At 33.7% G+C, this 71,736-nt stretch overlaps 5 protein-coding genes across 8 annotated transcripts in view; 3 read left to right on the top strand and 2 right to left on the bottom strand.

Moving 5' to 3' along the window:
* Positions 1-1,474, top strand: part of LOC133200134 (intraflagellar transport protein 140 homolog) — a 14,542-nt gene extending 13,068 nt beyond the window's left edge. Inside the window, exon 30 of the mRNA XM_061335886.1 lies at positions 1-1,474. This exon is cut by the window's left edge and continues 564 nt beyond it. The gene's annotated coding sequence lies outside the window, so the exon portion shown is untranslated.
* An 11,247-nt stretch (positions 1,475-12,721) lies between these two features.
* LOC133200133 (bifunctional arginine demethylase and lysyl-hydroxylase JMJD6-like) lies at positions 12,722-22,930 on the top strand. Its single transcript, XM_061335885.1, has 4 exons — positions 12,722-13,598; positions 17,311-17,446; positions 21,154-21,283; positions 22,824-22,930. Exons 1-4 carry the CDS (start codon positions 12,892-12,894, stop codon positions 22,907-22,909), a joined length of 1,059 nt encoding a protein of 352 aa, XP_061191869.1. The 5' UTR covers positions 12,722-12,891; the 3' UTR covers positions 22,910-22,930.
* Positions 22,931-23,482: 552 nt separating this feature from the next.
* LOC133200132 (growth factor receptor-bound protein 2-like) lies at positions 23,483-36,931 on the bottom strand. Of its 3 annotated transcripts, XM_061335883.1 has the most exons (6): positions 36,775-36,931; positions 33,058-33,155; positions 32,654-32,779; positions 32,492-32,509; positions 26,652-26,817; positions 23,483-25,058 (listed from the first exon to the last, which is right to left on the bottom strand). In XM_061335883.1, the coding sequence occupies exons 1-6, from the start codon at positions 36,850-36,852 to the stop codon at positions 24,882-24,884; spliced, it is 663 nt and encodes a 220-aa protein (XP_061191867.1). In that variant the 5' UTR covers positions 36,853-36,931; the 3' UTR covers positions 23,483-24,881. The 3 variants fall into 3 exon arrangements, with proteins under 3 accessions (XP_061191867.1, XP_061191868.1, XP_061191865.1); XM_061335884.1 differs by lacking the exons at positions 26,652-26,817; positions 32,492-32,509 and adding an exon at positions 26,886-27,045 and having other exon boundaries at positions 32,636-32,779; XM_061335881.1 differs by lacking the exon at positions 32,492-32,509 and having other exon boundaries at positions 32,636-32,779.
* Positions 36,932-44,847: 7,916 nt separating this feature from the next.
* Positions 44,848-66,784, top strand: LOC133200148 (mitochondrial uncoupling protein 4-like). The gene is made up of 10 exons (XM_061335902.1): positions 44,848-45,100; positions 47,199-47,309; positions 49,642-49,704; positions 54,540-54,624; positions 57,180-57,302; positions 58,100-58,212; positions 58,491-58,575; positions 63,120-63,209; positions 64,097-64,199; positions 64,805-66,784. Exons 1-10 carry the CDS (start codon positions 45,004-45,006, stop codon positions 64,874-64,876), a joined length of 942 nt encoding a protein of 313 aa, XP_061191886.1. The 5' UTR covers positions 44,848-45,003; the 3' UTR covers positions 64,877-66,784.
* A 1,653-nt stretch (positions 66,785-68,437) lies between these two features.
* LOC133200145 (polymerase delta-interacting protein 3-like) overlaps positions 68,438-71,736 on the bottom strand; it is a 9,541-nt gene continuing 6,242 nt past the window's right edge. For both annotated transcript variants that reach the window (XM_061335897.1, XM_061335898.1), the window contains exons 7-8: positions 70,537-70,636; positions 68,438-69,065 (exon numbers count right to left, since the gene is read on the bottom strand). In XM_061335897.1, the coding sequence (XP_061191881.1) occupies positions 68,948-69,065; positions 70,537-70,636 (218 nt within the window). In that variant the 3' untranslated portion in view covers positions 68,438-68,947. The remainder of the gene's footprint in view (positions 69,066-70,536; positions 70,637-71,736) is intronic.

The following is a 71,736-nucleotide window of genomic DNA, read 5'->3' as shown; positions in this document are numbered from 1 at the left end:
GACATTGTCTTCGTGCAGTGTACCATATTTAGTCAAAAACAGTGGCACTGATTTCCTATTTGTAGAATTAGCATTCTGTAAGGTGAGGAATCCTACAAAATATGTTAATCCTGATGTACATTTATGTCAGTAATCTTATTTTGATCTATCACACTGCCAAGTGAAATCTAAACCCTTCTGTTTAAATATTTGGGGGGAAAAAAAGATTTTTTGAGGATTTCTGAATGCTGTGATGATTTGAAAAATCAGGAAATTAAATTGCATATGAGGCATTTTTTAAATATTTACTGGGTTGATCTGTAAAGAATTACTTGTTCTTGGTTTTTTTTTTTCCAAACTTTTACTGTCATTTCAGAAGCATACACCGTCATATAATCATGTCACTAAAGGAGGTGATGTATGCCAGTTTTTCTTTTGTTTTCCTGTTTGGGATTAGCATTCTTTATCAATTCGCATTCCTGGTTGTGTATTCATAATTTGGGTGGTTTTATCTCTTTAATAGTTATGTCAAACAGGGACTTCCCCTCAGCCTATTAAGTTTTATAGCTCATTTGAGCTTATTAGCACATAAAGCCATTTTTTCCTGCTTTTTATTTCAGCTGATTAGAGTTTTGATACCAGACATGCCCTACAACATTTGAGGTGTTAAGAAAGGCTGCTTTTGTTTTTAGTGACAAGTCAGGGCTTAATATCCATTGCATCCATGTCCAGTAAAAGGACCCAGTCCCAGTTGAAAATTCATTCTTTTCTCCCCTCAAAATTCAGGTAAAAATTCCCAAATGATAAGCAAGTTGAAATTTTCAGTGCTTTTATATTTAAAAAAAAAGCCAAAACTTGAATTTTGTGATTTTAATGATTCATAATGATGTAAATAGGGAGTAAGCCTACAATCTAACTCCTGAATCTACAGTAAAACGTAAGTTGTAAAAACTTCCAGATTTTGCCTCTTGTTCGATTTAAAATTCCAAATGAAATGGTACAGCAACCTGTACCAAAAAGGGTCAGTTAAGCCTTGTGAGTAACTCATTTGCATGATTTAAAGATTTCCATTCATATTTTTGGAAGTGTTCACCGTTTTATGTTGTACAGATGAGTATTTTTTATGATTTTTTTTTTTTTGTTGGTAGTAGCTAGGTTGTTAATTGTCTATTTATTGACCTTGTCAGCATCTTTGTTAGTGTTGTGATAATTTATATATGAATCAATGTCTGACAGTCTCTATAAATGGTGTGTTAGTGGGAGTGCAAGTCTCCAATGTGGATCTAGTGCTGATCACGTGACCTATGACATCAGGTCACGTGGTCAAGTGTAAGACTGTATTATGTCCTGTGACAGTCATGTAAGACTGTACGTTGTAATTGAGTAATATTTTAATAGTTCTTGTATCAATCTGGTGCCGTCCATTTTTCTTACTGATTTATTTTGGGAAAAGTATCATTTAAACATGCAGTAATAAATACTGGGAATGAAACCATATCTCTCTTTACTGTTTTATTATTGGTGCATTATGTATTTGAAGTCTTCCTCGAGTATCAAACTCAGTGTATCTTTAAGCAAAAGAACTTGAGCTTAATTTAGCAAAACGAATCAGTGGAATGAAGGACCACGGCCCTCTTCATAGGAGTTTTGTTTCCATTTCATCATAAAAGTTTTATGAATCAATGCATAGAATTTATGAAGATTGAGTATTCCATATCCATTTTTTAGTTCTTAATGTTATTTAGAATATGATAAAATTAAGATTTTTTTTTTAAATCAAGTACCTCGGGCCCTAAAGATGAATCGTATGAAAAAAAAATAATTCCTCACATAAGGTATATTTAATATCTTACAAATCTTGACCGGGAGGGTAGGGTGGGACCAAAATATGGGATGAAAGGATTACAAGAAATTTTCATTAATTTCTTGGAACTCTACGTCTCATCGCCCCCAGAGGAGCATAGACCATCGACGACACTCCTGAACGCGACTGTCTTTCTTGCCTCTGTTCAGGTGGTCCTTGTGTAATGGTGCCATTGATCACCCATGGAAGTCCTGCCAGGGGATGCGCTGCTACGGGCCTAGGTGTTTCTGGTCTTATTCCACTGCAGACACAAAATCTGCTTAACTATAGGTTAAGTATAGGACCGCTCTTCACTTCTGATCTTTCCTTCTAGCTGTTATTAACTGCTATGTCACTTTCGTCATCCTCCGTGTCTGAGAACTGTAGAGCAAGACAAATTTGACACTGGAATATTGAAGACACGCAATTTTGTTGCAACGCTAATTTCTCTCGAGGCCCAGTTGAAATGATCCTATTGCTTTGCAAATCCTGGCTGTGATGTTCCCCTCCCATCAAAGACACTTCCTAGGTAAACAAAGGATTCCACCTCTTATATTGGCACTCCACCTTGATATTACGATCGACCGACTTGACGGAAACCTAAAGTAATTCGAAGAGGATATATATGAGAAACCTTCCAATTTTGAATTTACAGCCATGCTCTATACCATTTCTACAGATATTAGTTATGATGTTATAAAACTTAGTGCCTACATTTGTGTCAAGTTATTTGGGCGCTTATCCTGTGTGGATAACAGTCAAAGGCTTTATGAAAGTCAAAATTGCATTATAAAACAATTATTAAAGAGATTATGTATACAAGGAATACTGGGTGTATTTTGGAATTTTTTTCGTTTAAGTTTTCTTAATTTATTGTACTCTCTAGGAAGGCTATGGTAACGATTGTTAATATTTGGATCCTTGGGAATTAAAATTACTATAAATATTGTCTTGTGTAATTAATCTTTGACACATTGTTTACCCTCTAGAAATAATTCTTTCCACCCCATCCCCATCCGAAACCTGGTATGAACCTATATAGTAGCCAAATTCACCAAAATTAATAAACATATAGTTGAACCAGTTTCCCAAGTAGAGTGCGGGGAGGGTGAAAACAGAACTGTTCGATATTTTACAACTTGTTAACAGTTGATACGATTGTGAATGATAATTTATGAACAGTAAACTATAATCAACGATTCATTAACTAGAGTTTTCACCCTAAAACTATATTTAAAGGTTGTAAACTGTAGTTTACGAATGTTAATCTCAGTTTATCTGTAAATAAACGTCAACTATATATATTTAACGGTTGTAAACTGTAGTTTTGAGAGATAAACTATTGCCCTGTTCACAGGTACAGAGGCTATTAAATGTGGAGTATTTTATTTTTCAATTGAGAAACTATTTTGAAAGTATATAAACGTTAATTCAAGGATTTCTTAGAAAGTACATGGTTTAGCTAAAGAAAAAAAAAAGAGAAAAAAATCTTTTCAAATTCAATCGAGAAGTCTGCTAAATAAATATATATGCACATATATTAGCTTTTTTTTTTTTTTTTTTTTTTTTTTTAACGTGAGTTTCAAGATTTCCACATCTAAAGTCAATGCATCCTTTTTGTAAGATAATGAATCACCTATTAGGTTCAAGCTAATGCTAAATCATTGGTCTTGTCGGGATTTTGGATTTTTGGATTTAGAACAAAAAAATCATGCTCGACGCAATTTCATCATTTTGATTCCGGATTGAATCCTTTTTTCATGATCACTTCACCGCAGTTATGTAAATTAATAGACGAAAAAGATATACTGAAAACAGTGATTGATTATAATTCTATTTAAAAAAAATTGTGTTACTGAATATTTTTGCCAATGAAAATACGTATGTTAATTATTCTACGAATTCAACATTAAAAAAACAACAACACATTTCTAGGAATGAAATTTCAAGCTTTTCTATTTACCATAACGTTCTTGTCGATTTTCTTACATGTCTAACTTGGGAACAATATTTCTATATATTTGAAATTTTTGTCAGACAACTGTAATGGTATTAGTAGTAATGCCCTGTAAACGCATCATATTTAATAAACGGTTTTTCGACTTTCAATCTTTTAGCCCCCCCCCCCAACACACACACTTTGGGGACTAAAACTAGACGTAAGATTTATAAATCATTTTTTATTGTTGGATAACTCATTTATTATACTTAATGTGAGGTTAAATTACATGCGCGGATCTAGAGGGGGTCAAGAAATTGTAGGGTTGGAAATTTTATTTGAACTGGGGTGGACCCCCCTGGAAAAAATTCCTGGATCCGCGCCTGAATTAAGTAACAAAACAGTTTCATAAAATCACTATAACTTCGAACTTTTAGAGTCTTCGCCACGAGGCCCCCACCCCAAACTCCCAACCGGTTTCCCCCCTCCTTCCCCTTTTTTAAGAATCATGGGTCCGCCACTGTCATGTAGTGCTATTAAATAAAACGAAAAGCAATTTGAAACTGGTAAACTTTAATGTCCTTGAACTCCCTCTTTTAATGTCCATAGACCAAAGACCGTTGACAAGCAGAGTATGTCATTCTTATCGATTTCCCCTCATAAGAAACTCTGACTAGTTTAAGTTTGACCTACTTCTTACACATAATGTTCGAAAGGCATACAAAAGCTTATTTTAACGTAATGAAGTACACATTTCTTTTAGCAGAATTTCAATTTGTTACAACAGAAATACCAGGAAAATATTGTTCCGCTTTTACTGAAGTGGGAATATTAATTTGGGTCTATCGGATCTGTCCGTCCGTTCTTCTGTTTTTTAGTCTGTCTGTCTGTAACACTTTTGTTTCCGTACGATATCTCAAAAAAAACCTTTGAGACTTTGCAATGAAAATAACATAATTCCCTTTATGCTAAAAAACACAGACCCTATTGATTTTTAGATAAAAGGTCAAAGGCATCTTCGTTAGCCAAGGGTTTTTGATCCGCTACTCTCCTCACAAACCCTGTCAAAAGTTGGGATTGTTTACGACACGTGATCTCGAATCTTCCAACATGCGCACAAATTGCGTCATCGACAAAAATTAAAGGCGTATTTGAAAATTAAAAGTTTTTAAAGAATAATTAACAAGAAGATATCGAGCAATGTTTATTTGTTATTTATCGTGCAAATCTACATCTATAATAAGATTCCTGTTCACAATATTTGTACATCAGCTTACGAATCGTTGTTTACTTGTGTTTATCATTCCCGAGACTAAAGAATCAAGATATATCCCAAAGGCAAACTATCATCATTTACAAAAGCAATTTCTGATTGGTCGAAAGATGTCGATCAACTCCAATCACAACTGGAGGAAAAAAACCAGCTTTTAATACCACCGTATGCCAAGGGTTTGTGAGGAGAGTAGCGGATCAGAAACTTTTGGCTAGCGAAGATGGGTCAAAGGTCGAGGTCAAAAAATTCATACAATCTGTCTGTTTGTTACATTTTCGTATCCGGATGAAATCTTAAAAAGCCTTTGAGATTTTGCAGTAAAATTTTATATTACAATTCCCTATGACCTAAAGAAGACCCATATTGATTTTGAGATTAAAATGTCAAGGTCAGAAATTCATATAATGCAAAAATATAGTTTCAAGGTGGTAACTTTTTAAAATTCTCTTTGTTTTTTTTTTCAGTGAAGTTACATACTCATTATAACTCATTGTGCCGTTAAGAAGTCCCCTTTTGATTTCTAGGTCAAAATATCAAGGTCAAGGTAAAAAAAATCATACAATCCCCCCTCCCCAAAAGAAAAAAAGATTTCCAGATAATAACTTAGTTTCCCTGAGCTTTTTCTTTGACATTTTATATCATAACTTCCAGAAACTTAAAGAAAACTCCTTTGATTTTAAAGTCAAAAGGTCAAGATCCAAAATTCTGATCTTATTCTTATCCATAAACACCAAAAACCATTATGCAAATCACATCTTAAAACCAAAACGCTTGACAATTATTCTTTAGATAACAACCATGCAGAAAGATTATCAAGGAGATCAGGAGAAGATAAAAATTTTCGTCGAAATGGAAGGGGGTGGGTAAATCTTCATTTTATTCATATTTAATATATCTTGGACCGCCTTTGGGCTCATAGTGTCCAGCCCTTAACACCCCCACCTCGAGGTCAATTCATTCTTTAAAAAGTATTTTAATTGCAGAATTTAGCATACAGTGCCGAATCTAGAAATTTCAGAATTCCGTAGTTATGAGATAACAAATACAAAATAATAAATTAATAACAAATACCTCGATGGTTACTATCTTTAGAACTAGCATTGAAGCTTGGCTTTCGTACTCTCAAGAAAGGACGCGAAAGCCAGTTCTTTTGATTTTATTAGTAACCATCGACATGATCGAGGTATTTGTTTTACGTCCTTTCGAGAATATTTCACGCCACCAATAACCGGTGGGAGACTGCAAATTTAGTGCAACCTATGGCCTTGGAGGAGTGAAGAATTTTTTTCATGCCACCATCTAATGCGACACGGGACCTCAGTTTATGTGCAGTGCCATTCGAAGAACCGGTCTCCATGTCCCACAGTGGGATTCGAATCCGCAACTTAAGGATCATCTCCATCCTCCTGCAAATCTAGAACGTTACTGACGTATCCTACTATTAATTTACAATGTGCACGGAATTTTATGCATGTCATTTGTCGTGGGAATTCCATGTGTTTATGTGTGTGCTTCTTAAAAGGTTCAGTCCTCTTTTTTTTAAGGTGGGTGTGGATGGTATAGTTTTTAAGCATTTTAATATTACAACGTACCAAATAATGATGGTGCATTTAGTTCGCAGTTTTCACCTTCTATATGAATATTTGCTAGACTAAGCAGTATCGCTTAATGTAACACTGTCTTATATTTCTATATATACATCGTACTCTGGACAATGCTTTGAAGAAATTCTATAACCGCCCGGCTAAACTGCTATCATGTGATAGTTCAATGCTTTGCTGAAGTTCAGTGCTAAGAAGCCATTTCTGCCTTTAATGATCAATAGTATAAAAGGATTCTGTTGCTTGATGCGATTCATTCACACGAACTTCAAAATCAATCGTGCGGTTTTGAATACGGTATTCGTTACTTAGCGAAAAGCATGTCTTTGGGCGACAGGAGGGAGACTAAGGCAGAAAAAATAGCGAGATTTTAAGATATACGATATCAGCGTCTGGGAGCAAATAATGAAAAGCCAGATTCATGACACAAAGTCATCAGTGACTGTGATAAAGTGCTCAGAAATGCATTAACCTTTGGTAAATATTTTTTTTCTAGAAGATAATCAATGGGTGGGTAAAAATGGACCTGGAATCAAAGCTCAATGAATCCCTTTTGAAATTTACGGCTTTGAAATGAAGATAAAAATTAGGAAAGGCACATTTATTCCAATTATGTAAACTAATTGCCAAACATATTATTTATTGCGCCCATCAGAGAATGTTGGTCTTAATTTGCATTCACTGCAAAACAAGCTCGCTGGATTAAAGCGCGCGCTATAAAACTCTCCTTTGTGTCATTACACCACAAATGATAACATAATGTTTGACATCAAATCCTGGTCATAATTAATGCTCCCATATTGTTGTATTTTTCGCACCTTTTCCCGGATACTTCAGACCAGATGACGCATGGTTTGGTATAAAAATTCATCACCCGGATATTGTTTCTGTCGCTGTCATCACGACAACCATGCACGTGCATTTACCTGCGTTGATACCTGTAGTGTTGAAAGCTAATGGGGTTCTTTGCTATCTGCTGCCGGTAATGAAATTTCAAGTTCTACGCCTCCAGGCCATAAATGTGCCAAGGGTTTTTATATTTTATTGTCAGTGCATTTTGAATGTAGACAATATATTTTACAATTGATGATGAGTTGTCAATTAAAATTTTCTTTTTGTAGTGTAGGGTGTCTTTTGAACGAAAGCCCATTGAGCTCATTTTCGTAGGTTAAAAAAAAATTTCGTGTTATACCGCGTAGCTTTCGCGAATTAACGCGTAAGTTTCGCTTTATAACGCGAAACTTTCGCAAATAAACGTGAAAGTTACGCGTTATAACGCGAAACCTTCTCGAATAAATGCAAAGCTTTTGCTTTAAAACCTAGACATTTGCATAAGTCCCCATTTTATCTTGATTAAATGATCCAGATCATGATAACCATGAAAAACGAAAGACTAGGCTGTTCAAATATTTTCAGTCTTTGCCAAATTTTCCAAAGTGAAACTATATTTATGAATTTCGGGGAAAAGATCCCCCTTTCCGGCGTCATTTTTTAACACTCTTTATAGAATATAAATTAAGATCCCAGAAAATTGACAAAAATGAGGTAAATTTGTATCTTTTAGAGAACAATTGTGTCACATCACATGAGTAATGTAATATGAAATTTGGATGACAAAGTTTGCGTATCAAAAGATTTGTCTCCGATAGACTCACTGTAGAAATACATCGTATTTTGAGGATGCTCCACGTGGTCATACCATCGCTTACGAAGACATTGATAATTTCTTCAAAGAGATATATATACTGGTATATAAAAAGCACATTTTACAACGACTCTGAAAGTAACATAACTGCCCTAAGTGAAGAAATATTAATATAGAAAGCACAGTGAAATTCGCTTTATGAGGATACCCACTTCCACTCCAACCCGAGGTTGAACTCTCGATCTACGGAATCTGTCTCTTAGAAGTACAGGAACAGCGTGCTAGACCGCTCGGCCATCCGTCTAGGCAAGTCTACAAACATGCATTCGAATCCGATGGATTTCGCGCAGCGTCGCCCTACATTACACGGTCATTGAGAATAGAGGTGAGATACAGTTATTTGGACATTTGTTTTATTAGAGGATTATTACAAATACACATTGTAATGAAATTAATATTATTTACAAAGCATATTTTACAACAACTCTTAAACTAACATAACTGCCCTTAGTGATGAAATATTAATATAGGAGGCACAATGAAATTCACTTTGTTAAGCACATTTTACAACTGTTCCTGTACTGCTAGGAGCCGGATTCCATAGGTCGAGAGTTCAACCCCGGGTTGGGGCGGAAGTGGGTATCCTCATATTTAAAGTGAATTTCATCGTGCTCTCTCTCTCTCTCTCTCTCTCTCTCTCTATACATGTATATATATAGTGTACGTCTTATATTTTTTTGTTTAGATGGATAAGATGATGTTAAATTAATGTATCTTAACTCTTTACTGTATAAATATATACCTTAAGCAGTTTTAATTTATGGCGCTAGTCCACGATTTTTTTTTAACAACCCCTCGTATATATTAATTATGGAGGAAAATCAAGAAAATTATACCCCTCCTCCCCGATGAATTAGTGATTAACAGTATCCCATTATAATTATTTTTTTTAAAAAGCATCATATGGCACGTTAAGCTCATGAAGCGATACATTGTTCTCTCACTTTTAATCCAAAAGTTACGCGTTTATTCGCGAAAGTTACGCGTTATAACGCGAAAGTTTCGCCTTTATTCACGAAAGTTACTCGTTATAACGCGAAAAATATTTTTTTACCTACGAAAATGAGCTCAATGGGCTTTCGTAGTACGAAATCAATTCGTACAAATAATAGATAGTTTTCATATGGCGAATTTTCTCTCTGAGTTATTCCCCTTGGCCGCCATTTTGGTGGTCAACCTGGTAATTTTTCCTCTTTGTCTTACCAAATCTAAGAGAGTGTAGCAGAAATATTTGGGGGAAAATCTTTATAGAATAAAAATTATGAAATAAAGGAGGCTTTAACAAATGTATATATTTCAGAAAAACAATGCTTCCTACCCCACAATGGCCAGTATAAAAAGTTAAAGTTGGTTGAATAATGAAGGAATATGAGCATGTTGACCCCCAATATGGCGGCCAACGGGAAATAACTCTTGCTAATTTGGGCCTACTGAAAACTATCTATTATTGGTGTTTCATTATTTTTCGTTGAACACCAATTTTTGTTGTATTTGAGGTTTTACTAGGCCACGAAATTCGATGACTAAGAAATACAAAGAACAAGGTTCACTTAGGGCCTTTTTAGGCCCTTTGAATTTCAGAAAAACTGAAACTGCTTGGTTTTAGTTAACAATGCATTTAATATCATTTAGACCTTTGGTGACTGCGTATCTATCAAAAATGACGTAATTTTCTGGCTAGTCAAATGCATTATGACGTCATGAAATGCGTCATTTTCCTCATATCCTGAAAAATTCTACAAAAACAGCCAACTTTTAAAGCTATTTTTCGATATTTAATAAAGAGCGCAACCTCTGATCTAAAACATGCAACTATTAAATGATAGAACTATTTCTGAAGTTTACAAAACATGTTTTATATTTTAGATCAGCAATTGCAATTCCATGAAGCCTGTTTTCCAATACCTTGGCTTTAAGGAGAAAATTTTCAATAGGAAATGAAAGCACTTAGTCTCTACTTTATCTTGATGTTTAAAATGGAACATAAAGTGTTAGTCAATAAATCGGTATATCTACAGGGCCATCATTATATGCATGAAGTGAACCTTGTTCTTTTATTTAGTTACAGTCGAACCTCGGTATCTCGAATACCATAAATATGTCGAAGTGAATTGGATGTCCCAACCACTTATTCTTTAAGTAGTTTGCCCCCGATATCTCGAAGCCTCGGAAATCTCGAAGTTTTTTCTCGATCCTATCGAGTTCGAGATAACGATCCACGATGTTGCACACTTTTGAAAATCAATCTTATTCCAAAGATACTGACTATTTGACTATGATATCATTGATTTCATTGAAAAAGATAAAGCTTGTTACAAATGACTAAAATTCCGCTACATTTAAAGATGTATATTGGTGAGAGCAATTCAACTTTGTAAATATTTTATGACCTTCCTTATGACCTTGACCTCATTATCCCTTAGTTAGCATTTTCTTTAGCTTCAACGAAACTGTTCAAGATAATTTCATAAAACTTAATGTAAGGATACAGATGGTGAGAGTAATTCTTTTCATACAACTTCAGATAAAATTAGGGGACTATAATTTATACATTTGCAACATTGCTCCCACCAATTTTTGAGCTATCCATCCGAATTGTCATCCATGGAATTGAATTATGCTTATGTCATCTGACACTAATTTTGTCTGAATTATTAAAACATAGACTTTATAATCAAAGGTGTCCAGTTTTCACATACGTGGTAAACTTTTAAATGTCAACATTTGACTTTTTGTGACGTGCATTAATGAATTTTTGCACTTATATGCATCATGCGTAAACAACTGCACCATGATAAATACGGCCAAGGTTGCGCTGAATTTTTAAGTGCATAATTCGGTGGAGAGAGAGAAAGAAGGGGGAGGCAATTAATAACCAGGCCTCTTTACAAGACAATAAAATGAAAATAATTATGAATTGTTTACTTGCATCATTTTTCATTATTATGAAGTAAGGGTTTTCACAAGTTGTGTATGCTATGCTTTGAAAATACATGTACGCCTTAAACAAAGCAAGCTGTCATTTAAAGTAATAAGATTTAATACTCTACTGAAGAGAACATTTTAAGGCTAAACGTCTCTTTTCAGCTCAGAGCTGAATGGAGGTGGAATGAGCCCACCATGAATCGTTCAAAGTAAATACAAATGTTCATTTATGTCATACCCCCCTCCCCCCCAATAAAAAGCTAAAAAAAACATATTGATCTTCACACCCGGGCCTCCATTGAAACAAATTTAAACTATTCTGTTCAAAATAAAATAAAGAACAAAAAGCAATGTCTGCTAATAGATTTTGTGCCAAAATTTCCCCCCATAAATATGATTAACTACTGTAATTGTTTGGGCCGTGGATAACGGCCAGGGTATCTCAGGTAGAGCAAATGGTTAGTGATGCAGGGGTCCTGGGTTCGATTCCCGGTCCAGCTATACACCTGCTCCTTTCCTGTTACGTTACAAGCGTGAAATGCAAATTAACAATTCTCAATCACAGGCACTTGGGGTATGGAACCCCCCCCCTTTTCCATTTTTTTTCTTTTTAAATCTGGAGTAGAGTCAACTTTTCCCTATTTTTGTATTCTAATATGCCGTTTTCGACTGAGCTTTTTATGTATCAGTCGAAAACAGTATATTTAAAAACAGCATATAGAGACAAAAGAGTTACATTATTGATAATATATAGTGCATATTAGAATACAAAAATAGGGAAAAGGTGACTCTACTCCAGATTTAAAAAGAAAAAAAAATGGAAAAGGGGGGTCCATACCCCAAGTGCCTGTGTTCTCAATATAAAATCAAGAAGGAAAATTATCCCTAAAATATAAAGAGTTCTGTAGGGCTGCGTTCAAGATCGTAACAGCAAGCATACGAATTAACGCTTGCTGTCGCTATGGGAGTTCGTTCAACTGTTTTGCGCTATCTAGCAGTACGTATACATGTAGCCGCTACGATCTTGAACGCAGCCCAAAACTCCACCCCACTCCACCCCTCTTCATTCTACCCTGAATTCACTGACAAAAAGATCAAGCCGTCTCACAGGCCCCTCCCAGTGAAGTCTAACTCATGCACCCCCAACACTGAAAATCAGGCAGTGATTAAATATCTTTACAAACGAGAGAAGTCAACTTTTTTCATGTGCAGACTTGAAACGTTTCGGGTGTTTAAATACCTGACATACAGACTGTTTGTTTATTATTGATCCGTCTATCATGCAAGACTAAATATTGCATTATCTATAAATAAGCTCCAACAATTTATAAAATCCTTATCGTTTATAAACGGCTGGTGACACTCTCGTAATACCGGGTCAAGGGTTAAACACGGTTGAGAGAATTTTAAGTTCCTTGTCAGAAGTTGTAAACACATGGCAGTGAATGTTGAAATACCCTGTAAAACATTGACTTCAAGTTTACCGACGAACATTATGGCGTATTGTTTTATTAGTGAAACGGTATACCATTAAAGGTTTACTGAGAGAAATTTAAGGACATTTACGTATAGGCGCACTTGCTGATAGGAAGACAATCGGAGTCATTTCAGGTAAGACAGAGAAAGATGAAGAACAGAAAAGAGAAGAGCGTGGAATCCGATGAAAAGAATGTAAATAACAACGAGGGGCCTGAATGTCGACAAAAGTTTTACTCGAGACTGTGTGAATTAAGAGACCAAGCCCGAGAGAGGGGCATTGGGCAGGACCTGGTAGCTCATGTGTTCAAATCACGGGGAACTTTGAAAGTCCAGGCTCCAGTGGAGAACTCATGGTCCAAAACTATAACAATGGCCTTGACCTTATCTATTATTATAACGGCAGGGGTCATGACCTGTGCTGGAATTGCCATGAAATATTTTGGGTTAGACGAGGAGCTACATGAATTAATTTCCGAATCTCGCTGTATTGTTGATAATGGGGGATTCACAATTGAAATTGCCCGACCCCTGACAAATTGTGAGTGTTGCAGAAATCTGAAAGAGTTTCCAGTGGAAAGAAACATTTCCTCTGAGGACTTTGTGAAGAAATATGCTTACACCGCCGTGCCTGTTCTCATCAAAGACGCAACACAAAACTGGACAGCTATGACCAATTTTAGTTTTGATTTCTTCAAAAATATATACACGAAAACAAAAGGCGCGTTAACAACTATTGACGAAGAATGTCAATTCTTTCCATATAAAACAGAATTTGAGACTTTGGGCGAAGTTTTTAACATGTCTGCAGAGAGAGCTAATTTTACACCAGGAGAAAAACCATGGTACATTGGATGGTATGTAAATAAGCTTTATAATTTTTTTAAGGACTTTAATATTGTCAATATTGAATGTAAATTTTAGGTATTTAAATGTATTACCTGAACCGAGGAAATCTTAATGAAAATCATGACTTCGATGGGTTTTTTGTATTTAGCATTAAAATTTGTTAAACATTTTCCCCAAGCGTTGAGAGTCAAAATACTTTTCTGCAATACACTTATGAACATCCATTAATATCCAAGACATGCCTTTGGGGTTCGTATATCACACCAGACATTAATTTTCATATGCAAAAAAGACAGAATTAATTAATTGCACACAATTAAACACTGACTCCAATTAGAGATTTTACTTAAATCTCCAATGAACTATTCGTCATTATGTTAAAATCTTTTTTTTTTTAAAATGTTTTTCCAAGTTGAATTTTAAAACAATATTTAAAATGTTTAGTAGAAATGGAAGGAAAAAAAGAGAGTATTTTCTGAAAGTATTGATATAGTCATTATCATAAGTACATGTACTAGAAATACTAGTGTACGTTCATTTTATGTCAACTATGAAACCGAAACTATATAAATGCTCTCTCTCTCTCTCTCTCATGGGTTTTAATGCAATATAAGGAAATCTTATGAACTGCCTTCCCCTCCCCCTTTTACTTGGCCTACAGATATGAAGGGGCTGTGTTCTCATAATGTTTGTGCGTTTGTTCAGAACTTTGTGAAAGGAAAGAATGACACTCCGGAAAAAAGCTAGCATTTGAAAATATATGATATGGACGAAAATGTGGTAAAAATCAGTATATAGTTCATTCCACTACATCGTGGGTGATGAAAGATAACTCTAATAATTAGCTGTCTCGTGAGTATGAATTACTGGGCAATGGAGGTGTGTGGGTTTCTAGAGTCCTTCAATTTAATATTAAACCGTCGTCAATCCTGGGAGTATAAGATCTCGTTATGATAATAATATATAATGTCTCATGGCACATCCCAAAAACTGTTAATTATATTTTTGATTTTTTGTTTTGCAAAATGTTTCCAGAGAGAATTGAACTTAAGGTCAGATGACACAATCCGCGATAATATATAAATTTCGCCAAGAATTTGTCAGTAAAGTATTGCTACTTTAACAAGTTCACTCACAAAATACTAGACGTTAGTGCAAGATACCAGAGGATGGTGTTTCCTATATAATGCTATTGGAAATCATTTGAATTGTCATTATCATACTTTTTGGTGTTCTTCTTTTTAAAGACAGTTTAAAGATAAATTAGAAATCACAAGATGATGATAATTATTAATACTTTTTTTTATATATTATGGAGAGATACAAAACAGATATTAGAGGAATATGTCCTCTGACCTTAAGACCCGTAAATTTCTTGGTGAGTCCGCTACCAATATCGCTTCCTTGACAGATGATAAAATGCAGATATACTTTTTTTATTGTTTTAATTCAGATTGAGTACAAATGTCGTCATGCATATTTGTGTTATAAAATATAGACTCTTGTGCTCACAATCTATATTGTCTAGGAAATGTATGTACAATTTTCAAGACCCAATGGCATGCAAGAATTTTTTTATGTTAATGGTTCATTTTAAGGTATATTTTCAACAAAAATGTTCGATGTCTAAGTAAATGCATTTGATATATATCTAGATCTATGTTGATATGTGTAATATCTAACATATCTTTGTATGGAACCCGTAAATTTACATACCTTGCCATTGGTCATTTGGAAAATTATTTTGTTAAAAACATTCTGATTTTACACACAACTACTCCGAAGCTGACATTAAAAAAGATGCTTGTATTTTTGATTGACGATACATGTATCTATGTGGTTTTTGGAGATCAAGTCTTCCAACAATTTGTCGAATTCCCATGGGTACTTATTTCGCCCCGTTATAAGCAGACCTATTTCAGTATTCATATAAAGCAGAATTTATTCAAAAACTTTTACATGAAAAGAAGAAGCCTCTTGCTGTGGCCTTCAATTCAACATTTAGATATATTGACGACGTTTTATTTATTAACAATATTTATTTTCATTCATACGTTGATTCGATATACTAGTATCCCTTTGAACTCGAAATTAAAGATACCACAGAGTCCGAAACATCTGTTTCATATTTTACTAGAAAAAGACGCTTATGGTAGCCTAACAAAACTTTATGAGAAACGTAATGACTTCAACTTTTCTATCGCCAATGTCCTTTATTTATGTAGTCATATACCATTACCTGCATTTATCTATGTAGTAATAGACCATCACCTGCATATGGAGATTATGTCTCCCAGTTGATTCAATATTCAAGAGCATGCTCCACGTGCGAACAATTTTTGAAAGAGGCAAGCTATTGACAAATAAGTTAATGAATCAAGGATATAAACAGTCTCGTTGAAAGTCAACATTTCGCAAATTCTATGGTCGACACAATGACCTTGTCAACAAATATAACCTATCATTAAGTCGAATGTTGACTGTCATTTTTTATACAAATAGTTAGACCATTATTTTCTCACTGAATTGTCTATGGATTTTTCCGTTTACCCGATCATGACAAGGAACATACGGCGGGAGTGACGGGTCGACAGGGGATGCTTACTCCTCCATGGCACCTGATTCCACCTCTTATGTTTTAAGAGGTCCGTGTTTGCTATGCTCCTAATTACGTATTGTTTTAATGGGATTTTGAGCTTGATTACTGTTCGTTATCTTCATATTTCATACAGCTACCAGTGCAGCAGGTGCATCATTCAAGGCTTCATATTCTCTTAGAGAAACAATTTTGCTAAAAATGACACCGACTAAAATTTGATTTGAAAATATAGAAGGGAAAAATACTGTTTTCATAGCTGCTTCGAAGATCTTAAAAAATACAGCTAGCTTTCAGGTTAACGCGCCTCTTATTGTGTTCTCTTTGAAAATGTGTCCATACATGTACAATTAAGTTTTGCTCAAATTGCTGTAACAGGTTTTAGCCTATATCCTCCTATAATGACACTCGATACCTGATAAATACATACAAAGCCTCCACATGTGTTGCTGCTGGTCCGGATGATAAATACGACAGCACGTTTTGTCGATTGTAAACTGCTAAACAAACCTATCATGTTATCAATATCAATATCCTCCGAAACAATCATAAAGATACTGTTAATTATATATGTCCAGATATGATCGAGTTCTGCCATATGGTACAAGTAAGGAAAAAAGTTTCAATCCATGTTCCAATTAGAACAGGCTAAAAATTTTGCTGACTTGAGCCAAATTTTTATTTATATCTACTTTTTTAAATTCATTCTTTGGTGTTCTATATGTTAGGTAAACAATCTTAAGACATGCAACATGGTTTTGAACAATTTTCAAGAGCATTTAATTTCATTTATGTTTCTGTGACCTTTTTTTTTAGTTGTAAATTATCAGATACTGGAAGATTTGCAGTTAACTAGTTTACCAAACTTTGAATAGCACTATTGTAAAAAATTATTCCTTTTTTTTGATCGATCAGAACTTTCACGGATTTTGATAGGCTAAACTGTTTGACTCCTTAAAAAATGTTGGATTTCAAAACACCAGACGATATAGGCATTGTGCTTTAATACAATCTTTTATTATTCTTTTTACATTATTTAAAGAAACCCCCGAAGAGTACGTCTTCAAACTTAATTTGGCCATATAATGATTTTGATGAAGTTGGCACATTTTCTTCATCCCCAGGAGTAACTGTCATTCCGAAGTGTCCGCCATACTACGTCAGCACTACCAGCGACCGTACTTCCTTCCGGCGGACTCCGAATCCAGTTCAGTGGACTGGATGTTCATGGGCGGACCCGGACTTGGAGCATTTGTCCATGTGAGTGTGAACGATTTTTTTTTTATAATTTGAATAGTATCAAATCAAATTCCACGAAATCCCAAGTAAAGTGAATAAATCTTTAAAATTTACTTGTGACGTCACTCTTTTGTCTGCATACTCCATTATTTTTTGGAATAAAAATTGCAAACAAGAAACAGCGAGAAAACATCTTTCATATCATATACAAGTTCACCCTCTCGTACCTCTCATTGGTGCAAAGCTTGTTAGAACGTAACAAAATGTTAGAATTAATAATATAATGTTTAGCGATGCTGGGAATCGAACTCAGTACCCTCTGCATCTAAGCTACCGAGACCGGTGCTAAGTCATTTAAAAAACTTCACAACACTTTTTTGCCATACTATAATCTATATAAGAATGTAGTTATTAAAGTGATTATTTATCTAATAAAAATATGTCTGAATCTTTTATAGACATAAAATGAAGGAGTAGTCCAATATCCATTCCTTAAAGGTCATACGCAACGTACATCTACATGTATTTTACAATGTACCTTTCCCACTGATAATCTTCCAAGATATTCTTAATTTAAAATCATAGTTCCATTAGATGTCCCTAGACAAAAAATCAGCATACATTACCAGGAGTTTTGAACAGATATCAAATGTTGAAAATCCTTGTGATTTTTAAAGAGAAATCAACAAAATTATAGTTTTAGCTGGTATTTCCTCAAAATTTGATTCAGAGGCGATGTATAGCATTACCAAGCATCATAAAATCGCACAAAGGTCCTTCAATTATTGAACCTCTTAAATTATACAGCGAATAAGAAAAAGTTCAAAACTACGTTGCGTATACATGTATATATATTAAAGGAATGGGGATATTAACCTATACGAAATAGATAATTTGGCTCAGATATTTTAACCCATTCTAAATAATTATTAGTGTAAATCATTTAAATCATTATACATCGGAAATACTATTGTCCGTCAGCGCCACCATTAGCACTCAACCCAGAATTTTTGTGGTGCCTCAATGAGATATATATACGAGGGCTGTTCGAAAATTATTGAGACAATTACTTTAACTCCATAAAGGTCAGAGATAATTTCAGGAAAATTCGTCAACATTTTATAAAGAACGAATAAAACAATTATACAAAATTTCTAATTTAAAGGATAATTAGATAAGTTCCGGTGAAATAATAAACATGCATATGTCTATCGACCTGGAGCAGCATCGCTACGTCATCTTAACGTCACGTCAGTCGGAGATGATTTTGCATGTGAAACGATCGGGAAGCGTTTACTCTTCTTTCTTTGTTATCATAATTATATACCCTACAAAAATCAAACTGTCTCTTTTCTTAAACGATTCTTTAAAAAATGTGTGCTGTTGCTTCACTATTGTAAATTTTTCATGCGTCATTTATACAGGATGACTTAGCATCATGCAGTGCCAATTTATTCAACGCGGGTCAACGTTATTAATTCCGTTACGGTAAAAATTGATGGTCGTCCGGGACTTCTGATTTTACTGTGGTTGAATTATAGGTTAGAAAAAAATGTATACCAATGAAATACATGTAACAAACCCTTAGACATGTTTTTTCTCGTTGTTATTGTTTTAGCAGGTTGGTCAGTCTGGAAAGGAGTTTTACATAGCGCTACACAAAATTTTAGATCTCTCGCTGCTCCGCCTTGGTCAAAATCCATTTTGTCGTCGTTATCAAATTTCTTTACCGCGCTTAATTTTTTTTAATGATCTCCGTATTTCTGATCGGTATTCTAACAAACTTGCACAGCATGAAGTCAAAATAAAATTAAAAAATTATATACATAAATTGAATAATTTTCGCTCTTATTATGGGTCCACCGGGGTGTTGAACATTGGTGTTACATATTTTCAATATCTGATTTCGTGACTGCGCCGGGTACCCCTACAATTGACACATTTATATACCATTGAAGAGAAGAAATTTAATATTTGTAAAATATTTCTTGCTTTTATGAATTCTTAATGTTTGTCAAACGTATGTGCAAATTTTCACCGAAAGACGTTCATTAGAAAGAAAAATATACAAAATGGCTCAATAATTTCCGAACAGCCCTCGTACATGTATGTTAAAGACTTTATCTTTATTTCAAGGTGTGTACATCTGCTGATACTAGGTATAAAAATAAAATAAAATTGAGGATTGCTCAATCGTAAAAAAAAATTGTGTTTAGTAAAGAAACCATTTAATCTAGTTGTCTTTTAATTCCTAAAAACATTTATTCTACATCATTATTGATAGCATTGTAACATCCTTCTATAGGAGAGAGGTGAATTGTCGCATTTCATGAACTCTTCATATTACTATGAAATACTGTTGTACAGGGTTATATTCGCCCCTTGTAATTTTCACCACTTTACACTTGCCAACAATTTTGCCCCGTTTTAAATTCGATCAGACACACTTCTGTGTAAGAAATTCTGCTATATTCTTTGAATCCGTCACGTTTTAGATTCGCTCACTTACGCAGAGGGCGGAAGGGGTGAAAATAAAACGGGGCGAAAATTTACCTGTATATACAGTAAACAGTTCTAAATTATCATGCGTATGCAAGTATTGAAGAAAATATATAGCCCTGGTATGAAAAGACAGTACTCATTTTCATTGATATCAGGATTTTCATTTATGCTTTATCGCTGTAGAGACAAATCCCCCATGTGAAAAAGAAGGAAAGGACAAGAGTTAATGGAAATTGTAAGATGGACTTTCCCATCCATTATCTCCATCTTGTCGGATTTATCTCTTCGGGAATGGAGCATTAGCGCTGTTTAAATGTTAAAGTGTTTTTCATCGTGACAACTTCTCTGTTTTCTCTCTTTATAAGTAGCAGTAAGCTCTCATGGTTATGCAATATGCGCTTCAAACTTGCTCATAATCATTGCGTTATTTGTCTGATCTTTTTGCGAGAACTTGAAATTGTTTGAAGTTATAGTGTGTTTATACATGTAATTAAAAAAAAATTTTAGACTGACATTTGAAATTAGGCCGGTGAATGTCGCAAAACTTGCAAGTCTGTGACCTTTTCCCCGACCACTCACCATACATCATATATCGAGATTCCTGTAACTGACAAAAATAAGCAAAAAAAAGTTTGACCCCTTTCTAATTTACCATGTGCATTTTTGGATCAGTCGACATAATTCTTAACAAGTGCAATTTACAATAAAGGAAAAAATTAAGCACCTCCAATGAGGGCGCTTGCCATAATTTCCAGCCATGCCTTTCCAGGAAGTACATTGGTTTTACTTCCTTTATTGCTAATGGAGCCTGTCCTATCAAACACTTCAACAGGAAGTCAGTGGATTATATCTAGAATTCGGAAATCACGAATTTGTCTGCTAATTTACAAATGTTACGTGATTAGACTCACTTAAATGCGTTAAATGCACGTGTTTCTATACATTGGATGTCAAAAATAATACACGTTGTGTTCCTAGTGGTTGCTGATTTTTTTCATCTCTCTAGAAATTCAATTTCTTCCCCATTAGACACCTTTAATATCCACTTCACTTATTTACATGAATTATTAAGTCCTGGCATGGAATGATCCTACGCTTATTGCAATATTGTGCAGGTATCAATTAAGGTTGTCTTGTATAAATGGAGAGTGTGTTCCCCTGGCTAACACTTTCCTCACACCCATGATATATATAGTTGACTGGTCTCAATTCATACATATTTGCAGTTAGACTATGTTCAGCGCCCATCCTGGCAGGCCCAGATTTCTGGACAGAAAACATGGACTTTGATCCCAACCCCCGAGTGTGAGGACGTGTGTACTGAACTAAACGTCACAGTCAGTAAAGGCGACATCAGTAAGTATCAGTGTCAGTCAAGAGGTGTAAAGCGACCAACACATTATACTTTCAGTAGAAGTAAGGGAAAATAAGTAAATGTGAAAACATGGCAGGAAGTGGCGATCAATGACGAGATATTAGGTCTTAACTGTAACAAGCCGGTCAGGCACTTCATCACTAAGTATTAAAATAAGTAACTGTCAAACATCAGTGAACAATGTCTACAAAATATCAATATAGTGTAGTTTTTCAGTAAGGGTATAACAACTTGATTGCATGACAACATATATCTGCATGTTAACACAAAGTATCAGTAAAACACTATGCAGATACGATAAATTGTAGGATAATGAAGCTACAAGTAATTGTTATTTCAGAGATGTTATGTTAGTAAGGGTAACTTGTTTAATTTCAGTAAAAGGAACTCTCAATATAATAAGTAAGGCTGATAGCGAAAGTAAAGGTTATTTTTTTTTTTTTTTGTGAAAATCGTTTTTATTTCTTGTTCCTTATGCGGGATTATCGATAGTAACCGTCATTGCAAAAAAAAAAAAAAAAATTGAATATATATATATATATATATATATATATATATATAAACCCATGTTACAAGCGGGCTACACATTTTTTCTGTAATTGTTGCAACCATTAATTCGCGCATTTTAAATAAAGGAATCATTTTATTGTTTGTAGAGAAATTTTAGTTGTTTTGTTGTCAGTTTAGATGGTATTTACTCAGTACAGTACATGTACATAAAAATGCAGCAATATACAGGCAGGTAGTATCGGTCAGTTTTTTTGGGGGGGGGGGGGGGGCTTCCCAAACACAAGGTTTTACTGTTAATTTAGTATCAAAATGTTCAATGAATGGCTGGTACCCCCTCTCCCCTCACTTTTTTATAGCATGGTCAAATCCTCCCAGGTTGATGTATTTCTTGTCAAAAAATGTTGGGACCCCCCCCTTTTTTTTTGCTTGTCAAAGATTTTTCATGCAATTTGCCTTCCCCCTTTCAAAAACAATACTTTGTGCCTGATATAATAGTCCATGTTTACAAGCCGGTAAAGAAATAAAACAATAGTACATAATAGGTATATCTATATACATAATGATTTTGCTTACGTTTGAAATGCATTTAAAAGCATACATGTAATCAAATGTTAATGTTATGTCAGATTAGCGACCTTCGGTGAGTAACACCAGTAAATAGCGGAAATCGACACTATTGGACACTCCAACCTTTCCCACATTACAAGTTTTTTCCCCCGAAACTAGAAAAGAAACCAACAATCCTTTCTATCACTCTTTCCTATGTCCTTTGTCAAGGATCTTATCTCGAGAGCTTTTCAAGTGCCGACATATGTAGCATTTGTACCTCCAAATGAATCATTAACTGAATCAGTAACTGTATCGTAAATTGCGTATGTACATGTATTTCAAACAAGTTTCTGCCAAACCGAAGCTTATACGTTTCGAGACGTTTATTTTTACTCTTCCGAGTTCTGAATGTATCCTTGTTTGATCAAACATGTTTATAAAGTGTACTCTTTTTCTTTGCAGTCGTGCTGGATACAAACCAGTGGTACCACGCCACTTACATCCATCCCGGAGAAATCAGCATCACCATTGGATCGGAGTATGACTGAATAAAACATAATATTCAAAAAGCCTATTCTTTTTTTTGTACATTTCCCGAAGTTCCTCAAATGTAAATGGGTATCGTGTTTTGGTCTTAAGACTCACTATGTTCGGGATCCTGCATTATTTATGTTGGAATGCCTTATGCTAGCAAAGATTAAAACCTTTGGGGTAAAATTTTATGAGGCCTGGACAAATAAACCAATTGATATAAAAAAATTGAGGGCTATTTTAACAATTAAAACAAATCTACACTGCGTATACATGCCCTTGATTTCAGGTCCTTGGACTTTTTGCAATGTTTTTTTTTCTTATCCACATAGGAAAAAATCGCTCTTGTTCATTATCCCTCTGGTCACTATTATGATTTTTTTTTCCAAAAGAAATCTAATATACTATTAAATCCACACAATTTCAAAATACCTTGTCAGGCAAAAGACAAAAATGACCTTTCAACTTGGCGATGTCATAAAGGAATAATTAGTCATTTATCCTTGTTCGAGTTATCTCTCTTTTCAGAGTATCTAAGAACCTTAATCTTTGCAAAAATTTCTGAATATGACACATAAATTTAAAAGATATTAAAAATTGCTAAAATTTATTGAATGACATTCTTGACAATTTTTGTTAACATTTTATAAAACATGGCAGAGGATATATTGTTTCTCAGAAACTAAGTGATATATCACCAGTGCCAATTTCGAGATAAATCACTTTTATACAGAGCACAAAAGTCATGACCAGCATATTGAAGGAAGTACTTGGAGGAACAGCACAGAAAATTTAGAGCATCATCTTCATCTAAGAAACAAATATTATCAAACAAACAAACAATTATATAAAACAAACCTGTAGAAAGAGGAGGCTCTAGTCTCTTAATCAGCTTGATGCCAAGTGCATTTATGTTGGATATCAAAAGTGAAATTAGAGTAACAAGATCATAAAGGTATTTATAGTATATAAATATATATATCCATATATCAACAGCAACATAAACATGTCAAAATAACCAGTGAGAGATTTTAAGCTCTCTTTTAAGTAAGTCCCTGCTAGCTAAGACTAAAAATTAAATGGTTACTTGAACTGTATAGAGAACAATCTATGCACACCTGGCCAGTCATTATGCAAGCTACCCTTCTCAAAACACATAGCTACTATTTGTATGCATTAAAAAAATATATGTGGAACATTTGATATTTAGTGACAAAAAGGGAAGGGGAGGCATTATTAAGCATGGAATATCTTAAATAAAAATTAAAAGCATATTTCATATAGCCAAAGAGAACTTATATACTATTTGATTCTAGAGGAAAATTTTTCATTTTTTTTTAATCAGCTGTACAAAAAAATACCTCATTCTAAAATGATCAGATCTGTCCATTTCACTATTATAAATTAACATCTGATTCTACACTGGCCCCAATCTCTTACTAAATCTAAAACAATGCAAGTCTCTGACTTTCTGGTTCCTACTTCAGCAGAAGAATCAAGGAGAGATCCAATTAAATCTGTCCTATTTCCATAATTCATTAATTACAAAAAGAGTTTTCTTACAATCTTCAAAATAATGAATTAAGCAACATATACTGCTAAGAATGTTAATGTATGTACAATGAGTATCTATGAAAAATGAAATTTATACAAATACATTTGTACTCATTTGATCTCTTAAGAGAAAAAATAAGTTGATTGGAAAGAAGATCCTTTTCTGAGACTTTCAACATAATGGGAAAAAAAAGCCTGATATTCATGATCTTAAGATGCAATAAGGCTGACACACTATGGCTGACAGAAGTAGATTTTCCAGGAGCCCCAATATTTATCACATATGTCGACATTTTGGACCAATGGTTATCCATCCAGAAGAGATGGGGAAAGCGGCTTGTCCTTACAAAATGACGATATTACAAACGATTATTTCAAGCTGATTTTTCCACATGCAAGAGTCAGTACATGATTATGGAGGGGGGTGGGGGGACTTTAGCTGTCAAGAACACGGACGTATGCAGCGGGGAACAGGCCCTCTTGACCGTGTAGCTCGCCTTTCCACCAATTGCTGTCCACTTCCTCTAGAATTGTGACTACATCACCTTTACAGAATCCCAGCTCCTCTTCTGTCTCGGCTTTGAATTCATACTGGGCTGTTGCTCGCTTTTTCTGCAAAGAAAACCAAAATATTAGAAGATTTTCAGGGCAAATACTCACACATGTCAAGAACTACTTGCTAGTCTGCATGTTGTTTCAGTAAAACATACTTGAAGCAAAACACATTTACAGTGTAATAAATAAGAAAGTGAACATATATTTTTACTTTACCTCAAAGTTAACAACATCTGAATATTATTTTACAATAAATTTATCTAAATATTGCCTGTCCTGCTTTATAAAATTTAAGTCTACAGTTTATCTGGTAACATGGTAGATGTTATGAAGTTTACAGATAATTTTAATCATAATACACTGTACCTAGGATAAAAATGACTACATGATTAAAATAGAAATAAAGTTATATCAAAGTGTGCTATATAAAAAGAATAAAAAACACCAAAAAATCAAAAAGTTGCAGCAGAGTCTTTTCAATTAAATTCAACAAATTTTTTTTTGCAGAGTCAACAGTTCTGCTTCGAAAAAAAAAATTCTAGTTCAAGTCTAAACTTATAAAGGGCTTTCCTTCAATGTTCAAATGTAACGTTACTGGAAATCAACTGTTTTGTAAATCAAAAATGAATATATGATAGAGAAAAAAACTTGAAAGTCCAAAAAAAAAAAAAGGACAGTGCAAAAACATAAACGAACAAAAAAATTTAAAAAAAAAATGCCAAACAGCCCAGGAATGTGCAATGTGTAGAAAACATACATAGCCTTTCAATTTCAAAAATATTTGCAGGAGGTTAGAGTGTAGGAAAATGGCTTGAAAATATTTTAGTGTAAAAGAAAAACTGAAGAAAATATTTACATTTGCAAATGTTTTCCTTAAACACCAATTGAGCGGTGTGCATCTGTAGTCGTTCACATAACCACCAACTCATTGTGAAGTGACACTAATTAGGTAGTTGAAATTTTTTATGATTTTAAGATTAAAAGTGTAAATGTTTGTTATGTCAGTCACAAATGTAAAATATGAGCAATAAGGTATCATTTTAAAATATTTTATGATATACACTGTAGATACAGATTCTGGTTTTATGGAATTTGATCGTGTGCTCAGCTCATACCTAAATCCCTATAAAAATGATACCTTATTTTAATATTTCTTTCAACTTTGATCTTTTCATAAAAAATACTCCACAATTTTATTATTGTGCAATTATATATATCATGACACCTGAACATTCCTTGTTCAACCCCCCTTAAACCCATCCTTACCACTACCATAAATGACGGTTTAATGGTTCCAAACTTGGGGGGGGGGGGGGATTAACCTCTTCAAAACAACTTTCAAATTAGTTGCATCAAAAACTTCATCAGACTCCATGCACACTCCCTATATATGATCTAATGGGAGCATTATATGCAACTGCATGCACATGAACTCTGGAAAAAAAGCTCATGATGAGGAAATAGTGATAGTACACACCAAGTTAGTCAAGAGGAAGGCACAGAGGTTGGCTTATAGAGTTAGAAAAGAACAGATGTCAACAACGACAAAAACAAAATAGATCACTCCAAACTCCAACAAAGTTGTCATCAAAGATCTAACAAAGGGCCAACTACTCTAGTGGTCATGCGGTGGGGTGTGATGCTACCAACCCTGTTAGTCGCCATATCTTTGAGTACAATGGTCTGTCCACGATTGACAGATGACATCCGATGATATTCGATCAGTTCGTTTATAGAGTTGAACTTGACAACCCATAGGAAATATTTGCCTGCTCCATCCCTTAATACTTTAAAATGCTGGATATTTTCTTGAAACCTGGAAGAGAAAAAGCATGCACATTTTGAGAGAGGAAAGAGAGATAATATGCATATATATTTTTTTACCTGGCCCAATTCAACGAGCTTTATATTTTGTCCCCGGACCACAGACGAAGTTTTGTGAAACTCTATTAACTCGTTGACCGAGTTGTACTTTTCAACCCAGAGGTAATATTTGCCTTCTCCGTCCCGAAGGACCTTAAAGTGCTGCACCGCCTCGCGAACTCTGAAAGATAAGGTGCCCACGATTGCATTGATTATTTTAGCAAAATTCATCTGGGTGCTGAAGAAATGCGTGCATATAAGTCATTTTTAATATATTTTGGAACACTAATTGTAGAGATAGTGGATCAAAATTTGCTATCTGTTAATTTATACAGTGGCACCTGATAGACCTTCCAAAATAAAATCAGGTATATAAATGAAGAGTCCAGATACGCCTTATTAAAAAGCTTTATATATCAATGATAATCTTATCTAAAAAACTTATTTGTCATGAAGGTAAAGCCAACAGATTATTGGCATCCAAATAAATAAGGTGCCACTGTACATTTTTGGACAATATATTGCTCAACATAAAATAATTAAGTTTGTTCGAGTCACAACTGCTCTGGTATTATGAGTATTCTGACATACTCCAAAGTCCATTAACATAATCTGTCAAAACCCAGCTCTTATGACACTTCTAGACTATTTAAAAAAAAACAAAAAAAAAAACAAAACAAAACAAACTAAGTGTTCCAAAGAACGCATGTGTCACCTGCTTTATAGCTTCCTTAAAGATGTAAATAAATCTATGAGTGGTCAACTATTTATTAGCTACTAGCATTATAATTCATACATTTCCCTGCAAGCAAAAAAAAACAAAACCAAAAAAAATAAAACAAAACCAAAAAAAAAAAAAATAGAAATAAATGAATAAATAAAATAAAACAAACAAAACAAAACAAAAAACAAAAAAAAAAACAAAACCAATAAAAAGAAATATGATTCCCAAACCCTAAAGGCTAAAATGAATAACGAAATTGATATTACTAGTATTAGAAATGATTATTTATCATTTTATTACATCCTTCAAAAGAGTCTTTTACTGCAATTGTCAGTCTACACCATCCATTTTAGAATACCAATTACAGTAAAACTCGCTTATAACGAAGTCACTGGGATCTGTGAGATAACTTCGCTATATCATACAGTTTCAAAGTACAGTGCAACAAGTTCATAAACATGTATAAAATTAATACTATTCATCAAAACCCTAGTTCTTAAAATTAAAACAACATTAGTTAAATTAAACCATTCGGAGTATTTTTTGTAAAGTAGGTCAAAGGTCAAGTGGCTTTTAACACTGGGCAGCATTTTTCATTATATTTTATGACAAACAGTGCACATGCCAAACAGCAAACGTTTTCCTCTTAAATGCAAAATACATGTATATGCTGCATATTGGCTCTTTGAAGTATTTTGAAAAGTAGGTCAAAAGGTCATGTGGTTGGTTACCATGGTAATTTACAAAAGCCATAGTACCAAGTAATTAAGCAAATTACAGTTCTCAAGATATAAGGTGTTAAAGTCGACAGACAGATGCCGGGTAAAGTGATCCCTAAATGTCACTCTGCTCAGTGTGCGACACAAAAAATCACTGACCTTGACAAAAAAAAGTATATGTCATGTTCATGACCACAACTTCTTACCATGAGTAAGTTCAATATAAATGTAAAATAAGATTAGCATATCTGGCATGTGATCTGCAGGAATTATATGTACGAAACATTTATAGTTTAAATATCTATGATTTGGTCAGCTAGACAGCTACCACAGAAGGACAGACTTTACAAAGTTACGCACATGGGAAAATTTTGCATTTACGTTGAAATACCTTGCTAAATTGTAATATTTAAGTCCGCTTATCTTAATAGTTATGATAACAAAGTAACACTTCACATAAATGATAAAAACCAGGCCAAATAAACAGATAATTTGATAGAGTTAAATTCAATTATATTAAAGTTTCAGTAGGTTGGAAAAATTGTTTTTGCTCTCAGTGCAAATAAAGCAAAATTTATCCATTTTAAAATTTTAAATAATCAGTAAATAAAATTAAACTGACAAATGACTTGATTGTTTGCATCAAAAAAATTTAACGCTCCATGTGAGGATCAAACCAAAAAGTTCTCAATTCCTGAGTGTTTTAGACTGGTAATGCGTAATACTGAGCTATTTTTGCTTCACAAAACAACAATGAAGCACCGCATTTACACAATGAATTTGGGGGGGGGGGATAAAAAAATAATATTTTATGGTCTTTTTATGGGTCTTCCCTCCATTTTTACAAATGTTTGCTTTGAAATAAAAATGCACACAATTAACGTATTAAAATCATGGAAAGATGACCCCAAGATGGCAAATTTTTAGAAAAATGTGTTTAAAAATGTAACATTTTTTTTACCCAATGACTCACCGCGCCAAATTTCAAGTTATTTCTTAGCAAATCAAAACACAATCTGAGGAAAATGTTTCCCTTTCCTATTACACAGGAACCTGATACATCAAAAGAATGCTAAAATTTCATGTGACAGATCACTGAAATTGTCATTGCCAAGTGTGCTCAGTTTCCTGCCAAATGCTAGTCAAATGTGCACTGGTTCCTTTATAAGGAATTATAAAGAATGTTGATGGAGATTGAAAAAAAAATCCCAATATTTGAGAATTCCCTAAATCTGTGTTTTTACTGCAAATGCTGAGTGGACTTGTTTTGAAGGTTTAAATTTAGATGCAAAAATTTAACTTAATGATAGTTATCTTGTGTAATGTAAAGTGTAAGATCTATATTTATTGTCAAAACCAGTACCGGTACTCAACATGTTCATATTACTGGAGCAGCTTCCACTAGACATCTATTTCATTTGGCTCTTTATTTGGCATTTAGGGTACATTTGGATGATTTCTTAATTTTCCTTTGATAAATAATTCAAACTCTGAGGCAAATGTATATGTAGACCGTAGTTCTTAGAAATCATTTCACATGCTAGATGTATCATGTATTACGTCTTTAGAATATAATAATAGCATTTACCACTTACTTCACAATAATCTTCAAAACTACAGAAAAAAAAAGTTCTTGTTCAAGCACAGAAAACAGCCAAATTTTTGTGTATGGTTGATTTACATTATTTATAGCCTTCCTGTGTCCTGATTATTACGTACAATACTTGATACAAACCAAGGAAATGAGAGCTTCGTCAACTTTCTACAAATCTTTGATTACATCACAATAGCAAGGGCATATAAAAGTACAGAATTGTTCTTAACAAGTACTGACAGGTTAGAACTGTGCATCTGTATCATTTTAGAGACCCCCCCCCCAAGCTGTATGACCTGCTTATCTTAAATGTCTTTCTTTAAACTTTTGTTTTAAATTTCATATAGACACATCATTATTAATTGCCTTATCAACTGCTCTTTATTTCATGACATGTATCTGAATTTTTTTATTTGATTCAGTAAATTTTTAATGATGCAAATAATGAAACCATGGCCAACAGGAAGAATCTAAAATATCAAAGTCATGCATTTTTTTTTAAATATATATTTTGACTTTTCATGTGCCGTTTCAACTTCCATCCAATTAAGAATTGTTGAATTGGAGTGATATTAATTGATATTAAGTTAACAGAAATGTCACAAAGTATAACATATACATGTATTAATAAACTGATGGTTACATCTGACATTTATGCTCTTATTGAGAGGAAGATATCTGATACATTGAACTGATTTCTGCTAGGGGATACAAGTTGTCAAATGTCTTGAAAATTATAATGTTATTCACTGTGGGCCACATGTCAAAATGGACAACAGGCATGGAATGACCTTTGTAACATTCCTGTTAATGACCTTTATGACATTCCTGTTAATGACCTTTATGACATTCCTGTTAATGACCTTTATGACATTCCTGATATTGACCTTTATAACATTTCTGTTATTGACCTTTATAACATTTCTGTTATTGACCTTTATAACATTCCTGTTATTGACCTTTATGACATTCCTGCTAATGACCTTTATGACATTCCTGTTAATGACCTTTATGACATTCCTGATATTGACCTTTATAACATTTCTGTTGTTGACCTTTATAACATTTCTGTTATTGACCTTTATAACATTCCTGTTAATGACCTTTATGACATTTCTGTTATTGACCTTTATGACATTCCTGTTATTGACCTTTATGACATTCCTGTTATTGACCTTTATAACATTCCTGTTATTGACCTTTATAACATTCCTGTTATTGACCTTTATAACATTCCTGTTATTGACCTTTATGACTGTTATTGACCTTTATGACATTCCTGTTATTGACCTTTATGACTGTTATTGACCTTTATAACATTTCTGTTATTGACCTTTATAACATTCCTGTTATTGACCTTTATGACATTCCTGTTATTGACCTTTATAACATTCCTGTTATTGACCTTTATAACATTCCTGTTATTGACCTTTATAACATTTCTGTTATTGACCTTTATGACATTCCTGTTATTGACCTTTATGACATTCCTGTTATTGACCTTTATGACTGTCATTGACCTTTATGACATTCCTGTTAATGACCTTTGTAACATTCCTGTTATTGACCTTTATGACATTCCTGTTAATAATAATCACATCCAAAAAGACAGTACCATTTCTATCGGACAAATTTCAAAAGACAGAAAATATATCTGATTCATAAAATGAACTAAGTATGAATGATGAAGGATTTAAGGTTTAAAATGATGGCATCAAAGATGGCATTGACCTTTAACTAAAGAAGTGACCATGACTGAATACTGGGTCAAACACTAAAACTGTGTGCACCATTATGATTTCTATGTAACATTTCTCAAATAGGGACCTAACAAGATTTCTTTTCACAAATTGTGACCTTTAAAATATCATCCTCAGTGAAGGCCAAATTCTCAACTTTTGCTTAGAAAAAAAAAAATAATTTGAAAGACAATGGTCTAAAGAGAAGGAGAAATGGATCAGAAAAAAAAGCATCTTTGTTTCCCTTAGGCAACACAGATAACTTTTAATCTCTATGCCAATTACGAGCAAATTTTATGGAGAAGTCTATAAACGGTGACTTCCTTTACTTATCTTGAGAGTTTATAAAGGGAAACTTACTTTACTGATATTAAGAGTCTATAAAGGGAGACTACTGATGTTGAGAGTCTATAAAGGGAGACTACTGATATTGAGAGTCTATAAAGGGAGACTTACTTTACAGATATTGAGAGTCTATAAAGGGAGACTTACTTTACTGATAATGAGAGTCTATAAAGGGAGACTTACTTTACAGATATTGAGAGTCTATAAAGGGAGACTTACTTTACTGATATTGAGAGTCTTTAAAGGGAGACTTACTTTACTGATATTGAGAGTCTATGAAGGGAGACTTCATTACAGATATTGAGAGTCTATAAAGGGAGACTTACTTCACTGATATTGAGAGTCTATAAAGGGAGACTTACTTTACTGATATTGAGAGTCTATAAAGGGAGACTTACTTTACTGATAATGAGAGTCTATAAAGGGAGACTTACTTTACTGATATTGAGAGTCTATAAACGTAGACTTACTTTACTGATATTGAGAGTCTATAAACGTAGACTTACTTTACTGATATTGAGAGTCTATAAAGGGAGACTTACTTTACTGATATTGAGAGTCTATAAAGGGAGACTTACTTTCCTGATAATGAGAGTCTATAAAGGGAGACTTACTTTACTGATATTGAGAGTCTATAAACGTAGACTTACTTTACTGATATTGAGAACTCTCCTGGAGCACTCTCGCTATTCCTCAGCAGAAATGCCCCGTCTGGATGTATGAAGTTTCCTCTACCATCTTTCTCTAATAATCGCCTTTCTGCTTCTAATCGAGGAATTTTCCCAGCAAACCACCTATTAGTGGAAATTAAACACAGTCTTAATCAATCCTCTTGATGTAAACAGAATGCATATGTATACAAAATGAAACCCTCATAAATGACAAAATATTGCTTTCTATCAGTGTCCACATATCGCATGTTATATAATAAAATGAACCTTAACCATTAAGCTTTTACAACTCCAAGAAAACAATATACTCAATATATTCTGTTCATGACTGACTTCAATTTAAATGATTATTTCTATGCTTTCTTGGTGATGTTCAATATATATTGTAACAGCATACTCACGGATGAGGTTTCATTTCTATATAGTTATTTGGTACATATCCCTCTTTACCATCTAGCTCTGCTTTGAACCAATTCTGGTCATCATCCATACTTAGAATCTAAAATTAGGAAACATTCGCATTGGATAAATTTTCTTTAGATTGCAAATTAGTTATTACATAAAGAAACAGATATTTAAAGTGCTTTATTTTTTTTCATCCTTAAAAAATTAGAACATGTACTTCGGTGTCAGACTATCCATGTCTACATACTTCTGTTGCTATGATTGCTATGATTGGATGGAATACAAGAACCAAACACTGTGAACTTTGTTATCTTGCAAAAAATACAATTATACATGTACCTTTAGGTAAAATAACTTTTTATCAGAATCCAAGAAGACAAGACACACACATTTCTTATATCTGATAAAATAAACCTGCTCCAACCTCCTTATTTGTGAGTAAATGTAAGATAAACTTAAAGTCTTCTTTTTTTGTGCATGCCATACACATACAAATATGCACTAAACATCCAAATTCATTTTCTTTTTCCATCTTTTATTAGGCCACTTTTTTGTTTTAGTTGATTTTCAAGACTTGTTTACCAAAAATCAGGTCAGTAGGTCAGTAAAACACTTAAAGATTTTTTTTTAATTAAACCTCCCCCACCCCCCATAAAAAATTGCATACCAGTTATCAGTATATTGTTGGTCTTCAGACAACATAATCAGACAACATTAACCACATTAAAAATATATATATATATAAAATTATTGTAAAATTTAGAATTTTTGTATGTGGAGCAATCAATGCTCTACGTAAAATATTCCCATGATATAGTTAAATATTTCTCTAATTAATCCTTCCTGGCATATTTTATCACACACAAAATATTTTCCTGATAAGGAAACCTGCATAACTTCTCCTTTTTCACTTCTTCCCAAAATCTATTTTCGTGGATACTTATTAAATATTAAAATCAATTTTCAAAATTATATCAAGTAAAAACTTTCATTCCTTACATAAAATAAAATAAATCAGCAAACATATGTTGTGGGGGAGTCACTGAAATTAAGGAAGAGTTTCGTTTTACAGGGTCTGTAATGAAAATGTCATAAATTTTCTACAAACATTCAAAACCAAGAAGAAATCCCTGAAACAAATTTAATCCTATGAATATTAGTAGAGAATTAGAGCAGGGCACCTGGAAAATGATTTTAAAACTCGTTTTGTTGTATTACCTCTTACCCAGATAATATGTGAATCCTTGACATTGATTATAATAAATTTTCTTCAAGGTACATATTTTTGAGTAAATGTAAACACTTGAATAATGAGCATTTTTTTTTAATACAGGTACATGACTGTATGTACACAAGGAAGTCTATGATCAAAAGGAATGCTGTCTGCATGCTTAGGGTCCAATAGTGGGGAAGTGGACCAATGGTCTATAGTACAAATATGATAAAAATCTGAAATGACAAATTTTTTTTTTTTTTTTAAAAACCTGTCAATTTGAATCCCAACATTACTTCATGTACATTCTGTGAGCCAGTATGCGGCTCTTTTCCCTATTACAAAAGGGGTGAATGATAACCATTAGTCAATGTCCCTCCCCCCCTCTCCTCCACAAACACAATTCAATGCTGATCTGTTATTCTTTATTTACAGATCTGTACCTCATTTGTCTAAAGAAAATTGGGATGGATGACCAGAGAGTTACAGTTACATGAATTCATATAAGTGAATATTTAATAAACTGTTACACAAAAGAAATTTGAGATTTATGCCTCCATAATTTTAAGCTACCATTTCATGTATTACTGTGTGCTCATAAATCATTCTTTTACTACTTCTACAAGAAAGTTAGACCATAATTTTTTTGGGCCCATTTATGTTGTGGGTGGCATGACGACTTGGGTAATGGCCACTAGTGCCTCCTGTATGAATTGTGTACATTCAAACTGCAAACATCTTTTTTATTTTTAATTCAGTCTTTTGGTTCTTTAGGCCTAATACCCCCTCCCCTCCCCAAAACTATGACAACAAGTAAGTTGATGGTTTTGTACCAATTGTTCATATTTACTACATTTATGATTAATATTTTAAAATTCTGGGTTATAAACAGACCTTTAGCAGTACATTACATGTGTATACATCTTTGTATTAGTTCAGACCTCAGATATGCAAATTTTCTTTCACGAGGATTTTTTTATTGTCAAAATAATAAAGAGTATGCTAAGAACAGATGATTAGAACATTCTGAGATGGCAGCACAAAAATACAACTGTAATGGTTTGGGCCATGGATATCAGCCTGAGTAGCTCAGTGGTTACAGCACCTGACTAGAGATGCAGAGGTAGTGATGGGACATCGGTTAATTTTCATAATCGATCATCGGTTGGAATCGGTTACTGCTTCTGATGCGATTTTACCGATTATAATCGGATGTCATAGTTTTGTATATAAAAAGCAGACTATTACAATTTTTTCATATTATTTCTTTAACATGAATATATAAAATATATAACATATTATTTTCTTTGTTGTTTTGCTTCTTTTACACTCTCTATATATGCACCTTTTGGTTCTTAATCACCTCTGCTTCGTGCTAGGTGGCTAGTATCAGATGCAGACGCCATTTTCTTTCATTAAGAAGAAATAAATTTTAAACCAGAAATGGATAATTCCGGAATATGTTGTATTAAATGTATGATTCTGATGATCGATTATGAAAAATTATAATCGATCATCGGAATCGGTATCATTTTTTCGTCGACAATCGATGTTTTCTGATTATCGGTACAACACTATGCAGAGGTCTCCCGTCCAGCCATTAATTTTTGCCTCTTCCTGTTATATAATTTGGTGCCATCTACCACCCCTGGACTTGCAGGTAAAAGTCCTGCCAGGGTTAAGAAGAACTTGGATTGTGTCTTGGAGGGTGAAGACAATTTAAGGAAGGAGAAATGTTATGGTTTGGGCTGTGGATAGCTTAGTGCAAAGAGGACCTGACTTGTGATGCAGGGGCCCCATGTTTGATTCCAAATCCGGCCATACATTTTCTCCTTTCCTGTTACACAATCCTCAAATCACATTTTTTGTGTATAACAATCAAACTTTTCTTGAATGCATGGAAATGTAGCTCCCTGTTCATCTAATTTCTTCAGATCCTTGAGCTACAGATCTGCAGTTAGTACTTCATATGATTAAATTAATTCCTTGAACTTAGTACAAAGTTTGTTTTAAAGCCTAGATTCAGAGTATATTGTCTCAAACAAAGATCTTTTTCACAAAAATCAAATACTGACATCCCAAAAGCAATGTTAAATTTTATTAAACAACTAGTTTAAAGAAGGTTATGGTTGTCTAAATAGTTGCATGATATGACCTATATAAGTCCAACTATTCAAAGAAGTATACCATTACTCAATATTCAAGTTTAAATGCGTAGGTATACTGATTATTAATGACTCATGCTCGAGATCATTGAGAAAAAACAATTAATACAGTGCCTTCTTGTATACAATGTAATATGACACACTAAGTCCGAAATCTCGAACTTGGTAAACTAGCACCGAGATAATAATCAAACATTGGAAACTATTTTTGATGTCATTTTCTTCCAGGAAGTCAACTCGCCCAAGTATCCAAAACAAATTTATAATCAGCAAAAACGACACCAACATGTATGAGTCAAACGCTACTAATTAAACTGAGAAAAAGAATCAAATACCTTCAAAATATTATTTTTGGAAAAGCTTAATTCATCATCAGCAGTTGCTCTGAAGTCATGTTTCGCTATCGCCTCCATCTTGACCGTGATAAATTCCTGCGCGTGTTGGAGAAGTCCTATATCTAGTTTCCTTTCGTTATAGAAAAAAATATGCCAATGAAAACACAAAAATTATTTTAACTCAAACGCTAATTTAAGTTTTAATTTCGTAGAATAGTTTATCGGAAATCGAAAGTATTAGTTAACTCCTCTGTAAGTTTTGATAAAATCTACATTCTATCTCGGAAGGGGAAATCTGGTGATTCATCAAACATTTCGAGCCCGATCCAATTTTTCCAAGTAGTCAGTTCTAGCATGGACCTAGTATATATAGGTCCCTGGTTGTAGTCACTAAACTTATAATTTGTGTCAAATTTGTGTAAATTTGTGTCAAATGTGTTGTAACACAAAAAGATACTATAAGTCAATTTAGAAATAAATAATCAATTCGAACATTAAAATCAGTTTTGGGAATTTTTCCAGATATATGTCAATTTATACTTTTTAATAGTCTTTCCAATGTATTTGGATCTGCACATATGAAATATTGACCTTTTTTCACAAACAATATGTTAGAAAATTTGCATGTCACTTTATGGAATGTTTTTTAGCCCCCCCCCCAAAAAAAAAGAAACACAATTATAATCGTATTTCAATGTGTTTCTTTTTTATGTATTTTTTTTTATGTACATGCTGCATACCTAAAGTTTGTGGTGCTAAAACTCCAAAATGCTTTTACTTATCAACTGGCGCAGTCTCAACTTGGCAGTTATTTTTTTTAGTCGCACAGAGAGAGAGAGAGAGAGAGAGATCCATTATATATATTGATAGCTTTTATATTAATTAATATATGACTAAAGTCACTTATCGTTATATATGGAACAACTGAATCTCGGAACGCTCGTCCTTCTATGTGATTAAAATCAGATCCTTTGATCCGCTCATATTACGGGCACTGGAAATTAATGTAAATTTATAGACGTTTTAGGAAAATATTGTTCAGACTGGAAATTGTGTGTTAATATGAAAAAACAAAAACAAAACAGAATGTTTTGAATTTTTTCAAGAAAATCAAACAGTTGATGAAACATCATTTAGATTTTATTACAATCACCAAATGATTAACATACACTATAATGACTATAATGAATATAAATATTTGGGTGTTGTATCTGATGGAAAACTGATATTTGCAGCTGAACAACTATCAGAAGCATTATGCTATTAAATCAAATTTTCCTGCAAATATTAATTTTTCAGCTGAAATTATGTTGATATTATATCAGTCAATGATAATACCAATTACCACATATGGATCTATCAAATCAATCATTTTAATTTGAATCTCTTCACCATTTTACAATAGTATATAGAGATTTACAACATTTGGGTGATTTAATACATAACATTGGCATACGTGAATAATAAAGAACAAAAATTAGTACGTTGCTATATATGTGAAGTATGGGAATTCTAGGCCGGGGAGCATATTTTATTTATTTTCTTTATAAACGAACACAGTTTTCTCAGAAAGCAGTGTTGATTATACTATTCATGATGTTTTTAAAACTAATTATATTCTTCAATCTTATGTGTTTTTCTGTTAAACATAGCATTCTTTTTTTTTTTTTTGTAGTGAACTGTACCTTAGTATATACGAAAGCCCATTGAGCTCATTTTCGTATATATATACAATGCCCGCACCGTACAAACTGCTATTGATGAGATGGCGGGACATGACAGGCAAAACCTATTACGCTACAAGGAAAAAGACAATAGCGACAGGGTCCCTCTGGAAACCACATACCATCCCGTCCTTAAGAACCTCAGCGGTATCCTTCAAAAGAATCTACCAATTCTCCACTCAAATAAACGAATGGCAGAGGTCTTTAAGGAGCCCCCATTGGCTGCATACAGACGCCCGAGGAACCTAAAGGACATGGTAGTAAGAACCAGATTGGACAATCCATTACCTAACGGGGGCTTTAAAACTTGCTCTGACAGAAGATGTCTTCTCTGTAAGTACAGCCTTGACACAGACAGTTTTAACAGCCCCGTTACAGGCCGCAGCTACAAAATACTAGGGAATTTGTCCTGTCAAACAGACAACTGCATTTATCTCATCAGTTGCAAAGTTTGCTCCAAACAGTATGTTGGTGAAACAGGAGATCTCCGCAGGAGAGTCAATAATCACCGTTCTACCATTAGGACCAAAAAACTCAATGAACCCGTTGGGGATCATTTCAACCTTGAAGGTCACAAATGGGAGGACATGACAGTAGTGGTTATTGACCATAATTCAAGATGGACAGAAGCGCAGAGAAAAGGCAAAGAAAAGTTCTGGATGCACAAGCTGAAGTCATTCCGCCCTAATGGTATTAACAAACTTAATGACTTCACCAGGATGAACGTGAACTAGACCCAATCCCGGATTGTAACAAACAAGTTCATTCTCTCTATATAGTGTAAACTTTACCGTTAATTCGTTTTAGCAATCCTGGAACAACCTACCCAAATATTTACAGCTTACATTTTTGTTTATTTCTTTTTTCCGATTTCTAAATTTATAATATATCCAAATTCATATTTCAAAATTGTCCTTCCATATTATCTTTCTTTAATTTCTTTTTATCATGTAGAGTTCCGCTATTTTGAGAGAATAAGACAATGTACGATTTACTGTTGGTCGTAATTAATTAGCGATAATTAATTCGTTCAATTATGTAAATCACACTTCACCAGCGTACACCCGATAGACCGGACGCAATTCATAGCGCTCCGGTTTTCTTTGTTCACAACTGTTTATAAACTCCAAATTAAGGATACACCAAAGGCTTTTTTCAAGATTTTCAACAATTTTGAGATTTTTGGCTAAGAAAAAGAAGTTAATCACTGCTTTATAATGCATGTAAAATTTTTGGTAATTATGAAATGGTTTTCTAATTATTTAAGAATAATGAAACATAAACACTACCACATGTGAATGTTCCGTTATTGGAGCTTCTGATTTGATCTGTGACTGCCTGCTCATGAAAGACGCAATAAATCACTGTGACCACTTGGGGAATTCTTCACTAGCCACACAGAGGTTATCAGTAATTAAACTACAGGGACTCTAGATTTAGAGAAGAAGATCTAACAGATCACTAATGACCATAAAATAGGAGGTGGAGCTTAGCTCTTGCCATTTTGCCGGGAAATCTTACTGATTCAGAATTGAACCTATTTTACTTAATTAAAAGCATCTAAATACAGAAAAGAACCTCCCATTCTTGTGAATATGCATGGAAAATATGGCTAAGTGACAGGCATCCAAAGCTGAATCTCCAAGGTGTCATATATTCCTAGCTTTGGCAGATTTTGTTGTGTAATGGGTTTTTGCCCTCTACTGTAAAGTAAGATCAGACAGTTTGTGGTATGATTTCAAAGGATTCGGCTCCCTTATTTATTGACCAATTTCTCTGAAAATTGGACGGGTTACTTCTCAAATGTATGTTCACAAAACCGTATCTCAGATTTTTGATATCTAGCTTAGTTTTGGAATTATTGAGGGAAATGTTAAATTAGGCTAATAAATTGTTAACATTGAAGGACAAATGGCTGTAACTTTTGAATTAGAAGATTTATCAAAAATCTGAGATACAGTTTTTAAGTTTAATCTTTAATCTACCTTGAGGCAAAATTAGCACTTTGAGGGGTTAAATACAAAAAAGTTGATTTATAAAATATTTATGCACTAAAATTTACATTAATATTTAAATAATTTTTAAATAAGTTACTAATTAAAGTTTAAATTAGGATAATTAAATAGTAAATTTAACAAGCTTTCAAATGATATATACTTTTATTATGTTATCTTTGATAATGAAGGAATTACATGCAAATTAAATTCCGGCATTTGGAAACCTTTGGTGTATCCTTAAACATGTAACATTGTAAATATTTAGTGTTTGGTAGTTTAGTAGTAGTGCTAGTTGTTTTTGCTTCTCTATTTCCTTTGTTTTTATGACTTCTTAACTTTTTTCTTTGTCCTGAGGAAGGGACAGGTTGTCCCGAAAATTTGACAATTATAATTGTTCGTGTCGTTGGTCATTTTTAGTGCTTTATATATATATATATTTATATATATATATATATATATATATATATATATATATATATATATATATATATATATCTTTGAATAAATTGTCGATGTTTTCGTAAGTAATGGTATGACCACGTGGCACAACTTTTAAATATTATGTTGTATTTCTACAGTGAGTCTATCGGAGATGATCATTTGATACGGATATTTGTCATCCAATTTTAACATTAGGTTACTCATGTGATGTGACACAATTGTTTTGTAAAATATATAAATGTATCTCACTGTTTTCAATTTTCTGAGATCTTAATTTTATTTCGAATTCTATTGAGAGTGTTAAAAATGACACCGGAAAGGGGGATTATTTTCCCGAAAGTTTCATGCACTTTTGAGAAACTCGCATAGACTTTGAAAATGTTTGAACAGCGTTGAGAACAAAATGTGACGGCAAAAAAAGATTTAGAAAGAGGAAAGACGCATTCAATGGCGAGAAACCATAAAATTTTCAGCTTATGAGAATCCAAGTTCAAAATAGTCTTTCGTTTTTCATTGTAATGAATAAACTAGATCAATAAAGTAAAAGACAATGGAGACTTATGCAAATGTCTCTGTTTTACAGGGAAAGTTTCGCGTTATAACGCGAAAGGTACGCGTTATAACACGAAAGTTTCGCGTTATAACGCGAATATATATATATATATATATATATATATATATATATATATATATATATATATATATATATATATATATATATATATATATACTCTTTGCTGTATACCTTAAAGGACTTGTCCCATGTTTCTCAGTTACTTGAAATTAAAAGCGTATTATGTCCCTTATGATCATAGTTTATAAATTTCGTGTTTTTATTGTGGAGATATAACGCGGTAATTAAACATAATTGATTAAAATAAAAACCCCTCAGTCAAAAATCCCAGTTAATTAGAGTTTTCATTTATAACGCTAGTCTTTTTAACAACCCCTCGTATATATAAATAAATAATATTATGGATGAAAATCAAAAAAGTAGACCCCTCCTCCCCGATACATTTCTGATTAACAGTATCTTGTTATAATTATTCTTTCAAAAGAATCATATGGCACGTTAAGCTCATGAAATGATACTTTGTTCCCTCACTTTTAAGCTAGATTTCTAAAGTGTATAACTTATAGCCTAAAATGATGGATTCCTTTACTAGTGGTAAAGTTATAGTGAACTTTAGTGATAAAAAAGAGCCTTAAAAAAGAAAGCGACGAGTGGAGATATTCCTGAGGAAAAAAATCAGTCTAAAGAATTTCTTGAATTCAACAAGTGAAAAAGGAGAGAATCTTTAAAGGAATATTCATTTTATTAATTAGTAGGGTTTTGAGATTAAATGCAAAATTGACACTAATCTATCCATTTCTCGCATCAATTTTCTTTTACATCTTTTGAAGAAATGTCATTTATAAATTCATAGAGGTCCCCGTCTGGGTTCATGTTTCTTATCTGTCAGTCAAGATCACAGGTTCCTGAGAAACATGACTATATGTGTATAATTTCGCGTTTTAACGAGAAAGTTTCGCGTTAATTCGCGAAAGTTACGCGTTACAACGCGAAAGTTACTCGTTATAACGCGAAACTTTCGTGTTATAAAGAGAAAAAATATTTTTCTTAACCTACGAAAATGAGCTCAATGGGCTTTCGTAAGTATATAATGAAATTCATATCCGATTTCTTCTAGATTACAATAGGAACAGATTCTGTCTAGTCTTGGTATATTAAGCCAACGTCCGCTTTCAGTTGGTAAATGATGGTTACAAGTTCGGAATCTACAAAATGTAGTTAAATCCTTTTTTTGATAAAATATTAAAATAGTTTTCAAACTTTAATTCGTCTTTGTATATTCTATAATTTAATGCTTTAGGTGAAGTTTGAAGAGTTGACTGCCAATCTAATTAAAATTAGATCTTCCATTCGCTCCCCGATTTTTTATATGTCGCGACATATAAAAAATCGGGGAGCGAATGGAAGATCTAATTTTAATTGGATTGAGTTGACTGCCAACTTTGTTTGAATTGATCAATTAATGTGAGTTTAGCTTTAACCATTTTGTATTATTTGAGTTTTGTTCAAGCCAAATATTAGATAGTCCACAATTATTCCAAATATTTCTAATATTTTCAAACCAACTGATTTTTCCTCCTATTTTTTGATTTATAATAAAGCCTAATTTATAGCATAAATTTTCAATTTTTGGATATGAAGTATGGATAACTGACTTCAATTAAATGTGACTTTATGTCTTCAGACCAATTTCCTTTTGAAAAAACACAACACTTAATATTTAAAGACATACTAGGGGTATATAGAAAGGCATCAAATCTTGCTGTTTTATCTTAATTGGGTCGTTTTCCTTTGTACTATTTATGTTATGAATATATGTTTAAATATTATAAGAGACTCAAGGAAATGGTATGCAAACATGATTATAATAATTATTTAGTGATTTCTGCATTTAAAGAAGACAAAAAATTGTATCTAGTCGGAATATCTATGCAAAGAAAACTGTCTTCATTACTACAAAAATTATTATTTAAAGCTACCTTTGAAAAAAAAAGTTATAGATCTGCAGTAACAAAATTAAGAATCAGTGCCCATCCATGATAAATACTGTTTAGAGTTATACTCTACATTATTTTGTTTACCTCACATTTGTCACTTTGTATATATAGGATCTCCCATGATTTGTAGTTGGATATGATTTTTATCCAACGAGTTGTGTGTGTTTTTTTTTAATCCCCGAGCCTTGGCGATGGGATAAAAACCTACAACTCGTTGGATAAAAATCATATCCAACTACAAATCATGGGAGATTCTTTTTATCCCATGTTTAATACTTCACAACCAATGTTTTACACTGTTTTTTATAGGACTCCACTTTATTTTACTTCATCACGCTAACGCAAAAACCATTGTGACGTCACAACTGCACTTGACTGTGGGGTATCAAAAAAATATCCAATGACGGTCAGAAAAATTGTGCAGATGTATAGGCTACATGTATAAGATCATTGGCCTTGTCATGATTTGCTCTTTTAAGGAGCGTTTTTTTTTATTTCTAAATTTTTAAATTATTTGTGCATAAATAATTTTAGAGAGTGTTACTTTTATCTATTTGTTATGTTCTTCTGCAGGTTTCATGCATTTCGCTCGACACAGTAAATCGACATTAAGTCATTTTCTGTCTAAATATATTATTTTAAAAGAATTTGATACATTAGCAATGAAATTCAAACAAACAGAAAAACTGAAAAGGGGGGGGGAGGGAATGTATTTTACGGTCAGAAAAATTGTGCAGATACATGTATAAGATCATTGGCCTTGTCATGATTTGCTCTTTTTAGGAGCGTTTTTTTTTTTATTTCTAAATTTTTAAATTATTTGTGCATAAATAATTTTAGAGAGTGTTACTTTTATCTATTTGTTATGGTGTTCTGCAGGTTTCATGCATTTCGCTCAACACAGTAAATCGACATTGTCATTTTCTGTCTAAATATATTATTTTAAAAGAATTTGATGCATTAGCAATGAAATCCAAACAAACAGAAGCACTGAAAAGGGGGAGGGGAGGAGGGGATGTATTTTACCGTGAGTCATATCCACGGGATAAAGGGTAAACATATGGGATAAATGCATGTATTGATCGTGTTTATTATTGTTCATGACTGTATGCCGATATGGTAATTGTCAATAAAGTGAATTTAATTGTAAATATTGAGTATGCATCCCTTTTTATACATGCACATACTCAATATTTGCATTAACTTCCAGCGCCCGTGGCTCACATAGGTAGCGATCTGTGTGAGCGGATCAAAGGATCAGATTGGCTCGTCCTTTTGCGGCTACGGAAATGACCGAGGAGTTACCTCCCTTTCTGTGGCGTAGTTTTACACAGTTCAGTTCAAGTTTTACACGTGAAATGTGTATGTGACGTCCCAGTCTCTACGATGAAATTTTCGTGGAGAATTTTTCAGACAGAAAGACCTATCTTATCATTAGCATTGAGTACAGAAACGTTATTTTTTCTAGCAGCAGGATTTAACACAAGTGCTACAAAATGACAGGCGGGAGTAAATTAGCAACACCATCATCAGCTGATTCCTTTTGGTTTAAATATGTCCTGTCATCTATTGCAGCAGTTTGTGCAGAAACAGGTGTGTCAGTGTTAATCTCTTTAATGAAAAAAACTGGTTATAAATTATTTTTTGCGCCACGTGTTAAGATTTAAAAATAATGTATGTACCTTCGGAGTTCAATGTTTATCTGTGTTTATCTTACACATATTCAAGGCCAGTGGCCCCTTTACAGGTAATACTTAAATAGATAACTGACTTGTCAAGATTTGTTCTTGGAAGCATACTGAATTATTTGTACCAGTTTTTGTTTGATGTTAACTTGGTGTACACTGTACAGTACGTCTGTACACAGCTAGGTAGATTAAAAGGGGGTCATTGCCTCCCCCCCTTTTCCACCAAACCTTAATTTGTATAACTAATTAATGAAAGAAAGGAATGAGAAATTTAAGTATAAAGATGGCACCCTTTCTCAAACCACAGGTACCTGAATTTTTATCAATCAGTCGCTCAATAAGCCAAATATCAAATTCTACCCCCTCTATATATAAATACATAGAGGGGATAGAATTTTTCGATATTTGGCTTATTGAGTGACTGATTGATAAAAATTCAGGTGCCTGTGCTCAGACATGTTCTAAAAGAACTTAATCAGGGGAGGTAATTCAATACAATTGACAATATTTATTATTCCAAATCAGGGCCCTTTTGAGCATATTACATACATGATTATTAAACAGAACATATAAATATAATAATTATTCACAAAATGTGATAATAGTAATATTCAGCATTTTCTTAACACATATACTTAGTCAATTTACTCTTGGTTTATAAGTTGATATAATTGCTAACATGTACAATTTGAAATACACATTGTAAAGTGTAAACAAGTACCACCGTGTACCATAATGCAAAAAAGCCAGAGATATACATCATGTACATATATATACAAAAATATAAACTGAATAGATATATTCCACTAAATTGCAAAAGATACCACGGGACAGTGCATTGGTACTTTATAAGTCACCATGTGTCAACATTTATTGAGTGTTAAAAGTATACAATTTTTAAATTCTATATACATGTAGAAGACAATACAAGTAACTGTTAAGAAACTGGGGTATATTGTCATGATTATATTTGTATGACTTTTTCAAGTACAACATTAACAATGTGACCTGACAGAAATATGATCATAGAAGAAAGATCAATTAAAAATTTTAGATAGGTTGTAGCAAATTAAAGTTTCTAGGTATGTATCTGAATAGCTAGTCCATAGGCAGATTTAACAGGGGCCAAAGGGCATATAGTCTTTTCCCCCTTTCTCTAGAGAATGTCAATTTGGAATGAAATGATGAAATTAGAGTGAAAGATACTCCCTACCCTATTTTCTAATTTAAGATTACAAGCCATTGGGATTGCATCATTCATTAGTTAATAAATGTCACAAGAATATTGCATTTTTTTTCTCAATTTCAATTTTTTTCAATTTCAAGTTATTTTTAGGAACAGTTTGCTTTGAAAAACATAGAACACATGCTAGCATATCTACCAAATTTACAAAACTTAGTACAGTACTGATATCAGATTATGTCTTTAAAAAAAACACTGATGGAAAAGTCTGCATACTGTATTTGTTAAAAATTTGATGAAAATTAATCAAATGTTAATCAAAGTTCAGGAAATTGTGCATTTTCAATGTGCTCTTATGGTCCTTGAACAACTGTGAATCAAATTAACAAGACTTTCGATTCAAGCAAAATTAAAGAGTTAAAAATCATTATAATTTGGAATTTTTATAGCATTAATTGAAGGAATTACCAGTAATTTTGGGATCAGACTGGAGTGAAATACTATAGCTTTTGGCTGCAAAAATGCCTTCAATTTCTGCTGTATTTGAATTCAAAATATATTTTAAATTTATGAAAAACAATTTCCTTAATTTAGTATAAAGTATCATTGAATTTAAAAAAAAATTGTATTGATATTAAAATACAGTGTAAAGTACCATAGAATTTAAGATTCAACTAAACTCACTGATCATGCTGATAAGTGCATTTAATACTTATAATGAACAGCAACTTACTACATGTACTAGAACAAATCCTAATTAATTGTGTGATTGTTATTAGATTAATCAAGAATAAAATTAATTTTCTCTGCATTGTTTCAGCTACATACCCTCTAGACTTGACCAAGACCCGCCTGCAAATTCAGGGAGAGAAAGCGGGGGATGGAGCTCTCATGGCCAAACGAGGAATGGTCAGCACAGCATTAGGGATAGGTTAGTAACTGGTTCTTGCATAAACTCTAGGTCTGATATTTGTTATTCTGATAAATTTCAAAATATCCTATATTTTCAAAATGGAACTCTGTTTTCTGTGGTGGCACTTGTCTAGAATTGGATCCTGTAAATGATATTTGTCACTAGAAAAGTTGCTTGGTATTTTGAGGAATTACTAGTTTGTATATTTAATAATCACAGATTACAGTAAAACTTGGTTAAAAAGAACTTGCTTACAAGGAAATCTTAGTTATAAGGAATCTTTTATGATTTCTGTAGAAGACTTTTTTACTATGCTGTTTATATAGATGTAAAGAATCTCGGTTATAATGAAGCAAAATCTGAGGTCCCAGTGAGCAAAAAGGCTCAAGTGAGATTCTGATTGAAATTTTTCCATTGTCTTCTGTTGTAAACTTTTCACAATTTCATCTTCTTCTCCAGACCATGGGGCCAATTTCAACCAAACTTATCTCAAAGTATCTTTGAATAAAGGGATTCAAGTTTATTCAAATGGAGTGCCACACCCTCTGCCAAGTGGACATATTTGAGACAATACAAAATTGGGATGGAATTACCTGGTAATGAAAAATCTTTTCAAGAACAATCAGCAAGAAAAAATGAAACTATTTTGAAAGCTTTAAATTTGTACAAGTCCTGGGCCATAGGGGTAGATGTGGATATATATATCTCTATGAAAAAATCTTTAAAAATATCCTTCTCTAGATCAGAAGACCATGCTTAGTCACAATAGGATATCTAATTTTTACATGGGAATAAATAGTGAAAGTCTTGTAAAATCTGGGCCATGATTAGTCCTGTTGGTAGCAAGCATCATCAGGTACTGTGGAATCATCATTGTTCATTGGGGATCAATGTTCGTGGATTTCGTGGGTAACCCTTACCCACGAATTTACATCCCCACGAACAACTATATTGTCAACGTACTGATTGATTTTATCTACCAAATAAACGAGCTGCCCACAAAATTACATCCACACAAACCAATAAAATTTTGCTTGCCCACGAACATTGACCCCCACGAATTTAAATGATTCCACAGTATTGTAATGCAGATTTAAATTTGTTGAAATCATGGCCTAAAGGGGTAGGGTGGGGTGACAAATGGGATACAAAGTTTCAAATGGTAATTTGTACATTGCCTTAAAAATCTTCTTCTCACGAGCAAGGCAATGAAAAGTTGTAATAATATGCAAGCATCCTCAGGTAGTGCAGATTGAAGTTTGTTCAGAATGTTGCATCCAGGATTAGGCTAGGACCACAATAGGGGATCAAAGTATGTAGTAAAAAAGTCTTAAAAATCTTCTTTCTTAATTATAAGCTAGCTAGGGCATCATTAGTCACATTATTGGCAGGCATCTTCAGGTAGTGCAGCTTCAAATTTGTTGAAATCATGTCTCTAGGGTGTGGTGTGGAACTACAATAAAGCATCACTTTAGTGTTACATGGGAATATATAGATAAATATCTTCAAAATATTACTTAAGAACAGCAGGGCCAGGATTTTGGGCAAACTCGCCGAAAAATTGTCGCATGTAATTAATATGCACGGGTCATTTGATTAGCAGAGTCGCGATGGCAAATCAACAAATTAAAGTTGACGTTACGTATGTATGTTCAGCAATGACAAAAACTTTTCTGTAGTTAACACATGGATTGCAAATAAATCCACTCACAGGTGCATTTCGCAGTTTGAGAAAGGTACTCCCATATAATTTCTCAGTTTGAGAAAGGTACTCCCCTGTAATTTCTTACTGGTATTTGATGTAAGTGGCATGTACGATCTGTCTTCAATCATAAAATTTGCACCTTTAAAGGAGTGTCAAGATTTTTAAAGCATAAATAGCAAACTAATAAACGTATTTTAAAAATTGAAGAGTTCCAACTTTCTGATTCTTTGTCTATAACAACAAAATTAGCATATTTTAAGACGACATTTCGGCAAGTTTGTCCACGGGTAATGAGTAAAAGTTGAGATCACCCGTGGGTATCCAATGATGGGATTTAATGTTGCTTAATGCATGTACACAGAAAAAATCTTTTAAAAAATCTCCAGAGCAGAAGAAGGCCATGTTTGTCATACTGATTTTGAAGCACTTCCTTGTTATGTGGATCCAAATTATGACGTGACTTGGTTCACCCCTTGGGGATAGGATGGGGCCATAAATTCATGTGAATAGAGAGGGAAAATAACTTTTTTAGAAATCTTTTTCTTAAGAACAGCATAGCCAGTGTAACTCAGGTGAGCGTTGTGGCCCATGGGCCTCTTATGATTTAAGATTTTTTAAAAATAATGTCTACTTTCTTTGTTACAGTCCGTGAAGAAGGAGTACTCAGTCTTTATCAGGGATTACAACCAGCTTTAATTCGCCATATAGGTACGGTAAATAATTTGCCATATAGGTACGGTAAATAATTCCCCATATAGGTACGGTAAATGACACTTGGAGAAAAAAACTTCTTTGTTATAAAGAGAATGATGTAATATTTTTGCATGCAGTGCACAGTGTCTGTCAATTTTACAATAGCTTGAAGGCTGTTGCCTTTTCAAACTTTGTTATGCACCACTGACTGGTTTTTAGCTCTACTGGTCAGAGACCAGAAGAGCTTATGCGATAGTAAGGTGTCCGTCGTCCGTCCGTCTGTCTGTCTGTCTGTCTGTCTGTCTGTCTGTCTGTCCGTCTGTCTGTAAACAATTTTTCAAAACGCTACTCCTCCTACAGTTTTGGTCCGATTTCAATATAACTTGGCACACAATTAGACTACACTAAGATACATAATTTAGTGCATCGGTTTTTGATTTCGATGGACGGTGTTGCCATGGTTACTAAAAATAGAAATTTCTGTGAAATTCCTTTAAAATGCTACTCCTCCTACAGTTTTGGTCCGATTTCAATATAACTTGGCACACAAGTAGACTACACTAAGATACATAATTTAGTGCATCGGTTTTTGATTTCGATGGACGGTGTTGCCATGGTTACTGAAAATAGAAATTTCTGTGATATTCCTTTAAAACGCTACTCCTCCTACAGTTTTGGTCCGATTTCAATATAACTCGGCACACAAGTAGACTACACTAAGATACATAATTTAGTGCATCGGTTTTTGATTTCGATGGACGGTGTTGCCATGGTTACTAAAAATAGAAATTTCTGTGAAATTCCTTTAAAATGCTACTCCTCCTACAGTTTTGGTACGATTTCAATATAACTCGGCACACAAGTAGACTACACTAAGATACATAATTTAGTGCATCGGTTTTTGATTTCGATGGACGGTGTTGCCATGGTTACTAAAAATAGAAATTTCTGTGATATTCCTTTAAAACGCTACTCCTCCTACAGTTTTGGTCCGATTTCAATATAACTTGGCACACAAGTAGACTACACTAAGATACATAATTTAGTGCATCGGTTTTTGATTTCGATGGACGGTGTTGCCATGGTTACTAAAAATAGAAATTTCTGTGAAATTCCTTTAAAACGCTACTCCTCCTACAGTTTTGGTCCGATTTCAATATAACTCGGCACACAAGTAGACTACACTAAGAAACATAATTTAGTGCATCGGTTTTTGATTTCGATGGACGGTGTTGCCATGGTTACTAAAAATAGAAATTTCTGTGAATTTCCTTTAAAACGCTACTCCTCCTACAGTTTTGGTCCGATTTCAATATAACTCGGCACACAAGTAGACTACACTAAGAAACATAATTTAGTGCATCGGTTTTTGATTTCGATGGACGGTGTTGCCATGGTTACTAAAAATAGAAATTTCTGTGAATTTCCTTTAAAACGCTACTCCTCCTACAGTTTTGGTCCGATTTCAATATAACTTGGCACACAAGTAGACTACACTAAGATACATAATTTATTGCATCGGTTTTTTTTATTCAATTGACGGTGTTGCCATGGTTACTAAAAATAAAAATTTCTGTGAAATTCCTTTAAAACACTACTCCTGCTACAGTTTTAGTCTGCTTCTAATATAATTAGGCATACAAGAAGACTATACTAAGATACATAATTTATTGCATTGGTTTTTGAATTCAATGAACAGTGTTGCCATGGTTACTTAAAATAGAAATTTCTTTGAAATTCCTTTAAAACGTTACTCCTCCTACAATTTTGGTCTGATTTCAATCTAATTTGGCACACAGTTAGAATACACTACGATACATAATATGTATTTCTGTTTTTTTTTATTTGGGTGAATGGTGTTGTCATGGTTACTAAAAATAGAAATTTTAGTGAAATACTTTCAAAACGCTACTACTCCTAGTTTTCATTTGATTTCAATATAACTTGTCACAAAAGTAGACTACATTAAGATACATAATTCTATTTATTGTTGCATGTTGCAATGTTTCAAATCCAAGTGCTACTTTTCTTTTGTTATACAAACAGACCAGTAGAGCTACAGTCTCATCAGAGACTTCTGGTTACATTACACAGCAGATAGTGTAAATCCATTAGTCCCTTGGGAGTAATGAGTGGAAATGCATCCAGTTAAAGATTAATTAATGAGTTCAGTGTGGGAAGCTGTTAGGGCATCTCTGATCAAGCAGGTCTTATCTATATCTCCTGGGAATAGGGCAGAAAGAAATAAAGATCTCTGTTGTCTAAGTCTCTTAATTGTAATTTATATCTGTCAAAATACATAGTTACTGGAACCAGCCTTTTATTTTTAAAATGAGTTGGATATAAAGGTATTAAGATCAATTTGATTTTGTATAATTAATTATGATTTTTTTTTTTCAACAATCAATTTGCAGAGTGTCATGTCTCACAAAGATGACATATCAACTATTTTTTCAATGTAATAAAAAACACTGTAAATGTGGCAGTGTCAGATACATGGCTTCCTACTAGCTTGGGTTAGAGGGTCAACCCTTTAGCTCAATTGGTAGAGCACTGGACTGTTATGTTTTTTAGCTCTACTGGTCAGAGACCAGAAGAGCTTATGCGATAGTAAGGTGTCCGTCGTCCGTCCGTCTGTCTGTCTGTCTGTCTGTCCGTCTGTCTGTAAACAATTTTTCAAAACGCTACTCCTCCTACAGTTTTGGTCCAATTTCAGTATAACTTGGCACACAAGTAGACTACACTAAGATACATAATTTAGTGCATCGGTTTTTGATTTTGATGAACGATGTTGCCATGGTTACTAAAAATAGAAATTTCTGTGAAATTCCTTTCAAACACTACTCCTCCTACAGTTTTGGTCTGATTTCAATATAACTTGGCACACAAGTAGACTACACTAAGATACATAATTTAGTGCATCAGTTTTTGATTTCAATGAATGGTGTTGCCATGGTTACTAAAAATAGAAATTTCTGTGAAATTCCTTTAAAACGCTACTCCTCCTACAGTTTTGGTCTGATTTCAATATAACTTGGCACACAAGTAGACTACACTAAGATACATAATTTAGTGCATCGGTTTTTGATTTCGATGAACGGTGTTGCCATGGTTACTAAAAATAGAAATTTCTGTGAAATTCCTTTAAAAGGCTATTCCTCCTTCAGTTTTCGTCTGATATTAGAATAACTTGGCAAACAAATAGACTACACTAAGATACGTAACTTAGTGCATCAGCTTTTGATTTCGACAAACGGTGTTGCCATGGTTACTAAAAATAGAAATTTCTGTAAATTCCTCTAAAACGCTACTCCTCCTACAGTTTTGGTCTGATTTCAATATAACTTGGCGCACAAGTAGACTACATTAAGATACATTATTCTATTTATTGCTGCATGTTGCAAAGTTTCAAATCCAAGTGCTACTTTTCAAAACGCTACTCCTCCTACAGTTTTGGTCCAATTTCAGTGTAACTTGGCACACAAGTAGACTACACTAAGATACATAATTTAGTGCATCGGTTTTTGATTTTGATGAACGATGTTGCCATGGTTACTAAAAATAGAAATTTCTGTGAAATTCCTTTCAAACGCTACTCCTCCTACAGTTTTGGTCTGATTTCAATATAACTTGGCACACAAGTAGACTACACTAAGATACATAATTTAGTGCATCAGTTTTTGATTTCAATGAATGGTGTTGCCATGGTTACTAAAAATAGAAATTTCTGTGAAATTCCTTTAAAACGCTACTCCTCCTACAGTTTTGGTCTGATTTCAATATAACTTGGCACACAAGTAGACTACACTAAGATACATAATTTAGTGCATCGGTTTTTGATTTCGATGAACGGTGTTGCCATGGTTACTAAAAATAGAAATTTCTGTGAAATTCCTTTAAAAGGCTATTCCTCCTTCAGTTTTCGTCTGATATTAGAATAACTTGGCAAACAAATAGACTACACTAAGATACATAACTTAGTGCATCAACTTTTGATTTCGACAAACGGTGTTGCCATGGTTACTAAAAATAGAAATTTCTGTGAAATTTCTTTAAAATGTTACTCCTCCTTCAGTTTTGGTCTGATTTCAATATAACTTGGCGCACAAGTAGACTACATTAAGATACATTATTCTATTTATTGCTGCATGTTGCAAAGTTTCAAATCCAAGTGCTACTTTTCCTTTGTTATATGTACAGACCAGTAGAGCTACAGTCTCATCAGAGACTTCTGGTTATAGTTAATAGGCTTAAACTAGCAATGGCATAATAAGTATACATTATTTGCCTTGCTTCAAAATTAGTTTCTGCTCCATAGATAATTAGATCAAATGCTCAACATTTTTAAAAAGAGAAATTAATAATAAATATAATTACCAAGCAATGTATAACCAGAGATTGTACAGCTCATTTCAGAAAAGTAATGAAAGAAGCAAAATCTGTGTAGGTGATCTTTCATACAATTGAATCTTCAGTATAGGCATATGCCAATTTTGTGATTATATCTTCGTTAGCCAAAAGAAATGATTCACTTGAAGAATGAAAAGAGGAGAGGAGCAGATCATCACGCTTGGCTAGCTATGATGATTTTGCCAATTGGAGAACTTAATCATTAATCATATGGAACATTTAATCCACAAGCAAGAATCACAGCGAGTTTAACCAGCTTCTTCAGTATATATGTTTTAATAGAGTAAATTACATCTCCCTTTAAAAATATCATAAAGTGAGATTGTCAATATCCATCACTTAGAAACTTCATCTGTATAAGAGAAAAATTAGGCATGGAAATTTGAATCTTTCCGATCCATATTAATGAGTTCTTTGAGAGTTTTTTTTTTGTTTGGCAGTGTACACAGGTAGCCGGATGTCAATTTATGAATTATTCAGGGAACACATTCTACAAAGAGAGGCTGATGGCAGCTTCCCAGTATGGTAAAAAATTATGAAGTATTGGTTTACATTTATTTATATAATACGTTTTAAAAAATATGAAGTGTAGATTTGCATTTATAGGTACATGTATGTACTTTGATTAGCCATATATATATATATATATATATATATATATATATATATATATATATATATATATATATATATATATAATCGATATTGACTGGTGTGTATTGACTTTACCGCTTCAAAACACACTTTTATCATTAAATAAACATAAACATATGCACATAGATCAAAAGTTTATTTTATCCTCTTTCCAAAAATATAAGGTTTGTTTCACATAACTATAAGAAAACGTTATTTTCAAGATGTTGAAATGAAGTGATGTCAAATTTTGTCCAATTCTTAACTGCACAAGCGGGTTGCTATATATATTGATGGACTGTTCTTCAATTTTAGCATTTATCAAAGTAAACACATTGATTTGAGATACATGTATCTGTATCTTTAAGGTTCATTGGCCTTCTGATAAGAGAGATAACTTGCAGTGGGATAAATTTCTATTACTCATTTATAGAATTGAAAAGTTAAAAGGCCATTATTGTCAAAATTTCCCCTGCAATGTATACTAAAATTGTGGGCATTTTAATTATAAATTAGATTTCTTTTGGAAAACCATTAGTGTTACTAAAAGCAAAATTTTATATGAGTGAGCTTCGGAACATGAAACGTAGCTTCAATCAGAAATCTTAAACTTGTGGAATAAAAAAAATCGCAAATTTATTAGCTGGCAGTGTTATAACAAATGTTTTTGATTGTGGAGTATAATATGTGCAATTTTAGGTCACCTGAGTCACTGTCCATTGTTGTGCATTTTGTGTCATTTGTCAGTCATAAATTTTTGAACACTTTTAACTTCTTCTCTTGAACCACTGAACCATTTTCAACCAATTTTGCCATAAAGCATCCATGGGTGAAGGGAAAGGAAAAGTTTCAATTTCATAGTCCCCCCCCCCCCATTAGGGCCTGTTGAATGAGGCTAAAACCATCAAAATTAATGCTGTCTTAAAAAAATCTTCTTTACTCCTGGACATCAAGTAGTCAAACTGTTGGCATGATTGTATAAGCATTAACTGAAATTTATGGCCCATGGTCAGAGGTTCTGGAGATAGGGTGGGGTTCTATAGATCATATAATGAAAATGCATATAAATTCTTTAAGAAACTTCTCTCCCCTGTATATTTAGCAGACAAGCTAAGTGCATGGTTGTGACAAGCAAGAATGCCTCTTCCAAAATTGTGAATTTCATAACCTCCTGGGTCAGGGGTTCTGGTGGGAAGGTGGGGCTGTATTTGATTATATAGTGAAAATGCAATTTATTAATTCTTTGGACATCTTCTTCTCTTCTCCTGGGTATTAAGCAGACAAATAAAGTGCATGGTTATGATTTGCAAGCGTACCTCTTCCAAAATTGTGAATTTTATGACCCCTGGGTCAGGGGCTTTGTGTTAGGGCGGTCTTCTATCGATCATATCGTGAAAATGCATTATTTCTTTGCAAAATCTTCTTCTCTGTCCCTTGGTATTTAGCAGATAAATTTTAAAATGCATGAGTTATGATGAGGAAAGGTGCATCTTCCAAAATTGGAAAATTTATGGCCCTTTAGTCAGGGGTTCTGTTGTTGGGGTGGGGATCTATTGATTATTTATGAAAATGCATTATTTCTTTGAAAACCTTCTTCTCTGTTCCTGGGTATCAAGCAATCAAACTAAGTTCATGATTATGATGAGCAAGGATGCCAATTCAAAAATTGTGAAATTCATAGACCTGGGGTGTTGTGTGTTAAGGAGGGGATGTATTGATTATATAGTGAAAATGCTTTTTTTAATAAAAAAAAAAATTCTTTGAAGTTCTTCTCTGCTTCTGGGCATCTAAGAGGCAAATAAAGTTTGAAGTTATAATGAGCAAGGGTATTTTCACCAGATTAGTGAAATTCTGGATCTCTTGGTTTAGTGATCTGGTGCTGGAAAATGCTCAATCGCACCCAGATCTTGTTGGGTACTCTGCTGAGAGAAGTTATTACCCTTTGCTATTCACCTGTGATAATCATTCTCTGTAAATAATGTAACTAATAGGTCAGTTAATTAAAGGTATTGTACAAGAATTTTTAATGTATAATACAAATAGTACTTTCATAGATTTTAATGGTTAGGTAGACATGTAAATAATAGAAAAATGAAAATGAGGCAAAAACACCTTATCTTTGTACAATAAATATTCTTCAAATACCAAGAAAGGATCATATGGGAGGAAATGTGATGAGTTTACCATAAGTGCACTTGTTCAGTCTGGTTATAGTGACAAATTGAGTGTATTATCACTGGCAAGTACAGGCAAGTAAAAAAGCTACATCATGATTTTTCACTGGGTAATAGATTAACTATTTTGTTGTTCCCTGATCATCCAAGTTCCCTTGCATCTATCAGTTTATTTTGTTTTATATTATATGGATCCTTTACTGGACAGTGTTGTAGTGTGCTCAGGTGACATTCTGATTCTAATGATAATTATAGTTTGTAAACACTTGATAGGAAGGCATCACTAGGAGGCCTGATTGCTGGAGCTCTGGGACAGCTGATAGCCAGTCCAACTGACCTCATTAAAGTCCAGATGCAGATGGAGGGAAGAAGAAAATTGGAGGGGAAACCTCCAAGGTATGCTCATTCAAGTGTAGAAAAAAATTGATGCATATTCTAAAAAAGGAAAAGAAGAAAATGCATGTTCTTTTTGTGATTTAATCTGGCCACTGCACAAAATTAGATGATCAATGGTTGACAACCCTACTCAAACCTGATAATTTGTGATGTCTCCCTTCTATACAGTCCATAATAGTTTTATTATCCTGAAGAATCTTAATTTGATAAAATAGAATAGAAAATGTCAGTCAAATTTCTTGTGTTCTCCTACCCACTGCTCTAATTCCATACTTTCAAAATATGTCAACAGACATTTTGAAATCTTTGTGAGAAATTATTGATTACCAATCCCGTTGAAATATATAAAATATATATATCTATATATCTTGCTTACAACATTTATTTTTTTATCCAAAGGGAGACAATGCAGTTGTCACCCTGCACTTGAGGGAGACATCACAAATTGTCTCCCTGCATGTGACATGCTCTAAACCAATCAGAGTGACTATATTATTCTGAAGTATAATATTTCTGTTTATTGGGTTTTGATTTACCGGTAGATAAACAGTAAAACCTGGTACCCAAATTAAATGAACCAAGGATCATAATTCTTATGTATGGTATTGCCAGGGTTACTAAGTTTCAAGCTTTTGTTTCCCCTTCTTTATTATAAGTACACACCAGTAAAGCTACAGTTTTGTCAGAAACTTTTTTAAAAAATTTATTTTAGCTTTGTATACTGTGAAAACAATTGAGCATTGACCATTGTCACTATCTTGTATCTTGCCTATTTCTTTTATTTTTTTTCATTTTAGAGTGAAAGGGTTTTTTGATGCATTTCAAAAAATAGTGGCAGAAAGTGGTGTTAAAGGCCTATATCGAGGAGTGGTCCCCAATGTACAGAGGGCAGCACTGGTTAACATGGGAGGTAACTCTTCTCTATCTTGCACACACTTAATACTGTTTACAGGTTTTTTTCACTACTGTTTATTTTCATGGTATAAGAAAATAATTTCAAAAAAAGATCAGAAATAGACAGGGTAGGAAATGGATTTTGTTCTAATTAAGAGATTAAAGGTATTATCAAAACTGCAAGTATTCAGCCAATCAGAAATGTAATACAGGATTAAATCAATATGTTATGTGCTAATTTTACATCTTTTCAAACTATATGTGATAATGGATACTAATTTGACCTCTTTTCAGATTTATGTACTTATGATACAGCCAAGCAGAATATTTTACGTTACACTGATCTCAAAGATAATTACGTCACACATTCCTTAGCAAGGTTAGCAATATTAAAAGGTGTTACAATCAATAGAAGTTTCATTGTCTATAACAATTTAGTAATATTAAAATAATAATTAGTAATATTTGTCAGTGTCATAGTTCTTGATATTTTAGGTAAATTTTAGGGTAGCTTATCCAATCATTGAAAGAACATACCTGTAGCTAAATGAAGAAAATAAAGAAAAATACATAACATAATTCATAAACTACTACTGTAAATTCCTAAATATACGCGAGGAATAAATTATCGCGTAAATACACGAGAAGCACCGCTCGCGAAATAAAATTACTCGCTTTTATTTTTATGGTGCTTTAATGTATGTAAAATCTCTAGATAAATCACCCATTCGCGAATTATTATTCCCGCGATTTGACGCCCTTGAGCCATTTCGCGATATTAAGTACTCGCGTAAAATAAGGAATCTACAGTATACTAATTTGTTCTTGTTTAACAAAGTTCTAAAATTTTGGACAAGGCATATATACACATGTAGTAGAAAATGACTCACTGAATCACTTATGATCCTCATCTAAGGTCTATTTTTATCATACCCCCCCTCCCTTAAAAAGTGTGGGTATATAGTGATGGGGGTGTCTGTCCATCTGTTTGTCAGTTTATCTGTCCATCCATTATGCTTGGAGCTACCCATCTTTTATACACAACTCCTCCTATACCACTGAATAAAATGTAATGAGACTTTCACGGTATCTTTATTATGGAGTGCCATTGTGCACCTCCTAATTTACATTTTCTCAAGACACATATTTGGGGTTTTCTGTAACAAAACATGGTCACTGCATGCCTTTCTTTCTATAATATTGAGGGTACTCATCTCTTATATGCAACTCCTCCTATATCACTGAATAAAATTTAATAAAACTTTCACAAAATCTTTATTACATACAGTGTAGTGCCATTATGCACCTTTTATATTAAATTACATTTTGATGAGACACATACAGTGGCTTCCATTTTATCGGATAGCGGTTTAACGAATTTGGGGTTTCCCGTAGCAAAACATGAACCTGCCATTTTTAGGTCACCTGAGTCACTCAGGTGACCTATTGCTATCCGTTTTTGTCCATCGGCGTTCGTCATTCGTCGTGCGTTGTGCATTAACATTTGAACATTTTTAGCTTCTTCTCTGAAACCGCTCAACCAATTTCAACCAATTTTGGCATATAGCACCTATGGGTGAAGGGGAAAAAAATTGTGAATTTCATGGTCCCTGGGGCCTGAGGGGTGGGGCTAAAACCACCAAAATTAATGCAATCTTTAAAAATCTTCTTCTTTACTCCTGGACATCAAGCAGTCAAACTGTTGGCATGATTGTAATAAGCATTGAGCCCTCTACCAAAATGGTGAAATTCATGGCCCCAGGGTCAGGGGGTTGAGGTGCTAGGGTGGGGCTATATACATCATATAGTAAAAGTGCATTATTTCTTTGAAAATCTTCTTCTCTGCTCCTGGGTATTAAATAAACTAACTAAGGACATAGTTATGTTGAGCAAGACTGCCTCTTCCAAAATTGTGAATTTTAAAGCCCCAGGGTCGGGGTTCTGGTGTTAGGGCGGGGCTCTATTGATTATATAGTGAAAATGCATTAAATCTTTGAAAATCGTCTTCTCTGCTCCTGGGTATGAAATAAACTAAGTAAGTACATAGTTATCATGAGCAAGAGTTCCCCTACCAAAACTGTGAATTTCATGGCCCCAGGGACAGGGGTTCTGGTGTTGGGGCGGGGCTCTATTGATTATATAGTGAAAATGCATTAAATCTTTGAAAATCGTCTTCTCTGCTCCTGGGCATGAAATAAACTAAGTAAGTACATAGTTATCAGAAGCAAGAGTGCCTCTACCGAAATTGTGAATTTCATGGCCACAGGGTCAGGGTTTCTGGTGTTAGGGCAGGGCTCTATTGATTATATAGTGAAAATGTATTAAATCTTTGAAAATCGCCTTCTCTGCTCCTGGGTATGAAATAAACTAACTAAGTACATAGTTATAATGAGCATGGCTGCCTCTTCCAAAATTGTGAATTTCATGGCCCCTGGGTCGGGGTTGTGGTGTTAGGGTGGGGCTCTATTGATTATATAGTGAAAATCGTCATTTCTTTGAAAGTCTTCTTCTCTGCTCCTGGGTATTAAATGAACTAAGTATGTAGTTATGATGAGCTTGGCTGCCTCTTCCAAAATTGTGAATTTCATGGCCCCTGGGTCAGGGGTTCTGGTGTTAGGGCGGGGCTCTATTGATTATATAGTGAAAATGCATTAAATCTTTGAGAACCTTCTTCTCTGCGCCTGGGTATGAAATAAACTAAGTAAGTACATAGTTATAATGAGCATGGCTGCCTCTTCCAAAATTGTGAATTTCATGGCCCCTGGGTCAGGGGTTCTGGTTAAAGGAGGGGGGGGGACTCTATTGATTATATAGTGAAAATTCATAATTTCTTTCAAAATATTTTTTTCTACTCCTGGTTATAAAGCAAAGAAACAAGTGTATAGTTATGATGAGCAAGGATGCTTAATTTTACAAAATTTTTTAAAACTTGTGGTCCCAGGGGTTCTGTTGTTTCTCGGGGGGGAGGGGGGGGGGGGGTTGTTGTTGTTCTATTTGATTATGTACAGGTGACTCTCGATCTCTCGAAGTTCAAGGGACTGCAAGAAAAGTTCGAGAGATCGGGGGGTTCGAGAGATAGAAAGTGAATAAAATCCGGAATTTTCAGTTCCGATAATCATTGTTCTATTATTATACATACCGGAAGTATATTACACGTTTTCATTCGTATTTTACAGGTAATTCACTTGATTTCAACAACAATGATCTTGTTTTGAATAAATAAAATGATTAAGTTTCAATATTTATTTGTTCTCATTTCATGATTACATGATACCTGAATAGCAATTTTCGATTTTTGCTAAACCCCCCCCCCCCCCCCCCCCACCCCGGCACGGCTATGATCGGTCCCTCACAAGATTGCTGGGTATACAATTCTTGAGATAGGATTTCTTGTGCAATGTTTGCCAAACTGGGATTGTGTAGACTCTAATAAATATTAAAGTTCATAATCTATGGAAAATTCCTGATACGTCCCTAAATTATTTTCTCAAAATTATCGTCTCGTCCAGTCAAAATAAGTTGTGAAGCGATTTGTTTATAATTTACCAATTAATTATATCAACACTCGGACGACTCACAGGTGTAGTATCATCTATGTAAACACCCAATTAACACGTCCATCCCAGCCCCAGGCGTTCACTGTTATCCAGATAAGTCCAAGCTGAATTAATTTTACGCTTGATTGACGTGTATACATGCGCAATCCAAACTTCGAGAGATAGAGAGTAAAAAACAATGAAATATGCGTAACGGGACCGAGGTCTTGATTCGAGAGATAGAGAACTTCGAGAGATCGGAAGTTCGAGAGATCGGGAGTAAATTTGCTTAGTTATATAGATGAAAAAAACGGGTCCGGAGGTTCACTTCGAGAGATCGAGAACTTTGAGAGATCGGAGTTTGAGCCATCGAGAGTCACCTGTAGTGAAAATGTGTGAATTCTTTGAAAATTTTCAACTAATTGCATAGTTATGATGATGAGGGTACCTCTTTCAATTTGTAAATTTTCATGACCCTAGATCATGGGCTCTGGTGTTAGGGTAGGGCTGTGTTAAATAGTGAAAATGCATTATTTCTTTGAAAATCTCCTCTGCTCCTGGGCATATATGAAGCAAACAGAGTAAAAGTTTTAATAAGCAAGGTATTCTTACCAGAATTTTGAATATCTGGACCATTTAGTCAAGAGATCTGGTCCTTGCCAGGGCTCTATTAATTTGTATTCTACTGAGTGAAGTTATTCCCCTTTGCCATTCACCTTTGATAATTAATCACTGTAGATAATGTATTTGAAAGGTTAATAGAGTAAGAGAATTATGCAAGAACATTTATATAATACAAAAAGTACTTTCATAGTTTTAATGATCAGGTAGACTTGGAAATAATAGATGAATGAAAATGAAACAAAAATAACTTATCTTTTTAAATGTTCTTCAAAGGCCAAGTGAGGCCAATATGACAGGTAATAATATAGACGTTTTGTTAAAAGTCGCATGGTAAAAGTGATAAATGGGGGATAGATAGAAAGGTACTAGACCAATTATTTTGTTGATCTTAATTGTACTATTTTTCTTGCTATTGGGCAACAAAGCTTCATTTATCAGTTTATGGATCCTCTAAATTGTTGTACTCAGGTGACCGATAAGGCCCTTGGGCCTCTTGTTTCTTTAAGATTGGGGGTAGTTATCTTTTATCTGTAACTCCTATATCACTGAATAAAATTTAAGAAGACTTCCCAAGAATCTTTGTTACATAGTGCCATTCTGCATCTCCTATTTAACTTTTGATCGAACACATATTTTTGGGCTTCCTTATAGCAAAACATTGACTTTGCCATTATACTCATATGGGAGTGGGGAGGGGGGGGGTATCATTTTGTGAGCTCATTGCTCGTAGTACCTCTAGTTTATGAACTTTTAATACTTTCAGTGCCTGTTCAGGTCTAGTAGCAGCCACCTTTGGGACACCAGCTGATGTTGTCAAAACGAGAATAATGAACCAGCCAACCAAAAATGGAAAGTAAGTCATTCAGTGTAGAAGGCAGCATTTAAAACTAACTCAAAAAACTCAAGACAAGTGGAACAGGCATATATCAGCTAGTACCTAGATTGCAACAGTATTCAAAAAAATGTATAGAAGTGTGACCTTGTGCATGTCGTTATATGAGTGTTTTTGTTTGATATCAAAGGGTTGTTTAATATACATTTATGTGTCACTATATCTTTGTAATCTTTGTCTCAATTCAGTACAAATGAAAAGGTCAAAATGTAAGCTTTGTCATGGAAAAAATAACTGTATGACTGTAGTAATAAAAGTAAGCAGAGAAAGATCAAGGGTGCAAGTGCTTGCTATGGCATACCGTATATACTCGCCTATAAGACGGTCCACCTATAAGTCGGTTGTATTTTTTAAGCTTAAATTAGAAGATTGACCCGCTAAAATGCCAACCTTTTTATAACTCGTGTATAAGTTGGGTAAAGAGTTTTGGACCAGAGTTTAACTCCCAAAAAATGACTTATAGGCGAGTATATACCGTACTCATTGTGTTGGGTTTAGGGATTAATTATAACAGAACTGTGATTTTAAGAGTCAGAAGTATCTAAGGTGAAATCTGGCTGTTTAATAACACTGACCTGTCCTTGGTGTATTTGATCCATCTGTGTCTGAGATACCAAAATATGTCAACTGAATGCTGTTTTAATCAAGTTGCATTTTAAAATGCACACTGATATATTTGATCATTATGTTATCTTTCATTATTGTAATAGTTTGGGCAATGGGCCTGGATAGCTCAGTTGATGGAGCACCTGACTCGTGATAAAGGGGTCCCGGGTTTGATTCTCAGTACAGCAGTACATTTTCTCCTTCCTGTTACATTATAAAGTATGTTTTACCATTTATTACAGGGGATTGCTATACACCGGTTCAGTAGACTGTCTGATTAAAACATCCTCACAGGAAGGTGTGATGGCTCTATACAAAGGATTCATCCCCATCTGGTTACGAATGGTAAGACAAAAATCTAGGTTCACTTTATGCATAAATGGTCCTATGTCATTTCAAACAAGAGATTTCATGCTTTCATTAGGTATAAAAATAATTTTTCTGAGGGTCAGTATTTCAGAAATTGAATTTTTTTGGGGGGGAGGGGGGGTGGGGGGGGGATTTTTCTGAAAATCAGTTTTCATGAGTTAAAAAAAAGGTTGAATTATTGGCCAGTTTGTTAAATCATGGAATCATAATACAATGACCAGCAAGAAAATTTCATCATTTTTATTATCATGGTAGCTCTTCTGGTCAGAGACAAATTAAGTTGCCAAGGTTTCTAAAAAGTAAAATTTCTGTAAAATTCTTTCAAAATGCTACTCCTCCTACTGTTTTAGTCAGATTTCAATAAGACTTGGTCCTCAAAGCTACAGTTTCTTCAGAGATTTCTTCTTAGATAGGTAGTCACCATGATTCCATTTGAACTGTTTTAAATTTTTATAAACCTAGCTCCTTCATTTCAGATTCCAATTGATTTTGATTGAATTCTTTTTTGGGAGTGAATTATCTATTGATCATCACTTTTGCACAGTTTAATAATTAATTTCAAAAATATTCTCATTTTTCAGGCACCCTGGTCCCTGTGTTTTTGGTTGTCCTTTGAGAAGATCCGTCAGCTAGCAGGGGCTTCCTCATTTTGATTTAATAGTTTTAGTGATTAATCAGTATTTATTCAGGCCATGCCATAAATCCTGCCCACCACATACTTGCTTTTATTAGCTCACCTGAGCTGAAAGCTCTACAAGTGAGCTTTTCTGATCATAATTTATCTGGCCTCTGTCTGTCCATCTATCTGTTAACTTTTCACATTTTCAACTTCTTCCCAAGAACCACTGGACCAATTTCAACCAAACTTGCCACAAAGTAAAGGGGATTTGCATTTGTGCAAATGAAGGACCACACCCTTTCAAGGGGAGACAATTTAGAATTAGTGAAAATTTAATGGCATCTTTTAAAAATCTTCTCAAGAACCACTGGACCAGAAAAGAAGAACCTTTGGTGCAAGCTTAATTACATAGTGCAGAACGTTTATTCAAATCATGACCCCCTGAGGTTGGGTGAGGCAACAATGGGTGATATTAGATTTACATTTGAATATGTAGGAAACATCTTCTCAAGAACAGCAAAACCGTAAGGCATATTTATATGGAAGCATCCTCATGTAGTGTAGGTTCAGGTTTGTTCAAAGGTATGGCCACAGTGGGCATAGGGCCACAAAGGGCAATCAAAGTTTTACAGAGTAATACATAAGAAAAACATTTAAAATTCTTCAAGAACAGCAAAGCCATGTATGGAAGCATCCTCAGTTATTGTAGATTCAAGTTTGTTCTAATCGTAACCCCCGGGGGTAAGATGGGGCCACAATGGGTGATCAAATTTTTACATAGGAATATATTTGAAAAAATCTTCAAAAAAAAAAGAAAATTTCTCTACAACAGCAAAGCCATGATAAGGCGTATTTATAATGAATCATCCTCGGGTAGTGTAGATTCAAGTTTGTTCAAATCATGACCCCCAGAGGGCAGGGCAGGGCCACAACATGTGATCAAAATTTTACATAGGAATATATATGAAAATCTTTTAAAAATCTTCTTCTCAACAACAGCAAAGCCACGATTAGTCATATTTATATGAAAGCATCCTGAGGTTGTGTAGATTCTAGTTTGTTCAAATCATGACCCACAGGGGTATGGTGGGCCCACAAAAAGTGATCAAATTAGGAATAGGTAAGGGCAAAAATCTGCTGATGAAGAACAGCAGGACCTTTGTTACTCAGGTGAGTGCTATGGCCCATGGTCCTCTGTTTAATGTTAGTGTACTTTGTTTTGACTAGAAATTTTAAGAACATGACAATCATCAACTAGTATTGCAATTGAAAGAACTTTTGAAATATCTATATACAGTCAAACCTCGTTATCTCTAACTCATTGGGACCAAGAAAAACCTTCCAGATATCCGAAGATTCGAAGCACCGAGGTTAAAATACAATTAGAAAATAGTGGTTGGGAATTTCAAATCACTTCGACATATCCATGGTATTCAAGATATTGGATTTGGAGATAACAAAGTTTAACTGTATCTTCAATGAGAGAGAGATATATTTTAGCAAACATTCTACATATAAAATGTCAAGTTTTCTTCCTGTCCTCAAGTTATGTATTGTAATATATAAGTGACTGTGTGTTCAGTTGGGTTGATTACAGTGTCACAGTCAGTCAGTCTGAAAATATTCATTTTTATGACTAGTCAGTGGCAGTATTCAATGTAAGTATTTGTTTTGAATGAATTTTAGTAACTAACAACTTTGATTAAAAACATATGTCATATTCATTATTGATTTGCGAGTATAAATGTACTTGAGCATTTCTGGTCATGTGTGCAACTTTTCATTGTGTCAATAAGGTTGTGTAACATGATGAATATTGACAATGATTTGTTAGATTTATCTTATAAAATGATTTATTTACACATAAATGATGCTGTGTGTTTTAAAAACAAGCAATGCATGTACATGTACTATATATTGATAAATAAAGTATAGAATGGTTTATGTGTATTTTTGTTGAAGTGAACAAATTGATTTAAACTAGGGATGTCAAAATATTTATTTTCCTTAGTCGATCATTCGATTGCATTATTCGAACGATAGTCGAATATTCGGAACATTTTCTGAAAATAAAATTTTATTTCATACTTCATTGGTACATACTCAGAAACCTTTTTACTTAAATCTATTTAAAAAGTAACATCAAAATTAATCCAACGTAACGCGTGGATATCATGATTCTATGAAATAAATTTAAAAACCTAATTCTCCAAAATTTATTATTTCCCCATAAATAGAATTCATAAATCGGCCTGTACATGCGGTCATTTTTTTTATTTAGTAAGCATTAAAAAATTGCCAGCCGATATTTTTTAAAGCTTATTATGAAATAAAATGGAGGGGGGGGGGGGGCTATCAAAATGTCCTCAAACAGTTTAAAATGTAAGCGCATTGTTTTAATAATTATCGATGTATCAAAACAGGTTTATTCCTTGCATTTGAGCAAACTTAAAATAACAGAAGATAATTGTCCAATGAATAATTTTACAAACAAAGCCCATTATATTGGTTAATTTATTACAAAAACAACACAGACAGTTACTGACAATTAATTCTCGCAGTAGTGAAGCATTTATAATTGCTGTACTTTCTATACGTACATGGATAATCTACCGTTTTTTGTTGAGGAAAATTATCGACTGTCTATGAGAAAAGACTGTTTCTCATTTTTTGATGAGAATTCCATCTCATCTATCACTCATTTATTGCATTTAGTTAGTTAAAATAATATTCGAATGTCGTTTCATTATTCGATCGTCGGTCCATTCGACTGATAGTCGAATAGTCGACTATTCGTTGACATCCCTAATTTAAACCGATAAATTTTTAAAGAAATTCAAATACTCTAGTATTTTGTTAATCTCATTCTATTTTGAAATTTCTGGTTCAAGATTCCTATGTAACAGATTACATATCATAGGCCTTATTAGATACTTTTTGTGACCTAGCTGCACCAGCATCGATTCATAAATACACTAATCAATAAACTGTCAAGGGCAGCATTTATTAACAAGGACAAACTCCAGTACATAATAGCCCCACCATCCGAAGACAATTAAAAATAACTTGTCAGATATTCACTTAAAAATAAGTACCAAGATTAATAAATTACCTGGTATATTCATTTTCACAAGTCAGCTTACATTGTTGAGTTGCATAAATTCCATTTTTACACCCTTGACTTGGAAAAATAATCTTGGTACTTATATTAAAGTAAAATCTAATACAGCCAGAATGCAGGATTTTTCATCACCTTTTTGAAGTATTCTCTGTATTACAGTATCTCTGCATGGGGGGGGGGGGGGGGGGGGGGGGGGGCATGGTCAGCAACCTTCAGATAATGGACAATTGATTCATTGACAGAACTAATTATTCATGGTAACTAGACCTGTGGGATGCTTTTAAAGTTTATGTCTATCCAGTCATGTGCAGGTTTACCTATTTCTCCCTTATTTTCAGTAAATATATCAAATTGTAAATCTTAGGAACAGAATACCCTGCACACAGAAGAAGAAAAGAAAGTAAATACATATTATGCTTAATCCAATTCAGTATAAGAGGCACATGGGTACACACAAAGAAATATACAAAACAATAGTGTGCTAATTCTTTAATGAAACATGAATGTAAAACAAAGCCTATGATTATGATACTGACATTTGAAAAATGTTCCATTAATGACAATATGAATTGAGATGATAACATACATGAATTATGAATATATTCTGTTGTCACAAAAGCTCATCTTTTTATCTTTATGCACCATATACACAACTCCTTTGCAGTATCCTTGTATAAAATAAGGACTCACAGTACTTTGTTAAGTCTTTGCTCCAAAACTTAATTTTACTAATTTTTTTTTTTGGAGGGACAGGGGAGGGGCATAACTCTACAGAAACATGAAAATAAGCAATAACAAAGTTATTTAAGGGAAGTGGGAAAGCTTTAAGGAGATGGATATATGGGCAGATAATCTCATTTCATACAAAGTGGGTGATGGCTCACAAAAAATAAGGACCTTTGAATTGCCAATATTTACATTCTAGTTTTGCAGCAAGACAAGTTTGCTGGAGAAAATCTACATGGCCTGCTCTGGAGTGGACAATTACACTTTCACTGTAAAAGCCACCTTTGTTTTGTTTGGAGTACCAGTCTTGAACAAAGCTTTGTGTAGTATACCAACATCAAGATCTGAGCCTTTCCTTGGATTATCCTTACCAAGTCTGTAAATAATAAATAAAATATTGGATTAAAAGTCACAAGTTAATGAAAATGCAACAACTTGTCTCAGGCATGATGCAAAATATTAAAACTACAGTGTAGAAAAATTCAATCTTTGTGTTTGCAAAGGTTGATCCTGAAGAGATGCCAGAACTGCAATCTTTAAAAATCGAAAGTTATCAACAAAATTTTATATACTAATACCTCTATCTATTTTGACTTTCGCCTTAAAATTCCATTCTGTTACATGCAATATTTTTTAAAGTATTGCAATAAACACAGCACCAGGTATTGCCTATCGCTGCACAGCAAGAATATATTGACATTGTTTTGACCTAATGTTTTTTAAACAACTTTTTCTCCAATCAAAATACAGAAAGTATTCTGTCCAAGATCCAAATATAGCATATTATATGTGGTGAAACAACTTTTCCACTATTATAATATGTGGTAAATTTTTATTACAGGAACAAATGCCTGTATTTACAAAGTAAATTTATTGTTCAGGCTACAGGCTAGGGGAAATACAAAACCACAAGACAGTTGTGATAATTATATATATATACCGGTATAAACTGTGAAAAAAGCATTGCATATAGAAAGCACAAAAATCGATATTATAAATACTTGTAGATTTCCTCAACACTAGCTTACAGAGGCTAATAAATAAAATATTGATATGATTTGAAAAATCTCCTTGAACAAAAAATTATCTAAATCCCAAATAACCTTGGAGTTTTAACAAAAGTAGGTCAGTACAACTTTAATCTACTAGTATTTCAAGAGATAAACTGACAAAAACTTCAGTCATACATCCATATGCACTTGATGATTTACCATCTGTTTTCTACAATTAGAACTTCACTTCTACATGGTTCATAGAGACTTTTCTACTTTAAAGACTTCCTGATTTCTCAAAATCTGGAATCCATACATTAATCGGAATGTTGTAGTAGTACATGCTGATTATTTAACTAATGTAATACTATTACAAGTATATACACTTCCCCTATTATCATTTACATGGTATATACATGTTACATTATAATTGAAGTGCATAGAAGCATAGATGAACTACACTGTAATGTCTTTTTTAATTTCTGAATGGGCAGAGGGATCATTACGAAATTCAAGTGCAGTCAAATCTCAATCATTATATCGAACTTGATGGGGCCAGGGAAAAACTGATATATCTTAAGGTTTGAGATAATGAGGTTAAAATACATAAAGAAAAAGTGGAAGAGACTTCCCACTCACTTTGACAAATCCAATGTATTCAATACATGTACATCGATGTTCAAGACACCAAAGTTCAACTGTACTTTTCAAAGCCAAAGCCCTAAATTCAGACTTTCAACCACTCTTTATTGATTTCAAAGACATTCAAAGACCTAAACAGAATTTGAAGACTTTCAAGACTCTGTGTAGTAAGTGCACTACATTTAATTTTGATTTCTACACCCTTTAATTTACCTGAGGGGACCCTCCACATCTTTGACATTGCCAACAATTGATTCAGGTGTAGCCTTTTTTGGTTTGGGAGGAGTGTACAATTTTACCTGCATTGGCAATCCTACAATAAAAAGAGAATATACAGTAAAACTCTGTTATAGAGAAGTTTTGCTTACCTGTAAATTTACTTTGCTATATCCTTAATTCATTATATTCGTAAAACAAACTCATTAAAGTATGTATATAGTGAATTTGTGTAACAATTTTTTCTTGCATCCAGGGATGGACACTACCACAGCATCCAAAGCAAGTGTGATAGTGTCCATCCCTAGATGCATCATCCATGCAAGTTTGGTCAAGGTAGGGCTTAAAGTTACCTGGGAACGGACCTGCTCCTAAAACTTTAACCTAGTCACTCATCTGGAAAATCTAGGTCAGATCCAGCATCCGAAGCAAGTGTGGTAGTGTACATCCCTAGATACATCACCCATGCAAGTTTGGTCCAGGTAGGGCTTATAGTTGCTTGGGAATGGACTTGCTCCTAAAACTTTAACCGGGACGCCAACGCTATTGCTGACACGGGGGGTTTAGCATAAGCTCATCTCGACTTTGTCAAGGTGAGCTAAAAATCAAAAATCAATACATTAAATATCACTTGTATATCTATTGAAAAAGACATAATTTTCTCATTAGTATAAGTATTGTGACATCAAAAATTGTATCATTATTCCCAAATTCTGTAAATTTCTTAAAAATGGCCAAAAGTTTAAGCTCAACCTCTGATCCAAAATGTGCAATTATATAATGAAAACATAAGTAATTAGAGATTACAGAGCTCACCTCAACAAATGTTGTCTTTAAGTAAGGCAAAGTCCCATACTAAACTAATAATCCAGTAAAGTGCATCCCTAGATGCAACATTTATGCAATTTTGGTCTGATAGGGCTTGCAGTTATTTGGGAATGGACTTATCTAACTTTAAACTAGTCACTCATCCAGAAAATGTAAGTCAAATCCAGCATCTGAAGCAAGTTTGAGAGTGTTCGTCCCTTGATATATCATCCATGCCAGTTTGGTCAATATAGGGCCTTTAGTTACTTGGAGAGGAGACCTGCTGAAGCATCTGAAGCAAGTCCAGTAGTGTGCATCCTTACATGTATCATCCATGCAAGTCAACATAGGACTTAAAGTTACTTAGAAATGAGATCTGTTCCAAAAAAT

The sequence above is a fragment of the Saccostrea echinata genome, unplaced genomic scaffold, assembly GCF_033153115.1.
Source record: "Saccostrea echinata isolate AGI-Se365-2 ecotype Australia unplaced genomic scaffold, CSIRO_AGI_Sech_v1 ptg000037l, whole genome shotgun sequence".
Taxonomy (NCBI): Eukaryota; Metazoa; Mollusca; class Bivalvia; order Ostreida; family Ostreidae; genus Saccostrea; species Saccostrea echinata.
The sequence above is the reverse complement of the archived record's forward strand: the minus strand, read 5'-3'. Positions and strand labels throughout refer to the sequence as shown.

Excerpts from the sequence above, each read along its gene's own strand:
- LOC133200132 (XM_061335881.1), bottom strand. The coding sequence starts at position 36,852 with ATGGAGGCGATAGCGAAACATGACTTCAGAGCAACTGCTGATGATGAA. Across the intron at positions 33,156-36,774 it reads CCAAAAATAATATTTTGAAG|ATTCTAAGTATGGATGATGA; the intron begins GTATTTGATTCT and ends TCCTAATTTTAG. Across the intron at positions 26,818-32,635 it reads GAGTTCTCAATATCAGTAAA|GTTTCAAGAAAATATCCAGC; the intron begins GTAAGTCTACGT and ends TTTCTCTTCCAG.
- LOC133200148 (XM_061335902.1), top strand. The coding sequence starts at position 45,004 with ATGACAGGCGGGAGTAAATTAGCAACACCATCATCAGCTGATTCCTTT. Across the intron at positions 54,625-57,179 it reads GATGGCAGCTTCCCAGTATG|GAAGGCATCACTAGGAGGCC; the intron begins GTAAAAAATTAT and ends AACACTTGATAG. Across the intron at positions 58,213-58,490 it reads AGCACTGGTTAACATGGGAG|ATTTATGTACTTATGATACA; the intron begins GTAACTCTTCTC and ends ACCTCTTTTCAG.
- LOC133200133 (XM_061335885.1), top strand. The coding sequence starts at position 12,892 with ATGAAGAACAGAAAAGAGAAGAGCGTGGAATCCGATGAAAAGAATGTA. Across the intron at positions 13,599-17,310 it reads AAACCATGGTACATTGGATG|GAGTAACTGTCATTCCGAAG; the intron begins GTATGTAAATAA and ends CTTCATCCCCAG. Across the intron at positions 21,284-22,823 it reads AGTCAGTAAAGGCGACATCA|TCGTGCTGGATACAAACCAG; the intron begins GTAAGTATCAGT and ends TTTTCTTTGCAG.